This window comes from Prunus persica, chromosome G6, assembly GCF_000346465.2.
Source record: "Prunus persica cultivar Lovell chromosome G6, Prunus_persica_NCBIv2, whole genome shotgun sequence".
Taxonomy (NCBI): domain Eukaryota; kingdom Viridiplantae; phylum Streptophyta; class Magnoliopsida; order Rosales; family Rosaceae; genus Prunus; species Prunus persica.
This window is the reverse complement of record NC_034014.1, coordinates 17016068-17088156: the sequence shown is the minus strand read 5'-3', so window position 1 is coordinate 17088156 and position 72089 is coordinate 17016068. Positions and strand designations below refer to the sequence as shown.

The following is a 72089-nucleotide window of genomic DNA, read 5'->3' as shown; positions in this document are numbered from 1 at the left end:
CCAAGGTCTAAAAAAACATAAGGGCTTAGGGTCTAGGTATGTTTACTTATGGTAGTACTTGAGGTGATCAACATTCCATGGATGGGGTAAAGGTTTGCCATGGTGATCACGGAGCTAATAAGTGCCTGGCCTGCAAACCTTGACAATCTCATAAGGAACTTCCCATGTAGGTCCCAAGGTACCTTCGGCTGAGTTTTTGGTGGCCAAAGAAACCTTGCGCATAACCCAATCTCCAGTCTTGAAGGCATGGGGTTTGACTTAGGAGTCATGGTACTTGGCGATACGCTGTTTGTAAGCGAAGTTGCGCATGTTTGATTGGTCACGAAGCTCATCAATTAAGTCGAGGTTCAGGGCCAACTGCTAGTCGTTGGCTTCGGCATCGTACTTAGAGGTTCCGTAAGAGGGCTGGCCAATTTCTACAGGAACAATAGCCTCAGTGCCAAAGGAAAGGGAAAAAGGTGTCTCGCCTGTAGAGGTACAAAAGATAGTGCGATATGACCATAGGATCTCCGGGAGTAGTTCGGGCCAACACCCCTTAGCCTTGTCAAGTTTGGTCTTCAGTGTCTTCTTGATAATTTTGTCCATAGCTTCGACTTGGCCGTTGGATTGGGGGTGGGTTGGGGATGCGGAACAGAGGCGGGTCTTGAGATTGGAGTAGAATTGCTTAAATTTGGCATTGTCAAATTGTCTTCCGTTGTCCGTGACAATGGTCTAGGGTATGCCGAAGAGACATACAATGCTCTGCCAGATGAAGGTCTCGATTCGGGCCACTGTGATGGTAGAAAGGGCTTCATTTTGTGAAATAGTCTATAGCAACCACAGTGTATTTGACATGGCCCTTTCCCTCCGGCATGGGTCCGATGAGGTCCAGCCCCCATTGGGAGAATGACCAAGGGGTGACCATCAGAGTCAATGGTTTGGCTGGGAGTTGTGGGATGTTGGCGAACCGTTGGCATTCGTCACACTTCTGGGTGAAGGTTTGGGCGTCAGTATGGAGTGATGGCCAAAAGTACCCTTGCTGAATAGCCTTGTGGGCTAAAGATCGAGTGCCTGAATTGTTTCCACAGATGCCTTCGTGAATCTCCTGAAGGACGTAATTGCCTTTTTTTGGGGTTAGACACCGAAGGTAGGGGAGGCTGAAGCCTCGCTTATATAAGGCCTCGTTGATGATTAGGTACTGAGCAGAGTGATAGCGAACGCGGCGCGCTTCAGCGGGGTCATTGGGCAATTTTTGGTGTTGTAAGACCTGGAGTATAGGATCCATCCACGTGGGGCTGTGGTCGATGGTACAGACGGGTGGTGCCTTGGTGCTAGGTTTGTCTAGGAACAAAATGTGAATTTTGCTATCATTGCCCTACTCTAGTGCTGAATCTAACCGTGCCAGCGCATCGGCATGACTATTCTTAGATCTTTGGATATCGCTAATCCGATATGCTTCGAAGGTTTTTAATAAGTGATGGGCATGCTGAAGGTATGCCGTCATAGAGATGTCCTTATCATTGAATTCCTGGTTGACCTGATGGACGACGAGCTGGGAGTCGCTGAATATCTGTATCTGTTTAGTGCCCATCTCCTGAGCCAGCCAGAGGCCAGCTAAAAGGGCCTCATGTTCGGCCTCGTTGTTGGAGGCGTGGAAGGGCCTATTCTAGGGTGACATGGTCTGGAGAGATAAGGACTAGGCCTGCCCCACACCCTTGGGCATTTGCGGATCCATCCATGTAAAGTGTCCAGAAGGGCTGGTTGGGGTTGAAATTGCCCTCGCTGGTAATATGGACCAGGGTTGGGGAAAGAGTCATTTCGGCGGTGGCTGAATCCTTGGATGCTGTAAATTCGAAGAGGAAATGACGACAGCCTATCCCTTGGTGGCCGATCGTGGCTTGAAATGGATATCAAATTTGTTGAGCTCAATAGCCTACTTAACCAGTCTGCCAGATGTCTCCGGCTTCTGTAATACTTGCCGTAATGGCTGGTTGGTGAGGACATGAATCGTATGGGCCCGGAAGTAGGGATGGAGGTGTCTAGCCTAAGTGATTAGGGGGAAGGCCAGTTTTTCTATGTTCGGGTATCTAATCTCAGCATCCTGCAAGGCCCTACTGACGTAGTGTACTGGATGTTCAGCTCCGTCAAGTGGTCGGATTAGCATAGAGCTAACTGCCGTGTTGGATACCGAAAGGTAGATCATGAGGGTTTCACTAGGCTCAGGTGTGGATAAGATGCGTGCCTTACTCATTTATGCCTTAAGGTCAGTGAAAGCTTTATCACATTATGGGGTCCAGGTGATGTTGCGTTTGTTGCCTTTAAGGACTTTGAAGAAGGGGGAGCAGCTGTCAGTTGCCTTGGAGATGAATCTGGTAAGGGCTGCCACACATCCAGTAAGGCTTTGGATGTCCTTCACTGTATTCGGTACCTTCATGTCCAAGATGGCCAGAATTTTCTCGAGGTTGGCCCAGATGCCACACTGGCTAATCATGAAGTCGAGGAACTTGCCTGAAGCAAAGCCGAAGGCACACTACGTGGGCAGGGCCAGCACTGGGCCTGGGTGCCGAGGCCGACGGCCATGGGCCAACGAATTAGAAGGGCCTCAAAATTTTTATATATTTGTTCACCTGTTTTGATTTTGATCCTGTGACGATAGGGTAAAGTTTCCCATTGGCTTGAAAACCATTGGTGGTCAACAAGTCAACTTTCTTTTGTGTATGAGCGTGCCACTGCTAGCAATAAAAACCCTAGCAGACTTCTTAAAAATAGATAACTTGCGCCCCAAGTTATTGACTTCTAAAGAAGCAATTGTGAATTTGGGTGGGGAATATCTCCCAAGTAATTTCTTTTCTTTGCCTCAGACTGGTGAAGATTTCATAATTTTTCACAGTACGAAATGGGTAGTCCTGGCCAGAATGGCAAAAAGAAAGCAAAATGTTTTAGGCAAAATTGCCTGTTACAAGACTCAAAAATGAATGACAACTCCGGAACAAGACAACAGGATGTTGGACTTCGATTTCTGCCTAGATAACTGCCTCTGGACCGAGCTGGATTGGATGTGTCTATGCTGGATTGGCTCGTCAACACCTTCAACTGATGAGTTTCAGCTGGAAATCGATACCAACGTTTCAGTTTGGCAGAGCTTCAATTTATTTCGGGCCATGGAAGGCTTGCTGAATGGGCAAAATTGAGGCCTCTTCAGTCTGGAGGGGGCAAAAGTGGTTGCATTGATGATCACTGAGCTGGAGCTGCGCTATGGTGCCTGTTCTGCTTGACGAAAGCTCTCTGTAAATTTGTTGAGGTTTTCATATTGGTGAAAAACCCTGACTCTGCTTGATTTGGCTTTATGCTGAACCAAATTTGTAACAAGAGTAATCTCGTTTTGTAGAACTATTTCTCTGAACCGAACTGAAAATCAAAGGTTTTTGAGTTCTAACTCACTTGTTTCTTGTGGCTCAATGAGCTTTAGTTGCTTTAGTGTTTGAAGGTTTGTGACATCAAATGATCATTTTGAGTTTGTCAGTTGTGACTTTAAGAGTTTTTGTTTTTGATTGATTTTTGGCTGTCCTTGATTTGTTCACCTCCTCTCATATTTATAAAAAAAATGCTGGAGTGGGTTTCCTAATCTTTTAATAATGGGTGGCAGATTTTCCAAAAGAAAGATCTTTTTGTTTTAAATGCCAAGAAAAAAGGGAATTTTATCTATTCTGGCATAAAAGCTATCAACAGTCAATTCTTATGGTGATCACTTCCGTGCTTTTCATGATAGAAAATCTAATCCCTTTTAATCTTTAATTGCCCTTTGTAAGAATGCAATATGCCATGATGGTTAGTTTGTTTTTTCTAGTGAACAACTCCTTGCTCCCTACTTATCTCTTTAGAAAATGTAGTCTGTTTATCCCTTGGAAATGGCACTTGCTCTGGTGCAGAATTTTCTTTGTATATAGAAAGGGATTTTGATCTTCTTCCCTGATTCTAAAGACTGGAGAAGTCTTCTTGTAAGACCTGCCTTCATAAATTCCCTATCAACTCCCTTGTGATAGTTGAAAATTTTGACTTTTCAAAGTCAGGCAGTCACATGGGCTCTTTCTGGGAAAACTTTTTAAAAGGGAAAGAAAACCTGCTGACTTGCCTTTTGAGATCAAGTGGTGAAATTTTACAGAAGCTGAGTTCTTAATCAAATCTCTTAAGAGGTTTGATCTGCTTGGTGATGAATTTATCAATTTTAATTTGGCAATTTCATCGATTTATTTATTCTTTGTGCTCTTCTAAAACCTCTGCTAATTTGCGAAAGACATGGGCCTCTGATGTTGTTTGGGCTGCCATCCCTATTTTCAAGGCTCGAGACTGTTTATTTATCTTGGGTTTGATAAATTCTGGTCTTTCTCCATTTTGGGTTGCTCTTCTGTTTCTTTGAAATATCAAGCCCAAGCATTGCTCATGTTTTGTAGGTTTCAAAAATAGGTTGGGCTTCGCATAATTTTAGGCCCAAACAATGCCCTCTAAGTCTGAATTGTTTTGGAACGGTGTCAGACTTAATGATTGGCCATTAATTGTGCTCGCCAGTTCCTTCCGTTGCAACTAGCCCACGTCTGCCTATTTAACTTGGCTTCATGTGTAAGCGGTCAGTTTCTAACAGCTAATTTATTATGATAAAAAACTTGTTCCACTCTCCCCACGATCTTCCTCTTCAGTTTATAAAGCTTTCGAACCTCCATTACTGTTCATCAAAACCTAACTTTGTTTTAGCTTTCAATTTCTCCAGAATTCCCACTTTTTCTCTGGTTCGTTTCCTCAATTCTTCCCTATTTGTTTGATTTCGAAAATGTCTTCTCAAACACTCGAGCCAAGGGTTCTTCCTCTTCACGATCTCCTGCTTATCTTACTAAAGATGGTGTTGATAACCACGCAATAGAGGTTTGAAGCAAGCTCTATCCATTTGCCCAGCAAAATCTAGTTGAAAATGTCATCCATTTGTTTGAGAATACCTTAGTTCTGGGCCCTCACTGGTTTAGCCATGTTCTTGAGGAAATGGCACTTCTGTTTAAGGGTGACGCTGAAGCTCCTCTATGCTTTCAGAGTCCTTCAGCCATGGCTTCTCACACTTGGGTCAGCAAGAACCTAAGTCGCTCGTTTCCCTCAAGTGAAGTGAGGAACAGTCGAGTGAAGTGGGCAGATTGGATTGATAGGCTCCTCCCAAGGTATGGAGCTCGCTGGAAGAGGGTTGGAATCTATGATGTCATCCTTCTGTCCAAGCAGTCTATAAACAGAGACGAGAACCTTCTAGCAGCTGCTCTATGCTTCTGGAATTATGCCAGCAATACTTTCGACTTCCACTTGGGCCCAATGACTCCAACTTTGCTAGATATGTGGATGTAGTTGGTGATTACCACAAGAGGAAGAATCAAGAAAAACTAGCGAAGCCCTTTTCCAATTATTTGAAGAAATTCAGCGCTGAGAAGGACAAGGATCAGCAGCATACGTTGTTTCTTCTGTACTGGCAGAACAGATTTATCTTCCCAAATCGTTCTTCAGCAGTTCTGCTTGAGTATAAGTACTTGGCAGAAGCACTGCACAACCACACTGATGTAGGACTTGGGCCTACGGTTCTGACTCACTTATACAAGAACCTGCACACTGCCACCTTGGAGAATCCTTTGAACCTATCTGCTCCTGGTGCGTTCTGGATGATCCAGATCTGGCTGCAGGTCTATTTCCCAGAGTTTAGATTTCCAGATATAGTTATACCTGAAGATCAAGTTCTGGCTCATCCATTAATGTCAGCAGAAGTGCCCAAGCGCTCAATTGAGGAGTACCTGATCTTTTTTAGGTACTGTACCAAGAGGTCTGCTGCTCAATGGCAGGTAGTGCTTAGAAGGACCTATCCTTGGTTCCAGCTTGGGTACAGGCTATTTCAGAAGGAACCTGAAGAAGAAAAACCAGAACCAAGTTCAGGAAGAAATTCCTGAGTGTGAAACTACCCCAGAATCTGCCTTTTGGAGGTGGGAAGCCTCCGAACTATCACTTAGGAGAAGAAGTGTAGCACCCCAACTTCTGTGCCAGGCAGCTTGGTTGCCTTCAGTTAATCCCACTCAAGTCTTACAGAAGCTCGAATCGGGCCACTTTCTTGAGAGATTCAGATGATCTGGAGGTGCACAAGAATTGTAGGTGCTCGGTGAACAAGATGAACAATAGTGTGGACACTCTTTATCCATCCTGGGAGCCTAATTCCTGTAGTTCTGCCGAGTTCGATGCTTGGTGGAAGGCCAGATTCCATGGTCTGCCTGCTTCCAGTTCTGCCACCAAAGTGCTTTTTGATGGCTGGGACTCTTGGACTGTCTATGCGGGGGCAGAAGCCAAGCAATTCATGGTGCAGATGATCAAGGACATCAATGCACAAGTGATTGAAGGTAGATTCCCAATTTTATCTTTCCTTATCCTGTTTTATTACATTCTGTCTGAGTGGAAACTTTTAACCCTATTCTGTTTGTTTGTGGAAGATCCTTCTTTGACAAGATGTCCAGGCTGGGGAAGTGATTGGAAGTTTCCGAGCTCTGCCCTTCTGCATTTTTCTGTTGGATAGCTTTCTAACTCTCTCTCTCTCTTTTTTCTGTGTAGTTACTTCTGTCATAGACACTGGAGACTTGGAACTCCCTTCTGGGGATAAAGGAGATGATCAAGAAACCTTGGTAGAACAAACAACTGTCCAAGCAACTCTTCCTTCTAGGAGGAACAAAAGGAAGGAAACTGCCCAGGCTCAGGATAGTGCTGTCCAGCCAGAAATCTCAGGTAAACTTTAAGAATTTGGACTTTCTGATTTATTCTGGTTTGTTCTTTTATTTTAATCCTTTATCTTTTTTCCTTGGCAGCTGAAAGTCCTCCTCCTCCTCCTACTAGGTCAAAAAGACTTAGGAAGAGGGCTGTGGTAGAATACGTAGCCACAGAATCTACAGCAGTTCCTACTGAAACCTCTGGAACTGATGAAGAGCTGAGGGAAGCTTTTGAAGCTGTATAGCAGGAGAAAGAAGTAGATGTCTCAACAGGAGATGAGAAAAAAGGGAAAGAAGTTGAAGAAGAGGTAAGATCCTGTCTTTAATTCCCTAACATGATCCATTTTGTATTTATTTCTCTTCTAAACTTGACTTCTTTCTATTTGTAAAAGGAGATTCCTGCTGAAATAATAGTAGAGAGTATTGCGCTGGCGAAGCAAAAACAGGAAGCTCAAAGGATAGAACCCACTAGCTCAGACCTGGCTTTACTTAATGATGTGGAGGCAGAACATTCTGCTGCTATTCCAGAGCCTGAAGCAAAGGCAAAACATTCCATTAGTGTCCTTGTTCCTGAGGTAACTTATGTCCTTTCTTCACTTTGTTTAGTTTCTGCAATTCTGTCTGTTTTATCCTTCTAATTGATGTTCCTGTTTTTTTCTAGGTAGAGGAGGGCAAAACTCTTGGGACCTTGGCTATAGTGACCAGCCCTCTCAAGCCCCCTATTGTAGCTGTAAGTATTACTTGTTCTTGAGCTTTTCTTTGATTTTAATTCTGCATGAAACTAATTTGAGTTCTTTTTGCAGATGCCCATCCATTCCATCCCTAGTTTATCAACCACGGCCTCATGTGCTGATCCAGAATTGGCAGAGTTTGAAGCCATGGATCTGGATGCTCAGCTGGACAAGCTAGAGAAGCTCAGCACTACTCCTGGCAAGGCTAAGTCCAAAGCAATGGATGAGGCAGTGGACAGAGTAAAAATATGGCAGTCAACCGAGCTGGACTTGGATGAGAATAGTGAAGTTGTTGACCAGCTGATGAAGGATCTGGACATGCTGCACAAGGCGAACATGGCTCCCAGACCTATCCTTGAGCTCAGCTTGGGCCTGGCAAGAGATGTGCTTAATCTCCACAACCGCTATGAAGATCTCAAGCCCTCCTTCAATGCTTCTGAGTTCTGCAAGGCTACTCACGAAGCCAATCTGGCAGATTATTAGAAATAGAAAGCAGAGCTAGATATGTTGGTTGCTAATTATAAGGAGACCAAGTCTACTGCTGATAAGCTGGAGAAGCATATCGAGGAACTCCAAAAACAGCTGGCTGGGTTAAGGGAGAAGCAGAAGAAGCTTGGGCTGGACTGGGTACCAAGACCAAGGAAACCTTCCTTGTGCATAGCATGGTCTTAGCTTCTAGGCCAGCATTAGAGATTGCAGAGGCTTCTATTCACCAGGGAGTGCTTCTCCAAAAAGAACTATCCATCAAGAAGATTGGGCTGCAGCTGCAGGAGACTCTTAGAAAATTAGGACTTTAAATCTCTTCCAAAATGTAATAAAACTTGGTCATAACAAATGACTATATTTATGTAAAAATCTTGATTATTTTTGTGGGACTTTGCATTTTCATTTTCTTCTAACTTAGATGAAATAAAAGGGCAGAAATGAAAAACACACTAAAAGCAAAAACTCTTTGTACAAATCTGAAAGGAAAAATTAAACAACAGTTCCATCCTTTTCTCCCTCAATTCCAGGGTCTGTTTGTACTGCTTGTGAATCCCACATAGTTGGATAGAACTTCTTCAACCATTTGCCATTGATTGGTGCTGCATGGATGTCTCCATCTTGATCCTATAATCTGTATGGCCCCAATCCAAGGACTTGCTTAATTATTAAAGGACATTCCCATATGGGTGACCATTTTCCATAACCTGCTATGTGCGTTCCAAAGGGCAGAACCACTTTCTAGACGATTTCTCCATTTTCAAAACTCTTGTTTCTAACTTTCTTGTTATAGGCCCTTGCCACAGCCTGCTTTCCTGCTAAGAGTTTGTTGAGGGTATCAATTCTACTGGTATCCAAACCTTCTTGTTCTAATAGCATTGCTTGAGAGTAGTCTTCTATAACCAGATTGTGTTGCTGAGCAATTCTGAGAGATTGGACTGCTATTTCCATCGGCAGAATTGCATCATGACCATAGGTTAGAGCATATGTGGTCATGCCAGTTGCATCTCTCTTTGAAGTCCTATATGCCCAGAGACTTTCTGATAATTTCTCATGCCATTGCTTTGGATTTTTCTCAACCATTTTCCTAATAATGTTGATGATCACCTTGTTGCTTGATTCTGCTTGTCCACTAGCTTGAGCATAATAAGGAGTGGACTGAAGTAGTTTGAACTTGAATGCTTCTGCCATATCTAGCATTTCTCCGGATATGAAAGAAGATCCCCTGTCAGTTATGATTGACTCTGGAATGCCAAATCTGTGTATAATCTGTTCCTAAATGAAAGTGATGATCTCTTGAGATGTGGTGGATTTAACAGGTTTGGCTTCTACCCATTTGGTGAAATAGTATGTAGCTACAATGATGAAACAGTGTTGTTTGCTACTGGCTGGACAGATTTTGCCAATGAGATCCATTGCCCATCCTCTGAATGGCCATGGCTTAACCACTGGATTCATGGGAACTGAGGGAGCTTGCTGGATTGGTCCATGTCTTTGGCAAGCCTCACATCCTTTGGAATATTCAATGCAGTCTTTCATCATAGTTGGCCAGAAGTAGCCATACCTTCTAATTAACCAGTACATCTTCCTTCCACCTTGATGAGCTCCACAGATTCCTTCATGGACTTCTCCCATGACTTTCATGTACTCTTTTTTCCCTAAGCACCTCAAAAGTAACTCATCTTTGCTTTTTTGAACCAAATCTCCATTCCACATGAGGTAGTTTAAGGCTGTGATTCTAATCCTTTTTTCAGAAGATAGGGTTGGATACTACAGATAGTTGATTACAGGCAATCTCCAATCTTCTTCAGTCATTATGGCAGTATTGACACCTATTTCCATTCCGCTGGTCAGGGCATATGGTAGGCTTTTCTTTCCTACCTTAATGATTCTTTGCACGCAATCTTCAGGCATCTGTACTCCTGTTGCTATCTGGGCCATCTCATTAGCTGCAAAGTTTTCTTCTCTTGGAATATGTTCCCAAGTGGCTTCCCTGAATTCTACCAAGAGATTTCTGGCTGCTATGAGATAGACAGCTAGAGAGGGGTTCAAACATTTATACGCTCCAGCAATCTGTTTTAGTACAAGCACAGAATCTCCCAGGATTTCGACAGACTGGATTCCTAATTCTACTAGCATTTCAAGACCTATGATCAAAGCCTCGTATTCTGCTTTGTTGTTGGTGCACTAGAAGTCTAGCTAGAATGAATAACAATGTTTCTGTTTTAGATCCATTAAAATATAGTTTCCAAGGGGTGAGATGGACTGAGAAAATGGGATTATTGAGACAGGTGTGAGCTCTGGTCAATAGATCTGCGTTGGCTATGTCCATGGAATCCATGTTCTCAATTTCTTCTCCTGGATGATCTGCCAAGAAATTTGCAAATGGACTTCTAAGGAACATATCTGAAGGCAAATTCTGACAGGGCCAGAGTCCATTTACCAATTCTCCCCCTCAACATTGGCCTTGTTAGCATGTACTTGATCAGATCAGTCTTAGCAATGATGTAGGTGGTGAAAGGTAGCATGTAATGTTTGAGTTTTATAGCAGTAAAGTATAAAGCCAAATAAAGCCTTTCAATTGCAGAATATTTTATTTCTACTTCTGTTAGAGTTCTGCTTAGGTAATAGACTGCATGTTCCTTCCCTTCCTTGTTATCTTGGGCCAAAAGACTCCCAATGGATACTTCTGATGCAGAAACATAGAACTCGAGTGGTCTGCCTCTCTTTGGTGGGGACAGAACTGGTGGATTTGAGAGGTAGTGTTTGATTTCCTCAAAAGTCTGCTAGTGATGTTCTTCCCATTTAAATGTCTGTTCTTGCTTTAATCTTAACAAAGAGGAGAAAGGCTGGATTTTTCCTGCAAAATTGGATATGAATCTTCTTAGAAAGTTGATTTTTCCTAGAAATTTTTTCTTGTTCCTAGGTGGCAAAGCTTCCATGATAGATTTTGCTTTGTTCTTGTCGATTTCTTTTCCTCTTTGGTGGACTAAGAAACCTAAGAAATTGCCAGCTTGAACCCCAAAAACGCATTTCTTGGGATTCATTTTCAACTTGTGTTGTCTCATTCTTAGGAATGCCTTTTTTAGATTTGATACATGATCTCCTTTTTCTGGGGATTTAATCACCACATCATCTATATAAACCTCTAGAGAATGACTTATCATGTCATGGAAAACAGAATTCATTGCCCTTTGATAAGTGGCTCCTGCATTTCTCAAGGCAAAAGGCATTACAGTGTATTCAAAAACACCTATATGCCCTAGACACATGCAGGTTGTCTTGTGGGTGTCTTCTTCTGCCACCTTTATCTGAGTGTATCCTACATTGCCATCCATGAATGATAGCATTTGATTGTGAGTAGCTCCGTCTACCAACATGTCTGCCATAGGCATTGGATACTCGTCTTTGGGAGACGCTCCATTCAGATTTCTGTAGTCCACACATATTCTGACTGCCCCTGTTTTCCTCTTAAGGACTGGTACAATATTGGACAACCAATCAGCATAGATGGCTGGCCTGATAAAACCTGCTTTCAACAATCTTTCTATCTCGTCTTTCACCTTTAGTTCTGTCTCCATAGACATCCTTCTTCTGGCCTGCTTGACTGGTAGGTATCCTTCTTTTATCGGCAATTTGTGTTCCACCAGTCCTTTATCCAATCCAGGCATTTCATGATAATGCCATACAAAACAGTCTTTGAAATTATGCAGAAGTGCAATGATTTCGTCCTTCAGTGATTCTTCCAGAAACGTGCTGATGAAAGTAGGTTTGGGGTCCTCTTCTGTCCCTAAGTTTATCTCTTGCAAATGATCCTCTACTTCTGGCAGAGAGTCATCTAATGCTGCTAGGGTAAACTCCAATTCTTCCTTTTGCAGGTTTCCTTCATGTTCTTCCATGTTCTCATGCAAAAATTCTGCCATGTGGCTAGACTATGCATAAAAAGCTTCCTCTCTTCTCAATATATCAACAATCTATTTGTAATGGATCGGATTGTTGCAGCTCGATCCCTCTCTTGTTGTTTGAACTATACATCAGACTTCTGCAGGTTTAGGATGAAAGGCCTGTTCGAGTCCTCTAGAGAACCAGCCAAGCCTTCTTCAATCAGTTTCTAGGCCGTGACACAATGGGGACGGTTGCTTTGGTTGAATCTGAAGAAAGTAAATAGGCCAAGGTCATCATGATAGTACCTAACCTTAAAGCATAATGCAGATGGCAGGAATGGTCGTGGGTTGGCCTCCACTATTTCCATAAAACCCTCTTCAAGCAAGAGGGCCAGCTGTTGGTGTATAGTGGAAGGAACACATAGACTCTGGTGGATCCAATCTCTGCCAAGCAGTGGATTGTAAGTGGTAGAAGTGGTGTCTACCACAAAAAATGCAATTTTCAGCTTCTTGGTCCCTACTATGACGTCCACGTCTAGTATTCCATGAGTCTTAGTGATGCCCCTAACGAAGTTGGTGACTGTCAGGCGTGTTGGAATTAAATCCTTCTCTGTTCTGCGCATTTTAACCAGCAATCTAAGAGGTAGAAGATTAATGGATGCACCTCCATCCACCATTACCTTGGGGATAGGAACACCTCCAAAGTTTGCAGTTATGAACAGAGGTCTGAGATGATTGGCTATTTCCTTAGTAGGTCTGGAAAAGCACAGCTATTCTATGGCCAATTTCATGGCAGTTCTGCCTGCTTTGGTAATAGGTGTTTGTTGTTCTGGCGCCTCTCCCACTTTTGCCAATCTGCAGATGGTTCATAATCCAACTGTTCCTCTTCATATTCTTCAATCCAATCCTCTTGTCCTTCTATTGGAATAGGTCCGGATTGACCTTGTGACTGTGAAGGTCCTAACTGATTGATTGAGGATGAGGCAGGATGGATAGAAGGTTTGCTTGGAGATTCTGTCAGAAGGTTTTCCCTTTTCTGGCAGAACTGACCTCTGGAAGTACCTGTGTGTTATCCTTGTTCTTAAGGAAGATGTAGTATTGCCTCTGAACTCTCCTCTTCTGTGTTCTGGTTAGCTCCAAAGTTGGTATGCCGCTTTTTCCAATAGAGTATCATCTACCTTCTATGATAGTTGTCAAGGGCTTATCATTTCTGGGCATCTTAACTGGTATCTCCTTTTTTGGCTGCTCTGTCATTTTTCTGTTACGTTGGGTAGGCCCTTGATAGGCCTTCTGTCTGGCTCTGTCTCTAGGTGGAGCCATAACTGGGCCATGTTGGTATGATGTTTCAATCCTGTCAAAAACACTAGTTGTGGGCTGACTTTGCCCATCTATAGTTATCTCAAACTAACTTTTGCATCTACACTTGCTGCACAGAACCACCCCAGCTGAAATGGTAGCTTTTGGTCTCTGATTAGCCTCTCTTGTGACTCTTCTGTCTATGTTGGGGCTAGCTTCTGCTATTAGTTTGCCTCTCTTCTTTATGGCCAATTTAAGTTGACCATGTTGACTTGAGGTTAGGGAAAATGGTCTATTGTTACTAAGGGAGGTTTCTCAGCTAGTTTTACCTTCTTGGTGTTATTCCTTCTTGTATGACGTCTCTGAAAACAACACAACTATTGGTGGAGTGATTCCAAGAGTTGTGCCATCTGCAATACTGTCTGCCCTTGAGCTCCTCTGGTTTGGGCAGTCTGTGAGGTGTCTCTATTGCTTTTTGCAATAGCATTTCATCAAATAGAGCATCAACCTTGGTTAAATCGAAGGAATAAACTTTGTTCTGTGCTGGTTTGTTTGGAACAAACCCTCCTGTAAATGGCCGTGACTTCTAGTCCTTTGGTGGCTTTGTAAGAGCCTTGCAACTGATGGAATGTTTTAATTTCGCCATTTCTGCCATTGCAACTTCCCTTTCTTCTGAGCTTTCTGTGCCTTCTTCTGACTCCACTTCAACCAGATGCACTGAAGAAGATGTGGTTTTGTAATATGTGCCTTTGGAGGAGTTCCTTTTCTGTTGTTCTTCCTTGAGTAGCTCCTCATATTTGGATGCTTTGTCTGCCAGTTCTCCAAACAACATCAGTCCATAAATATACTCATTTATGTACTCTTTTTACTTAAGTTTTGTAAGACAATTAGATTTAAAAAGGGCTTATTACTTTACTTTTCTGATTTTCAGCTTTTCTGCGCTCTTAGAAGGTTTTTAAGGGAAAATCAAATTTTGGAGGAATTTTAGTGCAAGACCAATTGGAGATGAAAGCTAACATCTTGAAGTTCAATCTATGATTTTTCTAGAATTTTCTACTGAGCCAATTGGTACAGTATTACAAGTAAAGTTAGCCCACGTGCAGACAGGATAGTTTCGTACATGTTACGTGAATGTGAAGAAACGGAAGCCTTCCCGAATTGTCCAAGTTACGTGCTATATATGGTTGGAAAGATAAGACATTTATCTTTCTAAAATATATTTTTAATGATTTTTCTACAAAGCCGAAGATCCCCAAATTGTATGAAAATTGGGCTGAGCTGTATTTCCCAGTGGAGTTAGGAATTGTGATTTTTACTTTCCTATTTGGATTCCTTGTTTACCAAGACTTCTTGGACGACTCTTCAGTCAATTTTAGGGTTTAGAACTCTGATATAAGTGATATAAAAGACGAGCCAAGGCCTGATATAAAGGATTCACGTCCTAAAGAGATCAACCGCGCAAGAGGAGAAAGCTGCCAACGAGTTCTTTCTTTTCCTTCCTTCTTTTAATTTTCAGTTCTTATGTATTTATTTTTGAGTTCATCCAAGACCATGAGTAACTAATTTCTTGTTAGTTAGGGCTTAATCTTGAAGCCCTAAACATAATTTCAATTTTATAAACAAATTTAATGGATTTTTAGTTTCTACAAGCGTGATGATTTCGGTTTCTCTATGTTATGTGAATTCTAATATTTTGTTTCTTTGAGTATCTAACTTAGAAGCATGTATTGGAATTAAATTATTGTAGAACATAGGTCAATTGCCATATTGAATGTGTTCTTGTTTGCAACGAATAATTGGGTTAAGAACTAGTTATGAGAAATAGATTCTTGAATTCCTAATAACAAATGCCATGTTTTAGGGTTTTTTTTGTGACACTCATATTCTCTTTGATCTTAATGGATTCTTGATTGTTAATTTGAGTAAATGCCATACTAGATTTCAATTAAGAATACACGTATTGATGCAAATGCCATACACTTTACATACACTTAAGAGAGAATCATACAACTCGAGTCAAATGCCATGATCTTGTTGTGAGTGTCGTCATCATATGCTTGCTAGAAATTGATTATCTATTGTTGTTTATGGATTGATTGATTGTTTGGAGGTGGATAGTAAGTCCTAGCTATTTTTCTTGATTGATTTTAAACCAATTTCTCTTAAACTCTAATTTAAATTCTCTTTTGTTTTCTTTTCCTTATTTTATTTTATTCACAAAATCAAATCAAAACCCCCCTTGGTGTTGGCGTGTGTGTGGAAGTCCTTGTGATTTCAATCTTTATTTTGTTTTCATGTTTAATTGTATTTTAGTTTTCATTGTGTGACATTGATAAACATCTCTTTAGATCACAATCTCTGTGGAATCGACCCTTGCTTGCCTACTATACTATCATTTGATTTGTGCACTTGCAAGGTTTTAATATTGTTGTTAAAATTTACCAATAAGTTTTTGGCGCCGTTGCCGGGGATTGTCAATCTAATTGAGTTTTGTTTTGAATTTCAGGTATATGCTGGGTCGTCGTTCGCAGAGTCACGAGCTTATACCTGACGACCCGGAACTAGAGAACACACTTCGTTATCTTCATCGAGATAAAAATAAGCAAGATAGACTTCCAATCAAGATGGGAGACGAGTTGGAACTCAACAACCTCACCCGACCTTTGAAGGATTTCACGGTTCCTAAAGCATTGGACCAGCCGTCTTGTATTGCATATCCAGCCACTACAACCACCTTTGAGATCAAGAGTGGCACCATTCAACTTTTGCCGCAATTCTATGGCAAGGCTGGGGATGATCCTCACATACATATCAAGGATTTCTTTGCCGTGTGCGTGACTATGCACAATGGAGGGATTAGTGATGAGGCAATCAGATTGCGTTTATTTCCATTCTCACTCAAGGAACGAGCCAAGGAGTGGCTCTATTCTTTACCTAGTGCATCTGTCACCACATGGACATCATTGGCTTCCAAGTTCCTTGCAAAGTTCTTTCCAGCTCAAAAGACAAACCATATTAGGAAGGAGATCATGGGAGTGCAGCAACTAAATGGAGAATCATTTCATGAGTATTGGGATCAGTTTCAGAGACTCCTAGCTTCGTGCCCTCATCACCAAATTGAAGATTGGCTACTTATGCAATCCTTTTATGAGGGATTACTTGATTCGGAGAGGATGATGGTTGATGCTACTAGTGGAGGAGGTTTGATGAACAAGAGTGCTACTCAAGCCAAGGAGATGTTTGAGAACATTGCAGCAAACTCTCAACAGTTTAATTACCGGAGAGCTCCCCCAAAGAAAGCAGGTGTTTATGAGGTAAGTGCTAGTGATATTGGTCCTCAAATAGCTAATTTGACTAACCTTGTTAAGCAGTTAATCCCTCAAGCACAAGTGTGTGTGGTGTGTGCTAATCCCGGACATCCTACGGAGTCTTGTCCAAGTTTGTATGGTGATGGAGAAGAGATGGCCCAAGCACACTATATGCAGCAACAAAAGCCAAGAAACGATCCATTTTCTAACACCTATAATCCAGGATGGCGGCAACACCCTAACTTTGATGGAAGAACAACCAAAATGTGCAAACAGCCCCAGTTCAACAAAATCAGTTTGTTCCTCAACAAAATGCACCTGCACCACCTCATGGGCAAGGTAAGTCTTTAGAAGAGTTAATTAATTCTTTGGCATTAAGCACTCAAGGTTTTATGCAGGAAACAAGGCAAACACAAGCACAAATGTCTACAGCAATCAAGAGCCTTGAAAACCAAGTTGGACAAATTGCAGCCTCCTTGGGTCAAAGAGAGCTAGGAAAGTTTCCAAGCCAAGTAATTCCAAATCCTAATGGAGGCCATGACACCGTAAATGCGATTACTCTTCGAAGTGGAAAAAAAGTGGAAAAGGATGACAATGAGGAGAGAAATTCAACCAAAACAGTGGCTGCCCCCTCTCCCAAGCTTACGGTTCCAAGTGACAACTCTAAGGTAAGTTCTCTTGTGAATCATTCAATTACTTCAAAGGTTCATTTTCCTCGTAGGTTTTTGAATTCAAAAAAGGAGCAAGTTTCAAAGGATATCCTAGAGACTTTCCGAAAAGTGCAAGTGAACATTCCCTTCCTCGATGCAATCCAACAAATTCCAAGCTATGGAAAATTCCTCAAAGAACTTTGTACAAATAAGAGGACGTTCAAGGAGCATGAAACTGTGGCCTTAAGTGAAGAAGTCTCAGCCGTGCTATTGCGTAAATTACCTCCTAAACTAAAGGATCCAAGGAGTTTTACTATACCTTGTCTCATTGGAAATCAAAGGTTTGAACATGCTTTATTAGACTTAGGTGCTTCAATTAATTTGATGCCTTTTTCTGTTTTTGAATCTTTAAATTTAGGTGAGCTTAAGAAGACTTCCGTGAGCATACAATTGGCTGATTGATCAATCAAGTATCCTAAGGGAGTGTTGGAAGACGTTTTGGTCAAGGTGAATGAGCTAATTTTTCTAGCTGACTTTCTAGTGCTTGAGATGGAGGAAGTTCCTATTCCTGGAAAAGACCTTCCATTGATTCTAGGACGTCCATTCATGAGAACAGCAAGGACAAAAATTGATGTGTATGAAGGCACTCTCACAATGGCATTCGATGAGGAAACCGTGGAGTTTAAGGTCTTTGATGCTTTAAAATATCCTAATGATGATCATGCTTGTTTTTCCATGGATGTACTTGAGCAAATGGTACAAGAAACATTTAATGCATCACAAGAAGAGACACCATTGGAGAGGGCACTCATCCAAAGCCCCGAAACTGTGAATGAAGAAGGGAACATAGCTGTACTTGAAGCTGTGAATATGCTTGAGGCCTTGCCTCCCCAAAGAGATAAGTTTAACTCTATTTTTGAGCATCTTCCATTATCTACTAATAAGCTTGTTCCCTCTATTGTGAAGGCAACACAGGTTGAGCTAAAACCCCTTCCAGAGAACTTGAAATATGCATATTTAGGTGATGAAAAGACGCTGCCTGTGATCATTGCTTCTAATTTGAGTGCATCCGAAGAAGACAAACTAATTCGAGTTCTAAGGGAGCACAAGACTGCCCTAGGTTGGACCATTGCAGACATCAGAGGAAAAAGCCCTACAAAGTGCATGCATAGGATATTTTTGGAAGGAGAATCAAAACCTACAAGGGAAGCCCAAAGGAGGCTGAATCCGGTGATGAAAGAAGTCGTTAAGAAGGAAGTTTTGAAGCTTTTGGACGTGGGAATTATATACCCCATTTCGAATAGCAAGTGGGTGAGTCCTCTCCAAGTTGTTCCCAAGAAATCCGGAATTACCGTTGTGAAGAATGAAGACAATGAGTTGGTGCCTCAAAGAATTCAAACGGGTTGGAGAGTATGCATAGATTATAGAAAGCTCAATACCACGACACATAAGGATCACTTTCCGTTACCATTTATTGATCAAATGCTTGAGCGTCTTGCAGGTCATAGTCATTATTGCTTCTTGGATGGATACTCTGGATACAATCAAATTGCCATAGCTCCGGAAGATCAAGAAAAGACCACCTTCACCTGTCCATTTGGTACGTTTGCTTATAGGCGTATGCCTTTTGGTTTATGTAACGCACCTGCCACTTTTCAACGTTGCATGATGTCCATTTTTTCTGATATGGTAGATGATATAATAGAGGTATTTATGGATGATTTTTCAGTTTTTGGTGATTCATTTGATATTTGTCTTCACAACCTCTCTTTAGTGTTGGAAAGGTGTCAAGAATGCAATTTAGTGCTGAACTAGGAGAAGTGCCACTTCATGGTACAGCAGGGTATTGTATTAGGTCACATTATCTCTTGTAGGGGAATTGAAGTGGAAAAGGCAAAAATCGACATTGTGAGAAGCTTGCTGCCCCCCAAAACTGTTAAGGAGATTCGGTCATTCCGAGGACATGCAGGGTTCTATAGGCGTTTCATCAAGGACTTTTAAAAAATATCAAGGCCCCTATGTCGATTGCTTGGCAAAGATGTGGAATTCGAGTTTAATGAAGAGTGCTTGGCTGCATTTAACAAGCTTAAGGAGCTTTTGATGTCTGCTCCTATCATGCAGCCTCCAGATTGGAATTTTCCCTTCGAGTTGATGTGTGACGCCTCGGATTATGCAGTGGGGGCCGTGCTTGGACAAAGAGTGCACAACGTACCACATGCCATCTATTATGCCTCCCGGACTTTGAATGATGCTCAGTTGAATTACTCAACTACGGAAAAGGAGTTGCTTGCTGTTATTTTTGCTTTAGAGAAATTTAGATCATATCTTATTGGCACTAAAGTAATTGTATTCTCTAATCATGCAACGCTTAGGCACCTCCTCCAAAAGAAGGACGCCAAGCCCCGACTGATTAGGTGGACTCTCTTGCTTCAAGAATTCGATTTCGTGATTAGAGACCATAAAGGGAGTGAAAACGTGGTGGCTGACCATTTGAGTAGGCTGGCGCAAGGATCCAATAAAGAAGAGGACGTGCTTCCTCTACGTGAAAGTTTCCCTGATGAGCAACTCTTCACCCTCGAAGCCAAGGACCCTTGGTACGCTGACATTATCAATTATAAGGCTTCAAAATTGATTCCGAAGGATCTCACTTGCGCTCAAAAGGATAAGCTTGTAAAAATAAGTAAGTATTATGTTTGGGATGATCCATACTTATGGAAATATTGTCCAGATCAGATTGTTAGAAGGTGCGTGTCTGAATCTGAATTTAATTCTATACATACCTTTTGTCATTCATCTGCATGTGGTGGACATTTTGTGTAATGACCCAAACCTAAAATTCATATTTAATTAGTAATTTATTATGAGAAAAGACAATTTTACCCTTGGAATAAGTTATTAACGAAAAGTTGACTTTTTGACCGAAAAGGAATTTGACAATTCCACATACACCTTTGCGTAGAGCACGACGAAACGAGTTCGTAGACACAAAGTGGACTCGAATCGGAGTTTTAACGAAGAAAATACGGTTAAAATATTATGAGGGGCAAAATGGTAATCTGAAAAATCAGATTTTTAACCTCATCTCTCTCTCTCTCTCTCTCTCTCTCTCTCTCTCTCTCTCTCTCTCTCTCTCTCTCACCCTCCCTTCGACACTCTCTCCAGCCGATGCCACCCTTGCTGTGAACCACCGCCACCGGCCACCCCAAGCCGCAAGACCAGAGCCCAAACGACCGGCGTCACGCCGCCACCACACCCCGCCCAGCCAGTTGCCAGCCGTCGCTGTTTTCGCCGGATTCCGTCCAAAAACGAGCCGGTTTTGCATAGTTTTGCAACCGTTCGTTCTCCCTCAATTCTTCTCCAAATTTGTCGAGTAAGGTATGGATTTCTACCTATTTGCCATGCTCTAGCTGATGGTTGGGTAGGTTTGCATCGATTTTGACTGTAGATAGCTCGGTTTGCAATTTGGAATTCGGCTGATTTTCGGCCTCCGTGTTCGACCACTTCCGGTCAGTTTTTGGGGTAGGTCCAAGAACAAAAGTGGTTCCAAATATGGTGTTATACCTAGGGTAAGAGTTTGGAGCCGTGGTTTTGAGATTTTCCAGCGATGCGTAATCGCTTTGGACACCCAGCGCTGCCGGGGCGTGCGGCTGCGCGTGGGCGATGGTGGTGCAGTGGCACTGTGTCCTGATGCGATCCTTAGGTTGTCACGAGCGCGTAGGAATTCGCGGATCTCAATTTGGATACCGTTTGGGCCTCGAACGGATTTTCCATATTGTGCGATTTCCGGGTTCAATACTGTTGAGCCGTTGGATCATAACCAGTTTCAGATACGTTACTCTAGACAATTTCAGAATCATGTAGGATTCGACGGATTATGAATCGGAGTCCCGGATACTCTGAAATCGCGAACCCTAGGGTTAGGGTTTAGAAATTATGCGATTACACGATCGTGATCAATCCGGCCGTCCGATCGACGCCAATACCCTCGGGACATGTGTCCTAGATATATTGGACCTTCTAGCGGCTTCTAGATTATATTGTGAGGTCATGGACCCGTGGGGTCCCGGATTAACTTTTTGGACTTGAGCGCTTTTTGAGTCCCAAGATACCGCTAAACTATCCCACGTGGAAGGAAAGCTTTTATGGGCATAGGGATAACTTTAAATTGACGCACGTACTTTTAGGAGCCGGGGGTAGGGTTTTTAATTTAATACTATGTTGTATTAATAGAATATTATGGTCATTGAATCAGGCACCCGGGCACCAGTTGATCCGCAGGAGGGACCTTCAAGAGGTCCAGCGAGCTCGGACTATCAGTGAGTGGACTCTTTATTTTAATAAATGAATTTAAGCAGTTCAGTTTCAGTTATAAGCTGTTTTATTCTGTTACATATTTTGCATGCTGCTGAGTGAAATCTCCTTTAAAGAAGATAGGAAAAGATATTCTCGTTAATTATCAGATAAATGGCAGCAAAATTTTAAAGGTTACAGAAAGTTAATTATTCAACAGATTTTCTTCAGAAACTTTATATTTTTTCTTAAACCACATTGTACCCAGATATTACATGTTGCCTTTGGATTGTATTGGTTGCCTTCGGTTTAGTCAGCATGCTTGACAGTTGCCCCACGAGTTCCTTGGTACTCGAACTCTTGTGGAGCGAGTAATGCAGATAAAGGTGGACTTCGGTCCCCTGAATCCTGCGAGTTGCGGCTCGGACTGACTTTGTGTCACTGAGACCTGCGAGTATGTGTCACCCATGGTGATGCAAGGAATTGACGGACATAAGGAATTGACGGAAGTAAGGGTACACCTAGGTGATAGTTTTAAACTGTTTTCAAATGTATAATTATATACATGCATTGATTTCAGAAATAAAGAAAATAAGCTAGTTTGTATAACTGTTTTTACAGTGGGGTTAGTATGTTCATATGCTATTTTTCTAAACTTTGTTTTTAGGTCCACTCACCCTTATTGTTGTTTTGAGCCCCCAGGCAGTAGACGTGCACAGGAATCCACCACCGGGCCATTTCCCATCTTCCGCGCCTTTTCTTTGATGTAGGATTTTGTTTTGTAAAAGGATTGATTCCTTGTAAATTCTTAGTAGTTGCTCTGATATTATAGACTGAGAATTGAACTGTTGGAATGTATATATACGTATGCTGGCAGTTGGTTGTATATATATATACTTGTTTGGCAGGTGAAAATGTTTTGGTATTGAGCCAGTTACAAGGGAAACTCTACCGGTTTTTCGGTAGAAGTCAACCTTGTTATTTTATCATGTTTTGTATAGAAGGGTAAATAGGTCATTTGTGCTCGACATTCGCCAAGTGTCGGACACGCATAGGGTCTGGCTCGGATTCCAAAGCGGAATTTGGATCGGGTCCTGTCATTTTGGTACTAAGAAAACAGCCCTTAAAGTATTGCAATGTGGTTTTTATTGGCCTAGCTTGTTCAAAGATGCATATACTTATTGTTCCACATGTGATAGATGTCAAAGAACCGGTAACATTAGCTCTAGGAATCAAATGCCCTTAACGCCTATCCTTATTGTTGAAATATTTGATGTGTGGGGCATTGATTTTATGGGACTATTCCCTTCCTCTTATGGCTTTATTTACATTCTCCTTGCTGTTGACTATGTCCCTAAATGGGTGGAAGCAATTCCTACCCGGACTAATGATTCAAAAGTTGTTTTGAGTTTTGTGAAGGACAACATCTTTTCTAGGTTTGGAACACCAAGAGCCATTATCAGCGATGGAGGCACTCACTTTTGCAATAGGTCATTTGAGGCACTTTTAAAGCAGTATGGAATTACACATAGGGTCTCGACACCTTATCATCCCCAAACAAGTGGACAAGTGGAGATTAGTAACCGAGAAATCAAGCAAATCTTGGAGAAAACCGTGAGCCCTACGAGAAAGGATTGGAGTTTGAGACTTAATGAAGCAGTATGGGCATATAGGACAGCTTACAAAACCCCCATTGGTATGTCTCCTTTTCGTTTGGTTTATGGTAAAGCATGTCACCTTCCGGTTGAACTTGAACATAGAGCATTTTGGGCAATCAAGAAATTCAATTTCGATATGAAAGAAGCTGGAGATGCACGGCGACTCCAAGTGAATGAATTGGATGAGATGAGGAATGATGCCTATGAGAGTGCACGGATTTACAAGGAAAAGACGAAGGCATTTCATGACAAAGCCATTCAAAGGAAGACCTTTGAAATAGGGCAGAAAGTCTTGCTCTTCAATTCACGCCTCCGGCTATTCCCAGGTAAGTTACGTTCTAGATGGTACAATCCTTTTGTTGTTACTAATGTTTTCCCTCACAGTGCAGTTGAGATTCAAAATGACAAGACGGGAAACATATTCAAAGTGAACGGACATCGAGTGAAGCCATACTATGAATCTTTTGAGCTTGGAAAAGAGAGCATGCACGTGGATGCACCACCCCCATCTATTGATTAATCATCTAAAGAACAGCGTCTAGCTCATGACTATAAAGAAGCACTTCTTGGGAGGCAACCCAAGCATTCTTAACTTTTGTTTTCGTTTTTGTTTTTAGTTTATGTGTGATTTCTCGTAAATTTTCATATTTTTGTTTTTGTTATGTTTTGTGTCATCAAACTATGGATTTTGTGTTCCAAAGATAAATTTTCGCATTTTTATAGCCTTAGGGTGTTTGCAGCATGTTTCAAATGTGTTACATAAGTTTTTTTGGTCATTGGCTGAGTTTAGATACCAGAAAATAGAAAAATAGCTTTTATGTTCTTAGTTTGATCAAAACTAGAATGTCTGCCTAATTTATTTTTTTGCTGTTTTTCAGGTCAATCTGATGCCACCAACATGTTTAGAATGGTTATTCTGATGATTTGGACCAGGTTTGGGGGTCTCCGGTGGCCTACATTATGTTTTAGGACAATTTGAAGCTCCAAAAAGGACCTAAAACACAAAAAAAAAAGGCAGCTGCTGTTTTGCCTAGAATTTGAAGATTTTTTGTCACCAAAGAGGTTTTACCGACAGTGTTCATCAGATTTTTCGTCAACAAAGAGGTTTTAGCCGCGGTGTTGATCAGATTTTTCGTCTCTAAAAGTTAGATTTTCAGATTTTCATGATTACATATCCAGCTCAATTTCGTTCCAATTTCATTGCATTCCGAGACTTTAAGGAGCTATTACGGGTCCATTGGCATTCAAAGACACTAGTTGTGGGTGTTTGAGTTCATCTCATTGTCTATCCTCTCTCATTTCGACATATTCTACGCTTTGCTCATCCATACATCTACACAAACCCGGGAAGTTCTCACACCCCTCTCTCTCTCTTTAAATGAATTTGCATGACTTATGTTTCTTTGTTTTTAACATTGAGGACAATGTTTGTTTTAAGTTGTGGGTGATTGAGTTCTTTGGTTTCATAATGTATGTTGCAGCAGTCCTCTGTCTTTGTTTCAAATTCTGTCCTTTTCTGCTGCTGCTTTTGTATTTTTGCCTGCGCTGTGTTCTTTGTTTTTTCGATCTGAATCCAACCATATAAAGAACGTGAACTTTGGCCAAGTATTTTGGGAGATACATGTCATTCTTTGGGCCTGGGTCAGAACTGCAGCATTGTTTATTGATTTTCAATCCCTTTCAACTTTTGGTTTTTATTTAATTAGTTTTTATTCTATTGTTTTGTTTTGTTTTCAGTTTTTTTCTTTTAAAAAAATAATAAAATAAAAAATCAGAAAAATGTCATAAAAACCTAAAAATATTTTCTTTAAAGTTGAGTCTAGTTTTTATTTTTATTTTTGTAGTAGTCACTTCCCAATTCTATGATGAGATTGAATTTTATGGACAATTAACTTGCAAGGAATTGTGAGCATGATATTAATTCTTTACATTATCCTTGTGTTAACCTTAGTTTTGTGATTAAACTTGGTAAATATTTTTGCACATAGCCATATTAATATGATTTTTGATTGGAGTTCACATGATTTAAATTCCCAAATAAGGCTAGTGTAGACTTGTACAACCCTTATTATGTGAGCTTTTGAGCCTATACCTTTCTTCCCTGAGTGTTATATACTATTCTATAATTTTCATGTCTACAAGTCGTTGTGATCTCATTATTCTTTGTTTTGGTCAAGTACTTGAGGATGTTTAAATTGTTTGCTAGAACTACTTTCATTATCTATTTGAGGCATATTTCATGAACCACATGGATCCTAGGAAGTGATAAAGGCCTTGTTTCGTTCGTTTGAGCCTTTCCAGCCAACCCATATCAATTTTATCCGTAGTCAACCCCTTGTGCCTTTTATGTAAGCCTTTATCATTCTTTACCCAATTCTCTTCACCTGAATCTTTTGCATATTTATCCTACACCCTTCTAAGGAGTTTTGTAGAGCACTTTCATGGTTAAGGGAGAATTGCATAAATTGTTCAATCATGTGTACATGATACTGTTTCAAAAACAAAAAAACAAAAAAACAAAAAAACAAAAAAACAAAAAAAAAAGAAGAAAAAAGGTCTGATTCCGAAGCCTTTTCAACTCGAGTTTTTAAGCCCGAGGAGTGTTTTACACTTAATACCCTAAAGCTATCTAGCTTGGGAGTTATTGGCCTAACACTTGTTACATGGGTTGATTAGAAAGCTAATGGAGTTAGAATTTAAAAAAAAAAGTTCAAGATAGTATCAAGATAAAATTGTGTGCTAAAGTGCAAGATGTTATAATTTCATGGAAAGCTTTACTTAGCCCTTAGACTTCATTTGTTCATCTATGTCTCTTTCTTGTTTCACCCATCACCCTAAGCCCTATTACAACCTTAGTGAAAGTCCTACTTGATCTAAGGAGAAGTGTGGTTCCTCATGTGGAGAATAGGTGTGGAAGGACTATGGTCGGATGGTTTAAATATTTTCAAGTATGCGATATCTTTCCATGAGATCTTTTATTCTTGTCTTGTGCTTTTATTTTATGTGAGTACATCGTATTGATTTGATTCTTCTCACATATATGAGTGACACTACGTTGTCAAATTTCGAGTGCTTTCATTGGAGCGAACATCCTTGGTGAGAATTGAAGTTAAAGCTTGTTCTTATTTGGTTATTTAACTTTTGTGAAGCATAAGTCGTGGTAATATTAATGTTGACTATTTCACACACGACACTCCAAGTTGTTCAATTAAAGTTTGGTTAACCCCTTGATAATGCATTGAGTTAATGTTGCTTATTTCTTGGAAGTTAGTTAACCGTTGGTAATTATCTCTGAGATCAATATTGGGAATTTAGTTGTTTGTTTGTCTTGAGTCTTTGTTCTTTTGTTTTTATTTTCCGTTTTGTTTTGCTCGAGGACTAGCAAAATCTAAGTTGTGGGTATTTGATAAGTCCATAAATATACTCATTTATGTACTCTTTTTACTTAGGTTTTGTAAGAAAATTAGATTTAAAAAGGGCTTATTACTTTACTTTTCTGATTTTCAGCTTTTCTGCGCTCTTAGAAGGTTTTTAAGGGAAAATCAACTTTTCGGAGGAATTTTTGAGCAAGACCAATTGGAGATGAAAGCTAACATCTTGAAGTTCAATGTATGATTTTTCTAGAAGTTTCTACTGAGCCAATTGATACAGTAATACAAGTAAAGTTAGCCCACGTGCAGACAGGACAGTTTCGTACATGTTACGTGAATGTGAAGAAACGGAAGCCTTCCCAAATTTTCCAAGTTACGTGCTATATATGGTTGGAAAGATAAGACATTTACCTTTCTAAAATATATTTGTAATGATTTTTCTACAAGGCCGAAGATCCCCAAATCGTGTGAACATTGGGCTGAGCTGTATTTCCCAGTGGAGTTAGGAATTGTGATTTTTACTTTCCGATTTGGATTCCTTGTTTACCAAGACTTCTTGGACGACTTTTCAGTCAATTTTAGGGTTTAGAACTCTGATATAAGTGATATAAAAGACGAGCCAAGGCCTGATACAAAGGATTCACGTCCTAAAGAGATCAACCGCGCAAGAGGAGAAAGCTGCCAACGAGTTCTTTCTTTTCCTTCCTTCTTTTAATTTTCAGTTCTTATGTATTTATTTTTGAGTTCAAACTAATTTCTTGTTAGTTAGGGCTTAATCTTGAAGCCCTAAAAATGATTTCAGTTTTATAAACAAGTTTAATGGATTTTTAGTTTCTACAAGCGTGATGATTTCGGTTTCTCTATGTTATGTGAATTCTAATATTTTATTTCTTTGAGTAGCTAACTTAGAAGCATGTATTGGAATTAAATTGTTGTAGAACATAGGTCAATTGCCATATTGAATGTGTTCTTGTTTGCAACGAATAATTGGGTTAAGAACTAGTTATGAGAAATCGATTCTTGAATTCCTAATAACAAATGCCATGTTTTAGGGTTTTTGTGACACTCATATTCTCTTTGATCTTAATGGATTCTTGATTGTTAATTTGAGTAAATGCCATACTAGATTTCAATTAAGAATACATGTATTGATGTAAATGCCATACACTTTACATACACTTAAGAGAGAATCATACAACTCGAGTCAAATGCCATGATCTTGTTGTGAGTGCCGTCATCATATGTTTGCTAGAAATTGATTATCTTTTGTTGTTTATGGATTGATTGATTGTTTGGAGGTGGATAGTAAGTCCTAGCTATTGTTCTTGATTGATTTTAAACCAATTTCTCTTAAACTCTAATTTAAATTCTCTTTTGTTTTCTTTTCCTTATTTTATTTTATTCACAAAATCAAATCAAAACCCCCCTTGGTGTTGGCGTGTGTGTGGAAGTCCTTGTGATTTCCATCTTTATTTTGTTTTCGTGTTTAATTGTGTTTTAGTTTTCATTGTGTGACATTGATAAACATCTCTTTATATCACAATCTCTGTGGAATCGACCCTTGCTTGCCTACTATACTATCATTTGATTTGTGCACTTGCAAGGTTTTAATATTGTTGTTAAAATTTACCAACACATCCTATCAAATCTTTTCCTTAGAGAGATTTTAAGGGCGGTTTGAGCCATTTGGATGAAAAGCCTTTCTTCCATAGGGATTTAACATTTCATTTTTAGCTTTCTGAACCTAGTTATGAAGTCTTGGGCAGGCTCATCTTCACTCTGCTTGAGGGCAGCAAGATTACTGATGGTGACTTTTGGCTGAATCCTGAAATAGTAGTCATGGAAGACATTCTCCATCTGCTCCAAAGTGTGAACATAATTGGCTGGTAAGCTAGTATACTGGGTCAAGGCTTGTCTAGAGAGAGAATTTTCAAGAACCCTTAGTTTTAACAGAGGGTTATTTTCTATGGATATGCACTGGACAGAGATTATGCCTATATGCTCAACTGATGAAGCATGGATGTCCTCTCCATTGAACAAGGTGAAGTTCGGTACCATAAAGCCGGGGGATAGAGGTACTTGATCAATATAAGCTGGATATAGCATTCTATAGGTGGGCCTTTCTCCTCTTCTGGCCTCAGGTTCCATCATCTCTCTTATCATCCTCTGTAGTGCTCCCATGTCATTCAAGGCATTGACAGGATGCGGATTTTGCCCCTGTTCTGGCTGGTTGTGTTCAAACCTCTATTCCATTATGTATGGTTTGGGCAGAACTTCCTCCCTATGGTCTTCCTCTTCTTCGAAATCTGGATGATTCCTCCAATTTGCCCCTGGTCTGTTCCTGTCATTGTTGGCGAAAGGGTTGATTCCCCTTCTACCTCTCCTACCTCTAGCTAGTGAAGAGAATGGATTAGGGTCCATCCTTCTAGGTCTGTAAGGCAACACAACTGGTTGGTCAGGCAGAAGTTCCAAGGGCTGATCGCGTGAGACCGTTGGTCGTGGAATAGGTGGAGGTTCTGGCTGGTTCTAGGGGGCCTGAACTGGTGCAGGGTCTTCTGGATGAACTGAAGCCTCATGTTCTTGGATGGGAAGGGCTCCTCCCCTTTGTCCAGCTTGGATTTCTCCATGTCCTAGCAATCCAGCTAACTGTACGATGAGAGGACTCTCTTGGTATGACCATGCCAGTCCTGGTGGAGGTCCAAAAGGGAGTTCCAGCTGCTGGACCACAACATCTCAATAACATGTTAGTAATGATATGAATAAGATAATGGTGTTGAATTGGAGGAGGCCCTCAAAACCTTCCACATTTGAAGCAGTGCAGAGTGCAGAGTACCTCTCTGGCGCTAGAATTTATATATTTTTTGAAATAAATATTATTTCATTTGTTACTAAATTTGCCTATGAGAAATGAGAACAGATAATAATAAACTCATGAATAAAAGTGCAAAGCATTTGAAATAAAGGTTGATCTATGACGATTGTGGTTGACTGAAGAAAAAGCTAGAAAGAAAGAAGGATGTGGCAATTGCTTAGCAAGCAGATAGCAGAATAGATGCTTTGCTTTGCTTCCTTCCACTATATTTCTGATTTATTTATGTTGTGTTGTGTATGAGATGACAATAATTGTCATGTGTGTGAAGTGCAGAACTTGCCTAGATTGCACTCACACTCACTCATGCATCAACCATTGATTAGAGTTTGGATCCATAAATAAAACATATGAAATTGTTTGTAATTCACATAATCATTGCATTAACAGGTATTTGCACAAAATTTGTCATATTGCTTTGATGATGTTAAAGCCTGCGATCAGTAATCCCTATGCTCATGTACTTTGTAAAATTTGTAATGTGCCTGGTTGACTAGTTGTGTAAATACCAATGTGATTGTGCAAATACGTGGTAGTATATGTGTTCACGTTATTTCATCTTGTATTTCAGGAAATGGGATCCAATGTGGAGCTGGTATAGCCAGAGTCAGAGGCATATTCGTCACGGGTGAACAACTGCTCACATGCAAATTCATCTCTAGCTGCAATTCGAGCGAAGTTGAGTGCGGAACAATTAGAACAATTCAAGACATCATGCTTTGGCCATCTTCTGAATATAGATAAGATTCAGTTTAGCGGGCAGATTGTGCATGAGGTTGTGTTGCGTAGAGTAGCGGGGCAGGGTGTGAAAGACTTGGATGGACTGAGTTTCTTAATAGGGTGTGACGTTGCTCAGTTCACTCGTTAGGATTTCTGTTTGATCACAGGGCTTCGTTTTGGGGAAGTGCCTGAAGTTTCCAGTGGAGAGAGTGATGAAATTAGACTTCAGAAAAGATATTTTATAGACGAAGGAATTACACGTAATGCCTTAGAAGAAGCATTTCTGAGGTGCACAGAGGAAGATGACATCTACAAGCTAGCTCTTGTTTACTTTGCTGAGTTAGTGGTTTTGGGAAGAGACAAAAATTTGAACATCAATCTAAATTACCTGACCCTTGTAGAGGACTTGGATGCGTTCAACAGGTATCCGTGGGGTTCGGTGTCCTTTGACAAAACCCAAGACAGTCTATTTTCTGCACCAACAAAGTATGTGAAAAGCTCTGAAAATGAAGAGGGAAGAGGGAAGGGGAAAAGTAAGGTAACGGGAACAAGCCGGAGAAATGAGAAGGGCAAGAAGGATAAGCATGGTGAAGCGCAAAGGGGTGGATGGAGTTTTAAAGGTTTCACGTATGCTTTCTAGGTACATGGTAATAATGTTCATGTCAATTATGTTTTGTGGACTTTAAAACTTAAAAATAATGACTTTTGTCCTGTAAATTGTGTAGATTTGGGTATATGAATTAATTCCTAGAATGGCAGACCTGAATTACTGCAAGGTTGTTGATCCGACAGCTGTCCCGCGTATTTTGCGATGGAGAACTACTACGTCTGTTCCCGAGATGAGAAAGTTAAACAATTATTTTTTCCAGAGCAAAGAGGTTTGGTTTGCAGCCCTTAGAACTATTTATAAGATTCAATGAAATTATGAAGTAGAATGATTGAATATGACTCTTGTCTGTATTCTGAAACAGTCAGTTCAGTTGCGGGCGCTATGTCCGAGTGAAGAGGAAATGAGACAACCATATTGGAGTTGGCCACAGGATCGCCCTGCTGTTGTCTCGGCAGAGTCAATTCCTTCTTCATGTGCTGACCTTGATGAGTTGAACAAGGTAAGCTTGTTGAGGTCCGAGTTGTTTCAAGTAAAGCGGGAAAAAGACGTCCTTAAGTTAAAGGTCATACGGATGGAAAAACTTTTGAACCACTGTTTAGGTCCTCAGTTTGAGAAGGAAGTAAGGAGGGACCTAGCTTTACTGAAAGAGAGGACGAATCGTTGTGTCATCTCACATCTATTTAAGGGAAGTGAGGAAATGGATGACATTCAATGGGATGAAGGGCCAAGTAACAGAAATGAGGGAGAGGAAAAGGAAGATGAAGGGATTGAAGGGGGTGAGGGGCCAAGTAATAGAAATGAGGGAGAGGAAAAGGAAGAGGAGGGGATTGAAGGGGGTGAAGTGCAAGGAAAACCAAGTGAGGTAGAGGAAGCTCAAAGGAAAAGAAGTGAAGGAGAGCAAGTGAAAATAAAAAGCAGCAAGGGAGAGGAAGCGCAAAGAAAGAGCAGTGAGCGAGAGGATCGGCAAAGAAAAAGAAGGGAGGGCAAGGAAGTGAAAAGACAAACAAGTGAGGAAAAGGAAGTGCAAAGAAACCAATGTGAGAAAGAAGATAATGAAGTTATGTTGCTTGGCGATGACATTGGCGAGAGCACGAAGGGGACAAAGGTTGAGTTTACTGTCGGGGACATTGATTTGGATCAACCTACAGCTGTGCTATCTCAGTTGAACGTTTGGTTGAATGATAAAGGTAAAGCTTTGGAACAAGGGGTCCAATTACGAAAGAGGAAGAGGATCATTCCTATGTGGAAGATCATTGAAGGTAGTGAATTGGTTCCAAAAACTCTGGCAGAGACAACCGGACTTCAGACGTTAGACCCAATGAAGGCGATTTTCGCATGATGATCTGGTGAAAGTGCTAAAACTTTGTTGGGAATGGCGCCATAACCCAAAGTAAGTCCCTTGTTTTTTGAGATAGAAGACATGAGTGTATATATTTTTTAATTGTTGTGTTCTAGAACTTTTTTATATTCATAGTTTGGTGATGCAATTTGGCAACGTGGAAGCTGATATTGAATTCTTCGCTTCCCTCGTCAAAGCTGATGGTTGGCTGAAAGGAGATGTAAGTTTAATTGATTATGCATTTGTTTTAATGTACATAGATTATGAGATTGACAAGAAAAACATGTTGCAGCACATTGATTTGGGGTTGTATCTCATCCGGAAGCGACAACAAGAGTTGGAGGAAGTAGAAATATTGGACTGGACAACGACCGATGTATTTTTTATGGTATGTCATGGGCCTTGACCAAGTGCTGTTAATTACAAATTATCCATACTTGCTTTGTGGAGGTGTTTAACCATTGATTGTTTTCTATTTGACAGAATCACATTCGTACTTGCTTTGCGGATAATAAAAAAAAGAAAAGAGCAGGTTGGGTGGAAAATTAGAAACAGTTTACTGAACATTGTAAATGGCAAGGTTCCGGCGTGTGGGATGGATTGGCAGAACGCATATAAGGTGTATGCCCCTTGTATGTTGACGAAGTACAAGCATTGGGTGGCTGTAATGATTGATCTGGTTAAGTGTGAAATCAAAGTGTACGATTCAATGGTTTCACTTATTCCAGATGAGATCTTAAAGGAAGAACTCGCCCCGCTTTCAATTACGATTCCAAATCTTCTCAACACCATCGACTTTTATGAAGAAGGTGTTTACGCAAACAATTGCAGCCGAGATTGGTGGTGTCCGTGGCCAATAGAGCGTGTGGATGTTCCACAACAGTCTAATCAGTAAGCACAACTTTTTATTTAATTTTATTACTTTAAATTGTCAATTACGTTAGAATGTCATTAGTTGAATTGATCGAGTTCTTATTTTGCTTCAGAGGCGATTGTGGCATGTTCGTGTTGAAGTACATTGAGCTTTTGAGCGCTGAGATTCCGTTAGCTACTTGCACCTCGCAGAACATCCCCTTTTTTCGGTTGAAATTGGCTGCAGAGATAACACGGGGAGATGCTTACATGCCATGATATGGGTTGAACTTGGTTTAGGTACATGATGATTAAATAGGTTTTGGGAATGTCCAATTTCAAACTCATGTAAATACACAATAGAGACCTACGGGTCCTTTTCGAATTCTACCTCTGCTCCTCTATTCTTCTTCGTCTTTCTCAATCTTAGTGTATTTTTGTACATAAATTGAGGTTTAAGTTATTGGACAATAACAATTAGAACCAAAATAGTGGCAAATATTATAGCGGATGCATGCTTTCATTTTGATTAGTGTGATACTACGCTATGTTTATTCTGATATTGGCCTAAATGTATATGGAGTTGGATGCAGAGCATAGACAGAAAAATGAAGAAACTGAAATGGAGATGCTGAGGCTTGGTGAGGAGAAAAGTAAATGGATCTGTAAATCTATTGCACGTAGGCAATCTAAATGGATAGGCAGATGAGTTTTTGAAGTTAGACACATGTCATTCCCATACATAGAATGTGCCTATGGGTCCGTAAAGTATTTTTTTATTTAATGAAACAAACTTCTGTGTAATATTAGCCTAACTCCTTCACGACATTTACATAACCTTAACCAACCTGCATTGAATTGGGATTTAAAGACTGCATATGTGAATTGGGATTTGAAGATGACTTTTTAAGTGTATTACATCATTGCAAAGTGATATGTCATCGTTTATGCAAGCCACCATTAATCGCAATGGGTTGCATCTTAATAAGGTACATAATCAGCGACTATGGCCTCGCCTCCAATGTTTTATTCAACCATGCCCTCTTTATAGAAATACAAGAAAAAATATCTCCAAGTGCAATGCTATAAAACCTCCCTATTGGTTCCGTACCACCCCTCGGGTTTGAATCCCTCTCTCCTTTATAATCGGTTGATAAATTCGTTGATTTTTTTTTATTGGTTTTGGGCAGCTCAGTAGCATAAAAGTAATGTATATTGGTGCATCTATATTGCATGTCTGTTGCGTCTATATTGCTTCTCTATTGCGTGTATATCTTACATTTATTGTATGTGTATTGATTGTTTATTGCTTACGAAGGAAATAAACGACAATACACAGGCAACAGACAAGCAATATATGCAATATACACACAATATACACACAATAGATATGCAATATACACACAATAGACATGCAATATACACACAATAGACATGCAATATACATCAGTCCCCAATTACACCAACCATAACGAAGTCGTATTCAATAGGAAATTAAACTTAACAGTTGTTCTTCCAACTAAAAGAAAGAATAAGGTCCATTTCCCCCCTTAAATCTTACTTGAGTGGTACTTGTGCCCCCAATAAACATCCAATATTGGAGCAATAACATTCGATATACATGCAGCAAACAATCAATAAACCTTCAATAACCATTCAATATCGGTTCAATAACATGCGAAATACATGCAGTTAACAATCAATAAACATGTAAACAATCAATAAACTTTCAATAAACATTCAATATTGGAGCAATAACATGCGAAATACATGCAGTAACAAAATCAATAAACCTTCAATAAACATTCAATATCATGCGATTTATATGCAGTAAACAATCAATAAACTTTAAGTATACGCAAATAAACAATCTATATACACTAACTAATTATGCAATTTTCAAAAAAATTGTATTGTCTTGTTATTACATCGTATTGGCCCTGTATTGTGATTTTATCGTCTTCGTATGATTTTCTTTTTTTAAACTAAGTCTTGGAAAGTTTTTGCTGGGTTTCAAACAAATAAATGCTTTTGTTTTAATTCAATGCCAATCCACCTATTTCAAGAACAAATATTACAAAATGGGTTTGAAAACTCATTGGTGGTGCGTGCAACATGTCTTTTTGGGGAGAACTTTCACAATCTTTGAAACCGTGCACTTAATTGCTCATTAAAAGAACAAATAATATGACAATTGATACAACTAATAAAACTAATACCAAGTCCTTAATGGACTTCAGCATATTCAGCACTGTAGCATCATACGTGTCAGCTTGATGTTCTGCTTCAGCGGAGGTTACATCAGCCCATTCGAATCCATTGCAACTGGTGGCTCCCTAATTGCAGGCATCATATGTGGAAAATAATTATGTCAGAGTTAGACATAGGTTTTTTTTTGACCCACATACATATTCTTCAAATGAAAACTTACATAGGAGGTTAGACACTTCCAAAATGGCTTCCCTCGATTTTTCTCTGATTTTGAAACCCGAAGCACCATTGTAGCTCCACAATACTGACACCTCTTTGTTTGAGCGGGAGATGAAGACAAAGACATGTTGAATCTTCTCAGTTGTACCTCTTCTCACTCAGATCTTCTCACTGAAACCTCTTCGGACTCATACCTTCTCACTCATAGTTCTCAGTCATACCCCTTCACTCATAACCCTAAACTTCTCACTCAGCTCTCTCTCATCTCTGCCCAAATTGAATTATATCCTTCTTTTCTGTGTGTGGGTGGGTTGGTCACGATCTGGACACCTGTACCGTCAGAATTGTGACATCTTTTACCCCGAAAAGTAATATAATATTTCACTACCAAATATTAATCTAAAAATTGAGGGGACACAGCTTGAAATTTATTATTTTATTTATATTTTATTAAGGCAACTAGTTGGATAAGAATCCATCATTATTGGTTCCATTTTAATAACATTACTAGGGGTAGTTGGGTGTGGGAAAATGAAAAAGTATATGTTGGGACCTTCTGTCACTAGTCAGTAATCCATCACATTTGTATCAATTAATTTGATAGCGGGAAAATCCCAAAAATGGCTATGCAAATAGGTTATTAATTGACTTTTTAACTGTCTGACTCTCTATGCAATGTTATGACGTTTTCCCTTCTTTTTTCTTCAGTTTTAGGGTGTTGGGTTCAGTTTCTTTAAAAACGGTCAACTTAGAAAAACCCCAACTGAAAACACCTTTTCAAAACACTATAAACTGAGGCTACAACAAAACGTGTACCCCAAATATTCTGATTTCTCCCCTCTGCCACTCCTCAAATCGTTCCATTCCAAAAACATTTCAATGAATTCGAAACATTTCACTACAGTCGGAGGAAAGAGAAGGAAGCATCTCCATTTGGATATGCCCCAAGCCTTCATCCCGGAGTTAGCTTGGTTTGAAGTGATATTATACGTGGCAACCCAATCATCGGAAGATCTCTTCCGTATGGCATCTGTGTGCCCATTGTTCCAAACTTTGGCAAACAGTCCACAAGTGTGGAACACCATTTCAATGGCAAAGTACCCAGACCATCCTAGCTGGTACCGTGCCAGACCTGCGGTCCAGCATTTCTTGCAACAATGCAGGGCTTGCGATAACCCTGAGTCGATATTTAGAGAAGCATTCCAAGTTTTTTTCAGGCAGGGTAACGTGGAAGCGTTGTATGGGATGCGCATTGCAGCCACGGCAGGCCATATGGAAGCGGCATATGTAGTTGGACTACTTGGTATGTCCGGAAATGGTTAGTCAAAAGAGGATGCATTAGAATTCTTGTGTTCTTTGAATCAACGTAACAACATTGATATGAAAGGAACCAGGGATACTTTGACACGAAGATTAAGCGGACCAATAGTTGCAAGACATATCGTAGATATGTTTGACTATGGGAAGATTAAGTTCAATCACTGCAGTGCTTGTAACAACAATGAATGGTATTTTGTTATTCAAGGCTAGCCTAGTGAAGATAAGATAAATCCTACATTCTGGACTTGTTGCAATCGATGCAAATGGCACCGTGAGAGCATTTTTTGGTTCAAGGTGATGCGTGCGTATGTTGTGCGAGTGAATCCATACCCTTTTAATTACTTGTAGTATGTTTTTACGATTTTTATGCATTGTGGACTTGCTTCTCTTCGGTTCTAGGTTGGCTGGCTACGTTGTACAAATGTTGTCTAAATGTTGAGTTTTAATCTATTTTGTCTGGTGTTTCTGCTGTCATATTTTATATATAAATGTATAATATATATTATATAGCTGATTTATTACTGACATCATAGACGGCTAGGAATGACAATTTACTGACACAGATATTTTGCACAACTGCAATCTTCATATTTGGTAAACGAAAGGTCATGCATGGAGTAAATAGGTGTTTTTTCACCAGTGCTTGGGAATGACATTTTCCCACTTAGCATATCCCAACTGATTTTGTTACACGTTTCTTAAGCAAAACTTATATGGAGTGAATGACGTTGAATTATTTTTTCCTGATGTTGTACAATGGATGACTTGTATATTTCCATTTTATTTTTCAAAACATCCCTACAACCTAAAAAATAAAAAAATTAACAAATTGAAGAAGAGAGAAACCGATTAGCACCAGAAATGGCCTATTCGCACGACAAAAAAAATTTAATAAAAAGTTGGAGTAAATATAATTAACAAATGGACAGCCTAAAAAGTAATATCATAATAATTCAATTAATTTAGGATAACTAATAATAAAATACTAATGTAGCATAACCATGAAACAGGGAATTCAGTAGGAAGCTGAAATCTCAATAAGTTCGTAGCAATTTTCGGAACATTATTGGAATTTTTGTGTATTTAGTTATGAATTTTCCAAGAAAAAGATAATAAAATAATAATTTAGGGTAAAATGCAAGGAGGTGGCCATGTTGACTGACGTATACCTGTGCAAGTGGTGAAAGGTGACGGGCTGAGATCGCGCCAGGTGTCCTCTTGCAATTATTTTGGCTTTTTTAGTGCAAAAATCTGTGAAAATAGGTAATAAATAGTAGGAAAATTCTAAAAATGCCCCGAAAATTACTCCGGCCTCCTTGTTACGTTATAAACCTAGGGGAACCTATAAATCATCCGTTTCGCAATGAAAAAATCCAAATTATTCTTACAGAACTCACTTTCCTCTTAACCCTAAGTATATATGTTTGTTAACTTAAACTTCAATAACCTACTTCAACAAGCATCTCCCGTTAATGTTCGGAATAATTTTTTAAAATGCGTAACAATGAATCGGAGAATTCAGCAAGGGAGATGGAGTGTCAATGAGTTCGTAGCAATTTTCGGATCATTTTTCTAATTTTTGTGTATTTAGTTATGAATTTTCTGAGGAAAAGTAATAAAATAATAATTTAGGGTAAAAAGCGAGGATGTGACCATGTTGATTCACGTACACTTGTGCAAGTGGTGAAAGGTTACGGGCTCAGATCGCGCCAGGTGTCCTCTGCCAATTATTTTTGCTTTTGTAGTGCAAAAATCTTTGAAAATAGGTTATAAATAGTAGGAAAATCCTAAAAATGCCCCGAAAATTACTCCGGCCTCCTTGTGACGTTATAAAACTAGGGGAACCTATAAATCATCCGTTTCGCAATTAAAAAATCCTAATTATTTTTACATACCTCACTTTCCTATTAACCCTAATTCACTTTAACAAGTATATTTCCTTAATATTCGTTATATAATTTGTAATAATACAAGAATTAGTTTCCCTATATAAAATAATATGTGGCTTATAATAATGTACATATATAATAATTGCACATGCTTTGAAGCCATCATTGCAACTACGCCTAGAGCTTTCAACATCTCGGAAGTATTCAATAAGTTGTCCGCATGCAACTACACCTACAGTTTTCAACACGTCAGAGGTATATTTTCTATCATGTCCAATCACATAAAATAATGCCATACTTTTTCTGAAAAACCTCACACAAGTGAAGCAATTTTAAAATATTAGTGAATATTTGTCCTAGTGTATATGAGTGATTATATATTGAGTATGCATTTTTTTCACAGTATATGTTAACTTTGAGAGGGATTCCACAAACATATAATATAAAGAAAGAAAGAAATAGTAGGAGATGAACCAGTACAAAAAACAATATATAAATGGTACATAATAATTCCATAACCTTGTCAGAAACGCACACACAAATGCTTTTCCATAAACATTGTCCTAACATATAATAAATAATGGCAACATTGCATATGATGCAACGATGTCCAAATCTGATACGTGATCAAAAAATAATGGACATGGCAGCAACATATGACTGAAGTAGATGGGCTCTTTGCATCTTGTGTTATCGTAATTAAAGACATCAAAATATTAAGGTTGAAATCTTCCATAGTAGTAAGCATCAAAATAGGTTTGAAGCAGAGTTTAACGAAAATTCCAATTCCACTGATTTGCCTCTGCTCAAACACGAGAACCAAAATGGTTACTTCCCTTGCTGAGTATATTTGTTAATGTCGGAAACGGTAATAGATGACCAATCAAACCCGGGTACGACGAGTTTTGCATAGGATCGGAAGTAGTCGAATCCAGCTTGCATCACACGCTTCTTTGACTCCACTGCATTAGATGAGTTCTTGTATTTTTGAACAGCTACACTCCGAAGTCGTTTGTGTCTACGCTTCATGCGCTGCAACTTCGCCCTATCCAGATTGGCCTGCCTTTTGTCATCTTCAATTTGGCCTTCAACAAATTCCAAACGTGCCCTTGCCCTTTGGATTTCATCACCAAGTTGAAGATGCCTCTCCTTCCAAAAAGCAAGAACTCTTTCAGACTCAAAACTTCCAACAAAATGGTCATTTTGTCTAGGAATGTGACATTGCTTGTCTGGTGACTCACTTGCGTTTCGAAGGCGGTCTTTGTTTGGAGGGGTGTTTATTATGCTCACATCAAACTTGGTTAGTAAATCCATTCTATGGGGGGAGTGAGTTTCTATGGAGGAGAGAGTTTTAGTAGATGGAGACAGATTCGGTGGAGGAGTGAGTCTTGTGTGGAAGGAGAATTTCTATGGAAGGGGTGATAGTAATACCAATAAAAGGGTTCCTGCCAAAAAATATTTGCTTGACAATGTATAAATTATTTTTTGGTCTGATACAATCTAGGTTTAATCCTAACTAGTTTGGTTGAGTTCACTAACTAGATGTCACTTCCATTGAGTTTCTTTCAACCACTATCAGTGGTGTAAGGAGGGTGTGAGGTTGACATGCTTGAAAAGCAAAACCTGACACCTCTTTTTTTAAAAATTGAAAAAAAGTACATATGTTGACTACACACAAGCTTTGGTATGTTGGTCTATAAACCTATGTTCCCTTTCTCAAACGAAATTGCATATGCAATCCTCATCCTCCCAAAACAAAGAGGATTATTCAAGCATGTCAACCTCTTCAGGCGCCAACAACACAATCGAAGATGACAAATAGGAGTCGCAGGTTCTATTTCCACATTGTACTCACCGACCCCTTCCTTTTTCAACATCATTTGGGAGTGAGGGGGACTCCGATGATCCATTAGAGGCAATACATGCAGTCACTGGCAAGCTGGATTATAATTCCAGACTGATCAATTCATGGCACGAGAAATGTGTTGAAGACGAGGGAATTTTGGCTGATCTTAACATTAGAGTGAACAAAGTGTTCTCCCAAAAGAACAAGTACTTGAAGCTGAGTCATAAAAGGAAGCTGAAAGCTAAGGAGTTGGATACAGTAATGAATGATGAAATTAAAGGTTGTTTGGTGAACCATATGCGATGCGAAGAGCACCATAGTGAACTGAAGTTGGCATTCAACGAAGGATTCGACAAATTTCGAGCATTTGCGGCAACTACTCATACAAGTTATGATTGGAACTATGTGTCCCCTGATGCTGTGAGAGAGATACTAGACGATGGTGGTGACATGAATGAGCATAAGCACGTCAAAGCTGCTCGGAAGAAGCCGACCGATACGACTAAGTGATTGCGGCTACCGCTGTTCAGTTGGTTGAGGGTGATCGTGGTATTGCACAAATTAGAAGTATATTCCCTTAATGTCATTTTCATTTCAATAAAACACAAATATCGGTTTCATTTGCTTCATATATAATTATTGGGACTATGTATTGCAAGTCATCATGTGTTCCATCTGTCTAACATTATATTTTGCAAATATCGAAATATTATTCAATAAGCAGTGAATATCACAGCAAGCTGGGAATCAGTAAAATCTCATTATCATGTCCATTCACATTAAAGAGCTGGCGTACTTTTTCTCAAAAAAAAACTGACACGTAAGTCATAAGTAACATAACATGTGCTATACATTGTTTAGTGAATGGTTTATGGTTTATTTATATATAATAAAATTTCAAATATTGCTGAAGATTTATTTCGTCTATATCACTAGGGACATGAGTGATCATAAGCATGTGAGACCTGCTAAGAAGAAGTTGACCAATACGACCGAGTGATTGTGGATACCGTTGTTCAGTTGGTTGGGGAGATCGTGGTATTGCTAAGAGGGAGCACATAATATGTTTTGCAATCAAATTTTCTTTTGTGTGTGGAATTAAGAGTAGTTATGTAAGTTAGTGTACCCTTTAATATTCTCCAACCGTTCGAAATGTAATTAGCTGCAATGTACTTTTTCTTTTTTACACACTGCTTTCTATTCGCTCTGTTCCAACAAAGTGCTTCAAGTATCCTTCAGTTACAAATGTTTACAAAATCGTGCCCCTAATAACCAGAACCAAAAAGTGGGTACTGCTGGAAATCATTACTGCTAATGGAAACAACAGCTGGCTGCTGGAAATCCTGCATTAGCCTGTGATATAATCAATGAATCTCTGTTAAAACATAATTCACCCTAAACTACCCATTTTACATGGTAAAAGTCATTGCTTCTTCACATAACTCAAAATTTCATACTCTATCAAATGTCTATGAAAATTTCTAAATAGGGAGAAGACGTAAAATTAACATGTGTCCAAATTTCATGCAAGAATGAAACCAAGCAAATTTTCATTTCAATTACCAGTGGACATAGTAAGACCTCATCGGTGGACATGAACAAAAAAACAATTATAATCAAAAACTGAATTTATAAAACTTCACCTGATCATTAATCTTCATAACAACCAGATTTCGTCTAATAGAAACATAAATCATTCAGTTGGTCCGTGCATCCTGTCAAATTCGTCGAATAATGGGTCACTACGATCTATTGGAGTTGATTCGTCATTGTTCGACGGTGATGTCCTGCATAAACATCAAACACAAGCACATAAAAAATTTCCCTATTCAAATTTTAGATGTTATTATAAATAGTGTTAGCATCTTACGGTGTGTTCAAATGTCTTGGGCATTGTCTTCTATCATGACCAATGTGTCCACACTCTCGACAATGTCTAATCCCTCGCTTCATTGCCTTTTCCTTTGCTCCCGTTACTCCTTTCGACCTTCCTTTGCACCTCACTCTCTTAGGGTCTTTCATATATTGTGTTTGAGAGCTGGACCCTCCAACTTCGTTATTACTTGGTCCATCCTTCAACAACTTCAACTTCACCTGCAAACTTTTTAGAGTCTCTGACAGTAGCTCACATCCTTCTTCACTCATTAATGCATCCTCAACCACATCTGAAGCAACTCGAGACATTGTACACCGCTTTATTAAAAGACCAGGATCTGCACAGTCTTTAATTTCGTTGCCATTTGCATCTAACACCAATCCAGATTTCGCAGTTTTCTTCCACCTCTTCAAAATATATTTATCGGGCATATATTCAATCTGGTCCCTTCTGAACAATGCTAGGATGTGCTTGCAAATAATTCCAACAAATTCAAATCTTTTGCAGCTACACGATGCGTGGTCAGAATCTTTCACATATACGACTTCTGCCACTCTTGTTTCCCAATTTTTCCTTTCGCTCACGTTAAAGACAACTTTAGAAGCATCCTCTGTTGAGCTCTAGGAAACATGCTGTACTTTGTATTAGTTCTTGCTCAAACTTTTGAAACATTGTCCTTGTGTACAAGGTAGCCATTTGTTTGTTCATTGGCATCGGTAGAATACATTGAGCCACTTCAAATGCATCTACGTGATCAGCAACTAACTCTTTTTCACGTTGATGAGAAAGTGCCCTCTCAAATCGTATTATGAAATCCATCAACGAATTTCTCCTTGATATGTATTGCTTGAAAAAACCATGAGAACCTTCTGCTCTTTGGCTGCTTGACATTCCAGCGGCAAAAAATTGTCGTGCGTAGGCTGGAACCCAAGATTCCCTTAAATCAAACATTGAACTTAGCCATGGATGGTCGGTCAAACCAGCTTTTGTAACCACAATATTCCATTTTGCATCAAACTCATCCTTATTGTCAGTATCCCATATGGCTTTCTGAAATTCATGCCAATACTCCTTATAAGCAGAATGTGGTAACTTAACAGAGAACTTTGATGTGATGTGCCATATGCAAAGTCGATGAAATGTAGTCGGGAAGGCTATTGAAATCGCTATGGCCATTGCCGCATCTTGATCTGTAATGATCGTTTTAGGTTCGCCACCTGGCATGGCTTTCTTAAACTCCTCAAACATCCAAACAAACGACTCAGTCGTTTCCTTGCTCAAAAATGTGCATGCTAAGACAATTGTCTGACCATGGTTATTAACTCCCAACATTGGTGCAAATGTCAAGTCGTATCGATTCGTGTTGAATGTGGTATCGAATACAACAACATCTCCATAAAACCCATATGCCCGTCTAGAAGTTGCATCTGCCCAAAAACATCGACTAAACCTGTCATGGCCATCTCCCTCAATCTTGAAATAAAAAGCCTCATTTTTTTTTCTGTTCAGCCATAAAATACTCGGTCACTAGTTCAACATCGTGGTTCCTCAGCTTCCCATTCACACTACATTCAAGATTGTAGATATCTTTTTTGATAAAACCGATTTTATCCATTCCTCCGGATTGCACCTCTAAAATACTTACCTTCTGATGAATGAGAATATTAACTGAACCCAACTGTTTTGTGAGTACTTTTGTAGAATCTGAAATATGACGGTGTGATCTCAATAAATGCATTCTTTCTGAGGGTGTCATCTTATGATTGTGTCCCTCTGCAAAAAGAGAGATGGTATACTTCTTGCTCCCATTTGTCTTCACAACCACAATCTTAGCTTTGCAATTGCATCTACTTATTCCCCGTTGTCTTTTTCTCTCCCGAGTTTCATCTCTCCTGTATGCACCTTGTTTGCAACATACAAATTCTTTCCTCAAAATCTCTTTCTTATTTTTCCCCCAAAAGCTGGAATGAAGTCGAATACCAAAGCCACCAAGAATGCATATCTATTATAGAAATTGTAAACGAGGTCAAGCGAGTCGAACTTCATCCCAACTGCTGGTGTTTCCTCATTTCTTACTTCAGGAATATAAACCCTCCCATTAGCTGTTGCACATTCATCACTCTCTGAGCCCCCAGACATTTTATCTACGTATATTATTGATCCACTTCTATATTACTGCATAGCAAATATTAATTCATTAATCAGTCATTACTGCATCACAACATATCAATGCATTCCACTTACACAAAACATTGCCCAAATTGACACAAAATACGCATAGCCTAACTTCCGATTACACAAAACGCAAGCAAAATTTAATAATAGTTACGTCATCTCTTGTGAAATAATCTGGAAAAAATAACATTAGAACCAACATGTTCAACTAAGAACACAAATGTAATTCAAACCACCAATTATAGAACTTCATCCAATATCCTCTCCAAATGCTTACTCCTAATGTCATTAAGCCTAAGTTTAGGATCTTTTACCTACATTTCATAATTTTTCACCCCCACCAAAAACAATCAACTAAGTATATTGAATATTCATAAGGAAATGACACATTATTGATTCCAAAAATGACGCATTATTGATGCCACAAATGACGAATTTCCCACCCTCACAAAAAATAAACCAAACCCAATAAAATCAATCCAGCAAGTGAACTTACCTCTCAAAATCAATCGGGAGCTCTGAAGTCAGTCAGCTTGAGAGAATGTAGTGGACATTAGAGAAGACTCTTTGGTATTTGAGACTCCATCTCTACCAAAATCGAGGAACAACTGCTGCTGCGGCGTCTAGCTACAAAAAGAGATATGCTACTTTGCTTTCATCTGGAATCTTGTCAGCTGAATGAAAAAGAGAAGGGGTTTTCACTTGACCCATAGAATCAAAACAGGGCAACAGCTAGGTAAGAGCCATTCTTTGTAATACCATGGATACCATAGATCGCAGGCCTCCCAAAGAGCTAATGACAATCGAGTGACTATAAGGTTTGGGAGATTTGGATCCTTCTAATTGTGGGTTTGCTTTACATTCAAAAAGAGAGGATTGTGTTCTTGAGTTTTTCACAGAGAGGGAAAGAGGGAAGATCTTCAACTGAAGTTGGGTTTCTAAACGGGTTAGATTTCAACCCGATTCTACATGCACCCTCTTTTAAAAACTCACCGTTGGATGAAATCCAACGGCTCTTACATACCCCTCAAAAATACCCCTTATAACTTTCCACTCACTATAGAAGCTCCCTTTTTTTGTGGGTTTCAAAAATAGGCTGTACTTTGCATAATTTTAGGCCCAAACAATATTACCAAGAGCCCAAACTTTAAAAATAATAATAATCATTAAAAAAACACCATTTCTATTTCCAGCCAGAAGAACTCTTCTTCCCATGAAACAATTGCAGGCTTCCTCTTCTTCCAATAAACAAATTGCACGCTTCCTCTCTTCCTATAAAAAAAAAAAAAAATTTGCTTCCTAAGCTACCTTTCCACTTTCCACCCTATTCTTCTCACTGTTTTTGTCAGTATCAGACCCTTCTCTCTTCTCCCTTCTCCCAAGTTCTCTTCACTATCAAACCCAACAAACTGTTCTCTTCAATATATTATTTTCAGTTTTTCTCTCATCCACTTTTATTTTCATATTTTTTTTCTTCTACACGTGTTCTGCGGAGGAAAACTGTGAAATATTCTACGAAGTTCTTCAATAATAATCCCAGATTTCGAATTTTATTTGCAACAGAGCTAGCCTAATTAAAGAAAGTTCTGCAAGGGAGGTTGAGGCTTTTTTTATTTATTTATTTATTTATTTTTTGCACAAGCATAAAACAGGTTTTGTGCTCCTTATTTGTTGTTGAAAGTTATTTTTTTATTGGTTACTTTGGTTCATTGGTTGTATTTGTTTCTTTGTTGGTTATGTTTGGTGTGTTTATTTTGTTTATTTGTTGTCTGTTTCACTTTCAAAGAAGCATATACAAGAGACCCACTTCCTCTCCCCCTCATTACCCCAAAACCACATCTCCCTCATCCCCTCCACATATTCACCCCACCTTCCCACTTCATTCTCTTTTCCCATTGATGAAATTGAACAATTCTTTTTTAATTTCTCAAATCTCACCACCAAAGTACTTTGTTGTTTTTTATTTTGTTTTGTTAAAAATAAATAAAGAAAAATTGTTCAACCCTTCATGATTTGGAAACCAAAGGGTCTGTAGAGGTTTTGACCCCAAAAAAAAAAAAAAAGGTCTATAGAGGTAACGAAAGACACCAATATGCGACAGACAAGTAGAGAAAAAGTTTTTCTCACCACCCCAATATGCCAGAGATAGAGGTAGAGAGAGAGAGAGAGAGAGAGAGAGAGAGAGAGAGAGAGAGAGAGAGAGATAGATTTGGCAGCGGGTAGTGTTTGCTGCCACAAGTATCTGGTGCAAAAATTAAATGAACAAAAAAGGGCAGGTGCAGAAGCAAGAAAGTGGAAAACTAAAGATTTTTGACTCTTTAGTTTCTGCCAAGGATAAATTTAGAAATATATAATGTTTTTTCATAATTAAAGGTTGTTAACATTTCCATGAAATTATTCTACTTAAGCAAAAAAAAAAAAAAAGACATAAGCAAATTTTTTTTTTCTTGTTTACTAAGGGCCTCACTTAATGTTGGCCCTAGGGCCACCAAAATGTCAGGGCCAGCCCTCTTCGTGGGGTTGAGTCGCATGTTGTGCCGCTTCAGTACCTCAAACATAGGAGATTGGTTGGGGATGTGCTGGTCAGTAGTGCGATTTTTGACTAGCATGTCATCGACATAAACTTCCATGGTATGGCCGATTAATGGGGCGAAAAGGTTGTTCACAAGGCATTGATAGGTAGCTCCGGCATTCTTGAGGCCAAATGGCATCACCTTGTAACAGTAGTGGCCCCGATTAGTAATGAAGGATGTGTGGGCTGGGTCGTCAAGGTGCATGAAGATCTGGTTGTATCCAGAGTAGGCATCCAGGAAGCTAGGCAAGGCGTGGTCTACTGTGGCGTCCACAAGCTGGTCGATTCGGGGTAAGGGGAAGCTGTCCTTTGTACAGGCTCGATTCAGGTTGGTGTCACTACTACAAAAAAGAAAAAAGACGACGGTAAATCACCGTCGTGTATTCGATTTTTCAATGGTCATGGAATCCACCGTCATCTTTTCCCTCATAAACCACGACGCTAAATCACCGTCGTTGTTAAAATATACAACGTCATCAACAAATACAAAATGACGTCTTTGTACTGCAAAAAGATCTAAAAAAGCAGTCGAGAATGAGAATAGACGACCAACTCTCTAAAAAAACTATCGTTAAAAAGGAAAAATATGACACATATTAACAGAACAAGGCTGCAAGATAGACATACAACGACGAAAATAAAAACAAGACGCTGTTAAATATCATTTTCACGACAATAAAAAATATGACGTCTTTAAATACATTAGAAGACGACGTTATTGATACCTACTACGTCGCCTATATAAAAACAACCGTCGTAAAATAAATTTTCCACTTCGATTTTTCTATAAAAGATGACGTGGAAATAGTTGTCAGTGTCATTATTTACGACGTATGTATTTATAGAGTAGACGTTGAATAACGAAATAACGTCGGTTATAAATATATGAGAGTCGTATTACAAAATTTATACGTCCTATTTTCAGAAACAAACAACGACGATAAATATTAGACGTTGTTAAATAAAACAACGTCGAAAACAAATAAAAACAGACGTGTTTAGTCTGCTAAAGTTCTAAAAAATAGTCGAGGATGAGAATAGACGACCAACTCAAACAAATCACCATCGTTAAAAGGGAAAAATATGACACATATTAAAAGAACAAGGCCGCAAGATAGACATACAACGACGACAACTAAAACACTACGCCGTTAAATATAATTTTTACGACAAGAAAAAATATGACGTCTTTAAATACATGAGAAGACGACGTTATTGAAATCTACTACGTCTCTTATTTACAAACAACCGTCGTGAAATAAATTTTCCACTTCGATTTTTCTAAAAAAGATGACGTGGAAATAGTTGTCAGTGTCATTATTTACGACGTATGTATTTATATAGTTGACGTTGAAATGCAAAACAACGTCGGTGGCATTTATATAGTCGACGTTGTATTTATATGTATTCATTACTCACGACGCACTTATTAATATAGACGACGTTGAACTTCTAAACAACGTCGGTTCCAAATAAATGAGAGCCGTATTACAGAACATATAGACGGCGTTGATTATGATGAGAGCCGTATTACAAATAACGTCGTTTAATTGATATTAGACGGCGGTTATAATGAATTACCGTCGGAATTCATTTCGTTCCTCTTCGTTTATAAAAGAACTTGCGACGTGGAAAATGTATGATGACGTCGTATTTTTTAACGTTCAGATTATATATCTCGTTTTTTAGACGTCGGTATTATGGGATTGGAGTCGTGTTATTTTGAATTACGTGGCGGTTCTTAATCCTTCCCCGACGTGATATCCTGAATAATTACTTCACAATAGCGTCGTGGTTCTTCATTGTTACGTTGCTTTAAGACGTCGGTAAATATGCTGAATAACTGGTTCACAATAACGTCGTGTTTTATTTGAACGTAGAAAGTGAAGAAATCACATTACAATATATTACAAAATTAATGTCATACATTGCCAATTACATAAGCATCATTCAATCCATATATCTTCACACCCATCTCGAATATTTTGACCACCTAACTCACCCACCAGTTCATCAAATGTGTCAACATTTGGCATCCCTCTAGTAAATGGCTCACACTCAATTATCACATCACCTAAGACTTCATCACCAATAACATCATTATATTCTCTATTAGGCATTGATAACACTACCGACCAACCACGATGCATCGGGTCGTCAACAAAAAATATTTGTTTGACTTGAGAAGTCAAAACAAATTGGTCATTCCTATGTCCAATTTTACTCAAATCTACAAGGGTAAATCCAAGTTCGTCGACTACAAGACCAGAACTATCTATCCAATCACACCTAAAGACTGGGATTGTAAACTTTTGGTAGTCAAGGTCCCAAATTTCTTGAATGACACCATAGAAACCCATATTTGAGAGAATTGGATTTTTATCCTTGGCACTAGCAACTTGCATGGTATGTGCAAGTAAATAAACTCCACTATTTTGAGTTGTCCGCACATCATCTTGTGCCTTGATATTGAATTTAATACCTTTAATAAGATAGCTCCTATATAATGGCACTGCCATGTTTGGACCAGCTGCTAGCCACCTTAAATTTTCTGATACGCCATGATTGTCTTCCTCAAGTTCACTTTGAACCTGCAAATTAATCATATCTTAATTCAATCTAACATAGAAATAAGAAGAAAATTAAAAGAGAAATATGTTATTCAACAACATATACCTTGAAGCGTAGCCATTGAATGAAAGTGCTATTGTGCTTATCCTGCAGCCACTTTGTTCTCTTTCTAAATTTTGGATAAGCAGTCTTGATGTGGATCATATGTTGCCTACATGACACGAAAAATTCAAGCATTACGGTCCCAAATATAGAAGATAAACATAAGAAATAATTTAAAATGGAAACTTAAAGAATAAAACTCATACGTACTCGATATAAGGTAGGACTTCCTCCGTATTCTCCAAGACATATAGATGTGCTTGATTCAACAGGTCCTGATCAACTACGCTCACTGTGTAACCTGATAATGGCTTTGAAAGTCCCATCTTTTGGCTTGAAGGCACTCCAACTGTACTAACATCAGATAAATGCTGAGTACAAAACTCTACCGCTTCTTCAGCTATATACCGCTCAGCAATGCAACCTTCGGGACGAGTACGATTCTGAACATACCCCTTCAGCACTTTCATATATCTTTCAAACGGATACATCCACCTAAAATATACTGGCCCACATAGACAAACTTCTCTGACAAGATGTACTACTAGATGAACCATGATATCAAAGAATGAAGGGGGAAAGTACTTCTCAAGCAAACACAGAGTAACTACTACATCTTCTTCCAACTTATCTAGCTTGGAAACATCAACAGTCTTTGCACATATAGCATTGAAGAAGAAGCACAAACGAGTTATTGCATACCTTGCAGGCTTCTCCAAAACAGAACGAATTGCCACAGGGAGCAATTGTTGCATTAAGGTATGACAATCATGTGATTTAAGGCCAAGAAGTCTTGAATCTTGTAAAGATACAAGATTTTTAATATTTGAAGAATAACCTTCAGGGACCTTCATACCATAGAAAGAATTGAAAACCTCTCTCTTCTCTGCTCTTGACAAATTCCAAGGCCCATGAGGCAAACGAGTACGTCTTTCTCCATACTCGGGTTGCAAATCAGTTTTGACCCCCATGTTCAATAAATCTAATCGAGCAGCAATCCCATCTTTATTTTTTCCAGGGATCTCCAGCAATGTACCAATGATACTATCGCAAACATTCTTCTCAATGTGCATAACATCTAGGGCATGCCTCACAGGAAGGTATTTCCAATACTCGAGATCAAAGAATATTGATTTCTTCTTCCAACAAACTCTGTCACCATTTTCAACCATATGCAGCACTTCTTCTCCGGTTAATGGCTTGGGAGGTATGCCATATTCAGGTTTCCCATTAAAAGCTGCACGTTGCCTCCTATATGGATGATTGATTGGTAACCATTTTCTATGCCCAATGTAACAAATTTTGTGGCCATTTTTCAACCTGTGACTAGGTGTATCATCGCCGCATATTGGACAAGCTTTATATCCTTTAACAACACAACCAGATAAGTTTCCATAGGCGGGGAAATCATTAATTATCCACATTAATGCAGCTCTGAGTGTAAAGTATTCTCCATTATGTGCATCATACACTCCTCTAATCCCATCCCACAAAGATTTTAAATCATCAATCAAAGGCTCCAAGTAGACATCTATATCATTTCCGGGTTGTTTAGGACCGGAAATCAATAAGGTTAACATCATGAACTTTCGTTTCATGCACAGCCATGGAGGGAGATTATATGTAACTAAGATAACAGGCCAACAACTATATCTGCTACTTAGAGAACTGTGGGGATTGAATCCATCAGATGAAAGAGCCAATCTCAAGTTTCTCGGCTTATTACCAAACTCAGGCTATTTATCATCAAGAAGTTTCCAAGACGGGGAATCCGCCGGATGAGACATCTGACCGTCAATTGATTTTCTAGCAGCATGCCAAGTCAAACTCTTAGCTGTCTCATGTGATTGAAACATCCTTTTAAACCTTGGAATTGGAGGAAAATACCACACCACCTTCGCTGGCACACCCTCTTTCAAGATTGAATCTTTGCCTTCCTTCCACCTTGAGATACCACAAGTAGGACAATTAGTTGAATCCTCATACTCCTTCCTATACAAGATGCAATCATTGGGGCATGCGTGCATTTTCTCATAACTCAGCCCCAATGCACACAAAGTCTTTTTAGCCTCATACATAGAGGTTGGTATTGTATTTCCTTCTGGAAGCAAATCGCCTTGAAGTATCAATAATTCTGTTAAACAGACATCACTCATCCCATGTTTTGCCTTCAAATTATACAACTTCACTAATGCCGATAACTTCGTGTACTTTCTACAACCAGGGTACACTGGTTGATCTCCATCCCCAATCACATTGGCAAACTCATACGGATCGGAACCAAAATCACCAAAATCATTATCATCCATATCAATTTCTTCAGACACAAAACTGTACCTACTATGGCCATCATCTTCTTCAACATTTCTACTAGCATTAGTAGTTGCTTCCCAAGGTTCTCTGTGAAATGTCCAATTTTTATAGCTTTGGTCAATTCCATTAAAGTATAAGTGATCCCTTATAATTCCAACCCCAAACAACTTCAAATTAACACATTTAACACATGGACAACGGATATGTGTTGTAGTTAGAAGATTTTCTACAGCAAAGTTCAAAAATGCTTCCACCCCAAACTCATATGCCTTCGATCTTCTATCCGAGTGCATCCATGACTTATCCATCTCCGACACTATAACCTATTATCTATAATAAAGTGAAAATACAGGCAATGACATCACCATAGCGATTATACAAAGATCTAATAGCAAGTAATACACAACAGAGACGACGGGTTTTAAACAAAAACAGACGTATTTGGCATATATAGACGACGGATTTTCAACAGACGTCGTCTAATATAAGTAATACAAACGACGGTTTATGAAAAAACCATCGTGTATAAGTAATACAACGACGGTTTTTTCATAAACCGTCGTGTAATCGTCGTCGTATGCCTAAAAAGGCGTCGTGTCTCAGTTTATTTTCAAGAACCCAAAACCCATTAAGAACACAACATATATATGAAACCAAGCAAGAAACCAACATATACATGAAACCAAGCATGAAAACAATAAATCCATTCCCAATTCAACATAACATAGGGTGATTAAAAGATCCGACAAAATTAAATCCATTCCCAATTCAACATAACAGATAATGTAATCCATGAACCCATTAAACAGAAAATCCATGAACCCATACCTATAAGCACATTATTAACAGATCGCAAAGCATATACCTAAAACCCTTTAACAAAACAACCTAATATCATTCAATGAATTTACAAGGGGAAGATAAGGTTTGTACTTACAGGTTGGACAAGCTCACAGATTCGACGGAGCCTGGAGAGTGCAACTTTTAATTAGAGCAGAAGTGAGAGAGCGAAATGTTATGTTGCGCGAAATCTAAAAATTTTAGGGTTCAGGGTTATAAGTATAAGAATAAGAGCCAAATCTAAAAAATTTAGGGCGCGCGAAAATTTTTAGAGAGCGCGCTCTTTAAAACGTCGAAAGAAAAACCATGGCGAAAGTTCTACAAGAACCGACGTAAATGTAATATTCCACGACGGAAACACTGAACGTAACGCCGTTTATTTTGACGCTTCATTTTTCGGATTAATTTTAAATTTATTTTGAATATTTTGATATAAAGACGACTGAAAAACCACGTCGGCGTTAAGAAATTGAAAACGTTGTAAATTATAATAGACGACTTACATATTAAAATGAAGTCGTTTAAAATATAAACCATGTCGGATATTTTACTGCACGACGTAACATATGTATTCCACGACTCAACCACCGTCGTTAAAAATTAATACCCTAAACTCTTAAAACTAAATTATATAATTTTAAAAATTAAGTTTATAAAAGGGTTTATGGTTTTACAGCCTAATATATACCCTAGACTACCCAAAAATTATACTTTAAAAATAAACCCCAATAAATAACAACCCTAATCTCTAAACCCTAGACTCTAAACCCTAAACCATAAAACTAGAAGTGATTTTATGACTCATCAAAATAATTTTGTTTTGGATGGTCATTTTAAATTTTTGTTATTCAAAATGAATTTTTTCAAGGTTTAGGGGGAAGAAAATATATCAATGACTTCATAGGAGTTGACTTTGCATTTTTCTGATTTATTTTAAATTTATTTTGAATATTTTGATATAAAAATAATAAAATATTCTTATCACAACAACAAACTACGTCGGTGTTAATAAATTGTAGACGTTGTAAATTGTAATAGACGACTAAGTTGTTAAAATGACGTCGTTTAAATGAGAAACCATGGCGGATATTTAACTATCCGACGTAAAATATATATTCCACGACTTAACCGCTGTCGTTACAAAGTACTACCCTGAACCCTTAAGAAATTGAAGACGTTGTAAACCATAAACGACTCAATTGTTCAAAGAACGTCGTCTAAATATCCTTTTACGTCGGATTTGTTTAAAACGAAACAACAAAAAACGACGGTTTTTGACTTTATTAGGTCGTTGGAAAAGTATTACACATCGGTTACGCAATTTGTATGTTTGTTTTTTTTTTTTAATTTAAGAAAACCTCAACAAATTTTTACATTATATATTATAGACAAAATTTGTACATTATACATAAATATCAAGTGTTCAATAATTCCCCTATTCCAAGTGAAGGCAAACAAACTCTGCCCATTCATTCCGGACTTCATCAATTGCTTCTTGGGGGTATGGTGCTTCCTGTTTTCCCTTGGCATACTGCATAAACAATGACTATTAGGGTTTATAAATAAAAAGAAATTCAATCACAGACGACGATATTTTTCATAACCGACCTTCATACCTTCTTCTCAAACGCCAAGGAAGGATCCATGATGATGTCCCTCATGAAGCGCATCACATAATACCCGCATTCGACATTGCTGGGTTGCTTTGGTGTGCCTGACAGAGTTTTCCAAATTACTGCCTTACGGCTTGATCTGGCTATGTGAGAATTATAAATTTTTATAGCACTGTTCACGATGTTTTTGGTCTCTTCATCGACCACACGATTTCTGGGCAGAGGATCCAGAAAATAGACGGTTTCCCTCTTTGCTCTCACAATCAGTAAGATCCAATGACGGCTGCACAAAATTAATATAAAAACGACGGTTATTTACAAAAACGACGTATTATAATATTTCACACGACGAAATAAAGTAGCAATCGACGACATTATATATTTATCACGACGATAAATAACTACCGACGTGGTTAGTAGTTTCAAACGACTCAATAAAATAAAACACCGACGTGGTTAGTTTATACGCTGTCATTTATTGAAAATCATAAAAACAAAATCCTGTTAAGGAGACTAACCCTGGATTGTAAGGCATCATGAAAATCTGTTCACCGTCAGTCCTCTGAAGTCGAGCTGCTACTAGTCGTGATCTGTCAGCTATTGTGCCAGAGTTGGCACTAACTGTAGCAGGGTCGATAAAGCCAACCATGCTTCACATATTTGCTTGTTTCAAAACATCGTGTAAGTACCTAAATATATAAAATAATATAAACAAGTCAGCACAAAAAAACACACGACGGTTATGTATAACAAAACGACGTATTATAAAATTTCACACGACGTACTGAAATAGACAACGACGTTATAATATATTTATCACGACGGTACATACTAACGACGTGGTTAGTTAGTTAAGACGACGCAATAACGACGGTACATACTAATGACGTGGTTATTTTAGAATGACAAACCTCATATATACAGCAATGACCGTAGCTCCTATTTCTTCCATGCCTGCAAATTGTGTAATATCTTCAGGAAGGAGGACGGTATCGCGTTCTAGACCAAACACCTCCTTATCAATTGTAAAGTTCAGGGTCTTATCCTGAGGCACGAGTGTCGTTTCCACATAACGACAAAGGGATTTTAAAGAAGATGGCGCCTCCATATTTGAATAATCAACAACTTCAAAAACCTGTTTAAAGAAATAAAAAAAATGACGTGGTAATTCAATAAAAACGACGGTTTAAGGAATAAAACGTCGTCTGAAAAGAATTTAAACGACGGTGAAAAAACCGTCGTGGTGAATAATTTATTACGTCTTAGAAAAAAATTCCGCCGTCTAAGTTGTAAACAAACGACGGTTTAAAGAAAAATATCGACGTCTGAAATTTTGAAAAACAAATAAAAAAGGTAAAGTTATGTGAACATACCTGGTCGTCATGGTTTTCTTCATCTTCTTTCTCCTTTTCATCTTGTTTTTCTTCTTTCTTCTCTTCATCTATTACGTCGGGAATGACTAACCCCGTCGTCTAAAAACCACAAAGTTTTAAAAATGACGACGTTTAATGGCATGTAAAACAAGTAAACTAAATACGACGTGGTATTGAAATACAAACAACGGTTTATTTTTAAAATCGTCGTGGTATGTATTTCAAACGACGGTTTTATTAATAATAACGACGTCTAATAGTTTTTAAAAAAACAGAGAATTCAAAGTTCATATATGTTACCTTTTCTTCCTGATGTTTCCCATTTTTGGCAGTATCATCCTCAAAATGTAGGGATCTCACATCACCTCCAGAGCAGCTTGCTTTGTCAGACATTGGATTTTTGGGACTTTGGCTAATTCTTGGTTTAAGCATGCTTGGATCAAAATTGAGAATTAATTGGGAAAGCTGACTCAGGAAATGCTCCCTCTCAGCCTCTACCAATTGTTTGGTTCTAGCCTCCATCCTTAAAGCCTCTTCCCTTGCCTTAGCTTCCATCTTTTTATTCTCTTCTTGAAGGAGAACTCTTAAACTGTCCTTTAAACGGTCGTCAAAGCTCATCCTCTGTGGTTTGGGTAAATTGAAATATTGCCTTGGGGAAATCCCAGCACCTACCCCTCTCACTCTGCCTGGATGCTCGGGGCCCAAAGCCATGGTCAGCACATCATTGCTGCCAGATATAGTGACTTTGCCTTCCGAGACTTGTTTTTGCAATTCATCCTAAAACAAAGATATATAAAAAAGTAAGAACAAAAAACACACGACGGTTATTTATATACAAACGACGTATTATATAATTTCAGACGACGCAATAACATATAAATCGACGTTATTATAATTTATCACGACGGTAGTTATACCGACGTGGTTAGTTTTTTAAAACGACGAAATGAATAAACCACCGACGTCTTATGCTTTATTTACAGATAACAGAGGGATGATTCAATATTCACACCTTTAACGACCTTGTTTAAAATATTTCGACGTAGTAATTTAATACAAACGACGCGAAAATGAACCACCGACATCTTATGCTATAATTACAGAAAACAGAGTAGTGATTCCTGATTTAGACCTTTAACGACGTTTTTTTAAAAATTTCGACGTGGTAATATCATTCACATGACGCAAAATATAACATAAGACGTAATAAGAATTATTCACAGTTTAATAAAAATTTAAAACAGAGTGAGTAGGCTTACAATTAATTTTGCTTTCTCTGCCACCTTTGGATCCGGGATGTTACGATGTTTGTGCTGTCTAGCTCTCTTCCATAAGGTAGATCGATCAATTTCTCCCCCAGGCATGGTTTCCTCCAATTGATCCTCCAAACCAGCATATCCTTTTCGAGACAATCGATGATTGTACTCAAGTTTCTCCCTAATCTGTGCATGTTGAGAATGCACAGACTCAAAATCTTTGGATAACCTTGAAGCTACAAAGGCATCCCATTGTGCTTTCTCTATGAATTTATATGTTTCAGGGGGTTAGCTTAATCTCTCCCTGTCATTGGTGTATGGAAGGATATAATGCCTCGTTAGTGTAGACTTGAAATCCTTCCATTTCTTGGCAGCAGAAGCTAACACAGAGTTCTTGCCCCCTTGACCTACCACAAAAGCAATGTCAACTGCTTCCCAAATCTGCTCCTTTATATCCTTGGGGATTTGAGCCCATTTCATGTCCACAAGTGGAACTCTGGAGCGTGCCAACACACCAATGTAGGACTGCATCTCACTATGTGCTTGGCCAATTCCTTTCCCCCTTTTATTGTACTCAACAATTGGCCTGAGTTTCTGAAGTTTTCTCTTCACAACACGAGGCATTGTGCTCATACCTCGACCAGACTTTGAATCATCAGAGATTGTTGTCGTGCTGGTTGGTTCTGTCTCAGCAGATGATGAAGCAAACTTCATCTTCTTTGAAGACTTCATCTTCTTCGAAGACTTCTCTTGAGGAGTTACCATTCCAAGCTCCTTACCTCCATTTTTCTTGGAGCCAGAGTCCTTACTTTGGTCTTGGTGAGAAACCATTTTTACAGACAAAACTGCAAGTGAAAATATTTCAGGAAAAGATTAAGAACACAAACGACGGTTATTAATAAAATACGACGTATGATATGATTTTAAACGACGCAATGAAATAATCTCAGATGTAATAAATGTTTAAAACCAAGGTAATTAAACAACGACGAAATAATATAAAATAAGACGTAATAATAACTTATTACGTCGATATTTACCGGACGATGTGATAATTAACTATAAACGACGAAATATTGATGTTCACACGACGTCAATAGTAATATACCGTCGTCTATATAAGGATCCAAAACCCTTCTTTCTTTCTCTGTGAATGTTTGATTGCAGATTTGATTTTTCTGAACCATGGTTTTTGTTTTCTAATTTGATAAAATACAAGGCCAAGAAAGAAAGTTTTGGAATCTTATATAGACGACAGTATTTTAATATGACGTCGTGGTATTAACATTCACACAACGTAAAACAATAAGATACTGTCGTCTATATTAGATACCAACCCTACTTTCTCTTTCTTTATATTTTATCAAATTAGGGAAAAACAAAAACCATTGTTTAGAGAAATCAAACCTGCAATTAAACAAGCAAATAAAAAAAAGACTATAATTTTAAAAACAACTTTGTCAATTTTCAGACGACGCTAGAACGACTGACGAACCGTCGTGGTCTACATATTTAACCACGTAAATAAGAAGCTACCGTCGTCTTATTTAGTTGAGGTAGTTGTCTTCAAAGTTGGAAACTTTCCCTCTTTCTCTGTATATTTTATCGAACTTGGAAAGAAGTAAAATGATTTTGGCCAGAAAAAAGGTAAAAAGATTTTTCAAACAAAAAACGTATGAGCATGCAAAACAGCAACCAAAATAGTGAAAATGGAAGCTTACCTTTTGCGTGCAATGAAAGCAAGAGGAAGACGATGTTTAAGTTCAGAGACGACGAAGAAGACGAGAGGAAGACGATGAGATACTCTGACAGTGCTCTGACAAGGAAAAAAGTCTAAAAGTTTTCTCTGGGAGATTGAAATTTTTAATCGGGTTTGGAAACAGCGCATGTGTAAGTCAGGTAGACGAAAAGTTGCTTACATATAAAACCATTTCAAAAAAATAATACGGCGGTTACATATAACTATGACGTATAAATTACAAAATATGACGGTACATTTAACTTCGGACGTGGTAAATAAATACGACAGTAGTGTTGTAGGTACCGTCGTAGTAAACTCAAAAATTAAAGTTCATAAGTAATAACTCGCGTCATGGTAGATTATTTAACACGTCGTTTTTATTAATGTACCGACGTGGATTTCTGTAATATACGTCGGTCATACCGACGTTGATTTTACAATTTAAACGGCGGTTTTTTTGTAAGGACCGCCGTTGGTTTTAAAAATTTATTCTATAAATTTGTCGCTTTCATTCATTTTCGGTTTACATTTAGGGTTCCAAGTTCTTCCTCTCTCAGAGACACTGTCTCTCACGTCTCAAAGAAAATAATTTGGATGTCTTTCTCAAAGAGAAATTGAGCTTACTCGCATCAAATATATGTCCACAAGAAGAAGCTTGTCAACTAGCCTTCTCACTTCCTTGATCAAGCCTGATAGGACACTTAGTGCTTCTGAATACTCCTTGCTTTCCATCAAAAGAGATGCAAGCCTGGCCTCCACTCGCTGTCGAAGGAAAGTTCGCTTCTCAGGGAAATCTGAAGATCAGATGTGCCTGATCCTCTGCTTGATTTTCTTGGCTAAGAAGATCCGTCAGATTTGTGATAGCCTCTTCCTTTATCCGTAGAGCTTCAGAAGAAGAAGATGGGTTTCAAGAATGCGATAAAGAATAGAAATGGCTTCAGATGGCCTCTAAAGCATGAGCAATCGAATCAGTAGTTGCTGGGAGATATGATGAAGACATTGTCAATGCTTTGAACTATACAAGTCCTGCAGAAAGATAAAGGACCAAACTGTTAAAGAAACTGAAACAACGGCGGTTTTCTGTTCTACCGTCGTCTTTTCTCGTCGTCTATATTAAGGTAAGATGGCGGTAGATTTATAATTACCGACGTAGATTATTTTGTTAAACGTCGTTAAATGTACTACAACCGACGTGGATTTTATTTTTAAATTATAAATAGAGTTTTTTTTCCCGAATTCTTTCAGTTTTAGTTTTCAATTACAAAGCGTGATAAATAGATTTTTCTTTCCCGAGGAAATTTAAAATGAGGAAAATTAATGTTCTAGAATTTGTAAACTAACACGACGCAATATTACTAACCCGAGGAAATTATAAATAGATTTTGCTTTCCCGAAGAAATTTTAAATTAATTCAGTTTGAAACAACGACGGGTTTTTGTTATGCCGTCGTTTTCAACTAACACGACGCAATATTTGTTTTGCGACGTGGAATCTTTTCATTTAACGTCGTTAGGTTTAATATAACCGACGTGGATTTGAATTTTTAAATTATGAATAGAAATTTTTTTTCCGTGACCTTTCAGTTTATTTTTCAATTACAGTGCGTTATAAATAGAGTTTTTTTTTCCGGAGGAAATTTAAAATGAAGGAAATTAATGTTCTGGAATATGTAAAGTTTCTTTTTTGGATGACAGATTTAAATAAAATAAGAATATAAAAACAACGACTGTTTTTGTATTACTGTCGTCGTTTTTCGTCGTCTTAAGTAAGACTAAGACGACGTAATATATTTGTTGAGCGACGTTGATTTGTTTTTTAAACGTCGTTAGGTATAATATAACCGTCATTGAAAATTGTCTCTCTGATTGCAAATTTGCAACGACGTTAGGTATAATATTTGTAGATACTCAAACGCACACACATCATCAACTTCCAAAAAATTGTCTCTCTGATTGCAAATCTGTGTCATCTGTTAAGATTATGATGTGGAACAGAGTTCCATCTGGTAAGATTTCGTAACCCTTGGGATCTCAGACAAATCTGATTATGTCGGCGGTTTTCTATATAAACCGTCGTGGTTATTTCAATTCTTGTCATTAAGTAGATCTACCGACGTAGGATAAGAAAATCAAAGAAAAAAATTGTTAACAAAAATTCTTATTAAGACGACGGTTTAAATTAAAGGTACGACGTATAAAATGAATAAATACGACGTTAAATTTTATAGTACGATTTAAAGATAACGTCGTAGAACTATACGAGAATGACGTCGATATATTTATATTTTCCGTCGTTGTACATTAATTTAATACGGCGATATTTAGTATTTTAAAGCCGTGGATTTGTTTGTAATTATACGGCGTCTTAACGAAAACCTCGTCGTGTTATTTTATGAGTAAAAACGGCGGTTTTTATTGAAATCGTCGTCTTTACTTTCTACGTCGGTCGATTCATAACTTCTGCCGTTCTTTGTTGGCATTGATTTTACACTGCGGAAATCTGTTTCAAATAGACGTCGGTTGTTTAATTAGGTACGTCGTTGTTTTTGAACAGTCATTTGAATCTCCATTTTTTAGTTGTCTAAGGTTGTATTACACGACGGTGTTTTTAGAACCGTCGTCTTTTTAAAAACCACGACGGTTTTCACTTAGACCGTCGTTGTTTTCTGGTCGTCTTTTTCACTTTTTGTAGTAGTGTGTAGTCGACACACATTCGCCAGCCCTTCTTCTATTTGCTTATCATCACCACGTTGGCCAGCCATGTAGGGTAGTCCACTTCGTTTATGAAATCGATACTTCGGAGTTTCTCCAACTCTATTTTCATGACCTCATATCATTCTGGGTCATAGGCGCGACGCTTCAGCAGAACGGGTCGTATGGCAGGGTTGATGCTGAGCTGATGGGAGATGAGATCAGGCGATATGTCTGGCATACCGTTGTAGGGCCAGGTGAAGACCTCGAAATTGAGGCAGAGGAAGGTTATAAGGGAAGAGCGAAGGTCAGGGGGAAGGGAGGTACCGATCTGTACTTGTCGATCTGGGAAGTCATCATGAACAGTGGCGGATCCACATAAGGGCAAAGGGGTCTATTGACCCCCGCAAGCCCTGAATCCTCCATAGGAGGTGAAGAACTTGACCCCTACAAATGGCCAAAATGTGTTTGATGAAATGCCCTAAAGAGGGAGCAGCCATAGCCAAGAGCTGTACAGCGCGCGCGCAAGGCCAGCGCTTCCCTTTTTTTTTTTTTCCTTCCTGACGTCAAAACGACGTCGTTCCACTTAAGTGGTTTTTTTTTTTGTTCCTGACGTCGTTCCATTGAAGTGAGTTTTTTTTAAAATTTTTAGAACCTGGCCAAAACGACGTCATTTTGGCTCAGGTTATTAAAAATAAAAAAAATTTAAAAAAAACCAACAGCAGCCCAGCAAATCAATAAAACAAATTGGGGAATGAGTTTTTCACTCATTCCTCTCATTCAAACCCTAAATCCCCAACCCCAACCCCTAATTCTACTCAACTTTCACTCAATCTGAAGGCCTCTCCACGTGAATCATCCTCCGGTGCCGGCGTTCTCCTCATCAAGTGGCAGCAGCAAACCCCAAATTCAATTAGCTTTGAAATTTGCTCTCAAAATTGAAAGTATGTTATCCTATTTCATAATCTTTTTATGCTTTGATGATGAGATTGATTAATATGTTGATTAGTTTGAATGAATTAGAGTGTTTAATTAATTATTTGTTAGTTTGTTTTATCTCTCAAATTGAAATTATGTTATCCTAATTTCTAATCTTTTATTATGCTTTAATTGATTAATAAAGATTATTGTACATTTTTGTTGTCGTGGATTGTATTTGTTAGAAGTTTTTGATTATTTTGGTTAGCTAGAAAAAATATTGGCAATTTAGATTATTAATTAGTTTGTATGTTTTTTGCATATAAAGATATGGAACGATACTTTAAGAGAAAGTTCTCGTCAACCACTTCTAATTCGGATAATGTGGGTAGTTCGGACTCAAGAGATGTGGGTATTTCAAGATATGTGGGTAGTTCGAAAGAAAGTGAGTTGCAAGATCTTATGAATAATCTTCCTGCAAACCCTAGACTTCGACCTCACTTGCTAGATTATGATCCCAACATTCGAGATGAAGTTCGAAGAGCATATCTACAAAAGGGTCCCTGTCAACCTAAGAATCAAACGTTTTAATGTCAAGTGGTTTGATGAGTTTGACTGGTTGGAGTACAGTATAAGTAAAGATACTGCATTTTGCTTCTACTATTATCTCTTCAATTCCAATTTCAAAATTGGTCAAGGGTGTAGTGATGCATTCACAAAGATGGGTTTCAGAAATTGGACAAAGAAAGAAAGAATTAGGAATCATATTGGAGGTGTTCATAATCAATCTAGACAATATTGCATTGATCTTATGAATCAGAAGAAAAACATCCAAACAGTTTTGGGCAAGCAATCAGACCAAGCTCATATTGATTATCGTATTTGCTTGACAACTTCTCTTGATTGCATGAGATTTTTGTTGAAGCAAGGTCTTCCTTTTCGTGGCCATGATGAGAGTGACACTTCAAACAGCAGGGGGAATTATTTGGAGCTCTTACAATTTCTTGCTAATCATGATGAGAAAGTTAAAGCCGTTGTGTTAGAAAATGCTCCAGGGAATCTCAAGCTAATAGCTCCAACAATTCAAAAAGAGCTGGTGAATGCTTGTGCCACTGAAACTATTAAGAAAATCATTAAGGATATGGATGGTGCATTCTTTTCTTTATTAGTTGATGAATCGCGAGATGTGTCAATTAAAGAACAGATGGCAATGGTGTTTCGTTATGTGTACAAAAGTGGGGATGTAATTGAAAAGTTTGTGGGCATTCAACATGTTAGTGACACTACATCAAACTCACTAAGGGAGGCTATTACACATTGTTTTCAAGAGAGGAATTGAGCATTTCTACGCTAAAAGGACAAGGATATGATGGAGCTAGTAATATGAAGGGTGAGTTCAATGGTCTCAAAACACAAATTTTGAGAGAAAATCCTTGTGCCTATTATATTCATTGTTTTGCACATCAACTTCAATTAGCTCTTGTGGCTGTGACAAAGGGAAATGCTGATATTGCCACTTTCTTCACATCTTGCAATAGCTTGGTTAATATTGTTGGAGCATCATGCTTAGAGATCAACTACAAATGGATATTATGGAAGCTCTTGAAAAAGATACTCTTCCAACAGGCGAGGCTTAAATCAAGAAACTTATCTCAAGCATCCCGGTGATACACATTGGAACTCACATTATGGTACATTACTTAGTATCATTTCTATGTTCAAACCTGTGGTGAAAGTGCTTAAATTGATTATTGAGGATGGCTCCACTGATAATATAGGTGAAGCAAATAGGTCATTAAGAGATATACAATCTTTTGAGTTTGTATTTTGCCTATTTTTCATGAGATCTATATTAGGAGTCACAAATGATTTGTCACAAGCATTACAAAGGAAAGACCAAGATATTGGGAATGCAATGACTTTAGTCAAAGATTGCAAGGACCAACTACAACACATGAGAGAGAATGCATTTGAAGCCTTGCTTGATCAAGTATCTTCCTTTTGTGGCAAACATGATATTGAGGTTCCAAACATGGATGATGCATATGTAGCTCAATGGAGATCACATCGGAGAGCTCCTAGAATAACACATCTCCATCATTATCGTGTGGATATCTTTATTCAAATCATTGAGTGGCAACTTGCAGAATTAAATCATCGTTTCAGTGAGGTAAATACTGAGTTACTTCTTTGTTTGGCATGTTTGAGTCCGGATGATTCATTCAAAGCTTTTGACAAACAAAAGCTACTTCGTTTTGCTGAATTTTATCCTCAAGATTTTACTCCCCGAGACCTCTTGGCACTTGAAGATCAACTTGGGATTTACATTCATCATATGCGTACGAGGAGCGATTTTTCTCAATTGAAAGGGATTGGTAGCCTTGCAAGAAAAATGGTGGAGAAAGGGTTGCAAAGAACATTTAATTATGTTTATTTGCTTCTCACATTAGCCTTAACTTTACCGGTTGCAACAGCTTATGTGGAGAAAGCATTTTCTACAATGAATATTGTGAAAGGTCAACTTCGCAATAGAATGCGAGATCAATGGTTCAGTGATAGCTTACTTGTTTACATTGAAAAAGATGTGTTTATTTGTATTGATAATGACTCTATAATGCAACGTTTTCAGAGTATGAAAACTCATCGTGGACAATTGTAATGTAGTTTTTTTTTATTAATTAAGAATTGTAATATTATCGTCTCATTTTTTTGGGTTCTATTTTGTATAGAATTTTTTTGCCTTTTAGATGTTGACCCCTGCAAGGAAAATTCCTGGATCCGCCGTTGATCACGAAGGCAGACAAGTTCGAGGTCTTCCATTGGTTCGGCCTGAGGGGTGGTGGATTCTTCCCTAGGGTCCTCAGAGCTTTCAGTGCTAGCTCAAGGAAGAGGTGGGGCTGTAGTGACCGAAAGGGCTTCACATCAAGAGGGCAGGTGGTAGATTTGATAACCGAAGCATAGCAGCTTCGACTGCTCAGTTGGTCGCCTCTCAACGTGACTGTGCTGTGAAGAGTGGGGAACTTCAGTAGTAGCATGCGTGTGGAGATGAAGACTCGCATTTGTGCCAAGGCAGGGCGTCCAAGAATGACGTTGTAAGCCGTAGGGCAGTCGACGATTAGGAATGGGGTGGTGACCATGGCGCGTTAAGGTGCTGAACTAATAGAGATGGGGAGATGGATGCTTCCGATGGGTTGGACCACATTGCCAGAGAAACTCACAAGGGGGTGATGCTGTGGTCCAGCAGATGGTCAGGGACTTGAAGTTCATTGAATGCTTCGGCGAACATGACGCTGATCAAGCTATTGGTGTCGACCAAGATGTGCCTGACATCAAAGTTGGAGATGTCTGCCCAAATGATCAACGGGTCGTCATGGGTGTAGATGACGCCATGCTCTTCTTCCTCGCTAAAAGTAATGGGGCCCAGCCATTCCTAGAGGCCTTAGGCATGCTCCCATGCTCAGTGCTGAAGACTTGATGTGCTTAGGAAGATCGGACATAGTGCTTGATGGAGTTGTTAGATGTGCCTGCCAAAGTAAGGCCGCCACTGATGGTAGAGATCATGTTGATCTGGCGTTTGTGGGGGTTTAGGGGAGGTGGAGGATTGTGGACATATTTATCTAATTCCCTTCACGGATGAGCCCTGCAATAATGTTGCGTAGGGCAACGCAGGATTCTGTATCATGGCCGTTAAATTGGTGGAAACGGCAGAAGACGCTGGTGCTTGGCATAGGCTTGTTGGTGGGTCTTCGGGGAGGAGGTTTGGGTATGATAGGTGCTTCATTGACGAACACACTCCCATAGATGGTATTTAGGGTGGTAAAGACCTCGAACAGAGGCTTAGGCTCAAAGGGTAGCGAGGCACGATCGTGTGGCTTCAAGGGGTTATTGCAGCTGGGGGGTTATTGCCGCTGGGGGGTTGGGGGTGATGATTGGAATGTTGACCACGCTTCCTATTGTCAAAGGCACGTGAGTACCCATCCTTCCCCTTGGGGTTCTGGCCACCCTGGGGGTCAAGGGAAGGAGAATAATGGTTCGATTTGGTGGGAGAGGGTGCTGAAGCCTGCGGAGGGTTGCTAAAGGTGATTCGTGACTGGTTGGCTAGGCCATGCTTGGAGTTGAAATATTTGCTAAAGGTGATGTTCAGTAACATTTTTGGAGAATATTTTCAGAAAATGAAAACGAGACAACGAATTTGCATTTTCAAGATTCGAGAATGCGTCTAGTACGCTAACTGGAAAACAGTGAAAACGTGTCCGGTACAAACATATGAAAATGACAAAAACAGTGAATATGCGTTCGGCAACAGTATTGTAATAATTTGTTTCAACATCATAAATCAAAGACTTTGTGTAGCACATATCTTATCAGGCTTATTAATAAGCCAAAAACATTCTTTAAAATTGTGCAATGGTCAAATTAATTATCATTATCCAATACCTGAATTAGCTAACCCAAAATGGTCTCATGTCCTCCAAGATATAATCTTAAATCATAGATCAAATCTATCATAGTCTCACAAATATCTGAAATATATGCAATATAAAATTTAAACTCATGTTGTCATGAGCACTAAATAAAATCCGGCCACAAATCCGCTGCGATCTTGTCTCTAATGTCACCCATTTGTGCAATATTTCCTGCAGACATATCTATATTCGGTGTTGTTGTATTTTCTGAATCAATGATCATGTCTTCAACTTGAAACTCTTCGAACATCCCATCACGACGAGCTTCTTTTCTTATAAAGTTATGTAACACACAACATGTATAACAACCCGATCTTAAATTAATTTTTAGTTATTAATTTATTCTGAGAAAAGATAATTTTGCCCCTATAATAAATTATTAGAGAAAATGGTGACTTGTTGCCCGAGGAGACTTTGGTAAAATTGTTACATCTCGGTCCGAAAAAGTGTTAAAATAATTAAAGTAAGAATAAATTTAAATGTGGAATAAACATTAAAATAAAAGGATTTGAATTAATTAAGGTTTTTGAGAAATTAAAATATTATTTATTAAGAAAGGGTAAAAAGGTCATTTTAAGTTCGGGAAGGAATTTAGAAATTTTGATTGGACCATTGCATAGACCACGTCGAAACGAGTCGGTAGACACGTAGTAGACTCAAATCGGGATTATAACGAACAAATGACGATTAAAAGAATTTCAGTGGCATGACCGTAAATCATTCGAAGTTCAGTTTTTTTAAAAACCCAGATTTTCTGCAGTTTGGCAGCTCGAACAGCTGACTTCCAAAAGTGATATCTCTCAACTTCGGCCACCAATCGAAGGAAGACCAGTCCCGTTAGAACCACCACACTTCCCTCTTCCAGTCCCAGCCCATCTCAGCCTCGATCCGCCGTCGTGGTGGCCGGAAACCGCCACGAAATAGGGCGGTTTGGAAAGTTTTTGACGGAATTTTGTGGAGCTCGTTTGGGCACCTCCGGCCATCATTTTCTTTGAATTTGGTGTATTTTTCCATCCTTTTGATGTGTTCTAGCTGATGGTTGGGTAAGATTTGATCAATTTCTAGTGTAGGCAACTCGATTTGTAACCCAAAATTTGGCCGGATTTAAGGATGAGATTCCGGCCACTTCCGGTCATTTATCAAATTAGGTCCAAGAACAAAATTGGTTCCAAATAGGGTGTTATACCTAGGATAAGAGTTTGGGTTAGCGGTTTGGAGTATTTTCGGCTGCCGGAAATTGATCAAGCCACCCACGCTCTGCCAGCGCATGTGGCGGCGCGTGGGCTGCATAGTGAGGTCACTATCAGTCCTAAAATGAAATCGTGTTTTCACGAGCACGTAGGAATTCGCGGATCTCAATTTGGACAACGTTTGAGCCCCGATTGGATCTTGCATATTGTGCGATTTCCAGGTTTGATACATTTGAACCGTTGGATAGTAGTTATTCTCGTATATGTCAAGTTAGACAATTTTTGGATCGTGTAGGATTCAACGGATCGAGAATCGGAGTCCCGGATACTCCGAAAAGGCCAACCCTAGGGCTAAGTTTATAGTAACCGTCCGATTGTGCGATCGTGAGTAGCCAGACCGTCCGATCGAGACCAAACTCTCGGGACATGTGTCCTAGGCATGGTTAGACCTCTAGGAACTCTTGGATTGAAATTTTGAGGTCGTGGACCCCACGGGGTCCTAGGTTGACTTTTTGGGACTTATTGCTTTTTGAGTCCCGAGACACTCCTAGACCGTTCTAATCATTGGAAATGCTTACATAGGCTTGAGAATGACTTCAAATACAATGCACGTATTTCTAGGAGCCCAGGGCCAGGACTTTGGATTAAATAATGAGGATGAGCTCCATAGGATATGGTTGAGCTTTTAGAAAGCTCATGTGTGTGCGAGTGTTCATTTGGTTTAGTTATGGTTTTAACTTCATGATTTTATGTGATTTTGAGATGAGTATTTAATTATCTGTTTATTTATCACTTATTTATATATGTTCATATGGTTAATTGTGTGGTAGGACTATAAATATAATATTGGAATGGTATGCTAAGCAGTGATCGAGATAGTTAACAAACTAGCCAAGTGTTTAGCATATATATATATATATTCAGTAGTTGAAAAGGATGAATCTTAGCTTTTGGCTTTTATCAGATTATGATATATATATTTTAAATTTAGTTGAGAACCAATCTATTTAAAGTTTATATAAATGACGAGTTATGGTTTTCAAACCTACCGCGAAGGTATCCCCCCAGTTTCCTTGAGACAGTTTGTTATTTTGATGATGCCCCACGAGTTTCGGGGACGCCTGAACCATGTGGTGCTAGGATTGCGGCTCAGATTGAAGTGTTATCTCTGAGACTTGCGAGGATTGCGGCTCAGATTGAAGTGTTATCTCTGAGACCTGCGAGGAATGCAGCTGGGTTAACTTTATGGTTCCGAGACTTGCGAGGATGGAATTGATGGACTAACATTGGAATTGACGGATTATTATTGGAATTGACGGATATATGAAATTGACGGTATTAAAGGAATTGACGGATCAGAACTGGGGGTATGCCTAGGTGAGAGAATTTAAGTCCTGAGATGCTTTTAAATTAAATTGAGGATTTTATACGGCTACCATTATTTTCTTAAGCGTCACATTTGTTTTACAAGTGTTAGATGGAAATATACATATAGATTCTAATTAAGTTGTTGATATATATATTTATTTATTTATTTATGAACATTACAGGAGTTTCAATACAAGGATACAAGGGTCTTCGAAGCTTATAAATCTTTAACTTATTTTATTTTATTTTATTTTAGTATGTTTATTTATCTTTATCTTTTATTATTTTATATAGTATTAAATATCTTAAGTTTTTCTAGCATATTTAGCCCCACGAGTATTAGAGTTATCTGGACCGTGGGAGCGAGGATTGCGGACAAGGTGGACCAGATGTCTCCTGATTCCAGCGAGAATTACAGGTCAGGACGTGTCACCATTGGTGTCATGAGGAATTGATGGTTATGGCTTTCCAAGCATGCTTACTTGATATAAATGTTTTTATTTCTTTGTTTGATTACATATTGCTATGTGAGAAATGCCAGGAAGCTTGAAACAGAAAGCTGAGATGAAATTTGAGAACTAAAGTGGTTTTTGCAATTAAAGAACTACGTGTGACTTGATCCCTCAATAAGGGTACGTAGGCAGCCTATGGTTATAAGGTGCATCCACGAGTTAGAATGCTTAAGATTACCAATGCAATAGTGTTGTTTTGAAAGTTGAGATGAATTTTATTAGCAGATTGGTTCATTTGATTTATGGCAACCTGAGACCAGAATATTATAATGCTTAATTTGTTTAGATATAATTGAATGCATGCTGAACGATTGAGTTATATAAATGTTTGATGACATGTGAAAATTTTGGGGAATGAGTAAATTACAGGGGAAACTCTGCCGAATTTTTTGGCAGAAGATAATATTATTTTAAAAGTGGATTTTTAGTTAGAAGGGCAGTTTGGTCTTTGTGCCCGACATTAGCCAGGTGTCAGATACTCACAGGGTTCGGCTCAGATTCCAAAGTGGAATTTGGGTTGGGTCCTATCAACATGCAATAGGAATTCGTCGTTGCCTTCTCGGAGGATAATTAGGCATCAATTTCAAAATTGAAAAACGAGCTTTCAAAACACCAAAACACGGCTCAATTACATTACGTAATGAGGAATGCCTATAGTTGAACAACTCCATAGGACCTCTTGGTGCTCATCGAGGTCCTCTATAATCACGCAAATGATATCTCTCACCTCGGTAGGGTGCCAAGAATCTAGGCACGTTTGAATATCCAGCATCCACAACATAGTAATACCCAGTAATTTTAATTTATTACTTGCATGACACAAATAATGTACATAATAATATTAATTGTAATCTTATGTTTATACCTTCATCTGGAAAAGGAAACTCATTTTCTGGCCTCATCACTGCATCTATGAACACCCTAGAGTCATTTGCAGTCCCTTCCCAACCCATATAAATAAAAGTGAACATCATGTCAAAAGAGCAAGCGCACATGACATTTTGAGTAATAAGGATCTTCCTACCACGATATGAGGTTTGCTTTTGAGCTAGTGCCCAAGCAGCAACATGAGTTCCATCAATTGCACCAATACACTTCTATGATAAATTCATATATTTAGAAACTAAAATAAATATCATTTAAAATATATAATTATAGTAATAAAATAAATAAAACAATCAATTTCTTACCTCAAAATAAGGATAATACTTTGGGTTATTCAAAATTTGAGAAGGTGTTTCCCCTCGACTTTGTGGTCTTATAATGCATGGTGCTAACGCACATAAAGCTCCCAAAATACGCTTAAATTGTCTATGAATGGTGTCTTTAGATCGTTGGAAACGCTTAGCAGCCACTTGCATGCGGATACTATAAGACACTATAAATAAGAAAATTGCCACTGCCTCTTGAGTACTCACATGTCTATCATTCTGTAGCAAATTTAAACTCTCAAGTGCGTAACACAACCTTTGGAATACATGTTTTTACATGCAAAACGAGTCATAAATCCTATCTGGATGGCCATTCAACAACTCTTGAACATATTCATGCCCAGATAAAATAGAGTTATGACATGGAGTTCTGTCTACATATGATTGCCAATATTCATAAATATGCATACAAATTATCATATGTTGCTCCATTTCTTCAAGATCTGAATCACTATCAGAGTGATTGTCTTCATTCCTTGTAGACATGTCTAGTACCTTCAAATATGCATACAAATTAAATTCACAAAAATCTATGAATATGCATACAAATTAAAGTCACAAAAATCCATAAATATGCATACAAACTAAAGTCACAAACATCAAACATAATAACAAGAACAATTCCTAAATATCCTCTCAACAACAAACATAAGTAGTAATCCTAAAGACTAGCCAACCAACTCTCCTCCTTGTTGCTAGCATTGTAACAAAGATTTTCCTCCATTCAACAAGCACTATCTTTTCTAGCATCTTGTTGAATGTATCGTACGTTATCAATGTCTCCCATTGTCTCAACAATGTCTCCCATTGTCTCAACAATGTCTATGCATTCTTCAATCGAATACATCTCCTTAGAGGTGCTAGATGCCTCAAGACTCTTTTCCTTTTCTCGCTGTAATTTTTGACTCATAACTTCACTGCAAACATCCAAATAAGATTTCATTTTATCCCATTTCTTCGGACGACGCTCAGGTGGAGCAGTAGTTGCACACTTTCTTTTTCCTTTA

General features: G+C 38.7%; 3 protein-coding genes and 2 long non-coding RNA genes across 5 annotated transcripts in view; 3 read left to right on the top strand and 2 right to left on the bottom strand.

Annotated features, from left to right (window-relative positions):
- Positions 30772-31065, top strand: LOC109949449. Its single transcript, XR_002271914.1, has 2 exons — positions 30772-30887; positions 30981-31065. It is a non-coding gene; the product is annotated as an uncharacterized LOC109949449 (long non-coding RNA).
- Positions 32507-33089, top strand: LOC109949691 (sentrin-specific protease 2-like). Its single transcript, XM_020565784.1, has 2 exons — positions 32507-32849; positions 32945-33089. Exons 1-2 carry the CDS (start codon positions 32554-32556, stop codon positions 33087-33089), a joined length of 441 nt encoding a protein of 146 aa, XP_020421373.1. The 5' UTR covers positions 32507-32553.
- LOC109949690 (protein FAR1-RELATED SEQUENCE 5-like) lies at positions 41989-43503 on the bottom strand. The gene is made up of 3 exons (XM_020565783.1): positions 42922-43503; positions 42166-42791; positions 41989-42082 (listed from the first exon to the last, which is right to left on the bottom strand). Exons 1-3 carry the CDS (start codon positions 43501-43503, stop codon positions 41989-41991), a joined length of 1302 nt encoding a protein of 433 aa, XP_020421372.1.
- LOC109949689 lies at positions 64050-64994 on the top strand. Its single transcript, XM_020565782.1, has one exon. The coding sequence runs from the start codon at positions 64050-64052 to the stop codon at positions 64992-64994; it is 945 nt and encodes a 314-aa protein (XP_020421371.1).
- The window catches only part of LOC18771965, a 2437-nt gene continuing 1761 nt past the window's right edge, over positions 71414-72089 (bottom strand). The window contains exon 3 of the long non-coding RNA XR_002272150.1: positions 71414-72089. This exon is cut by the window's right edge and continues 223 nt beyond it. This is a non-coding gene — a long non-coding RNA (uncharacterized LOC18771965).

Excerpts from the sequence above, each read along its gene's own strand:
- LOC109949691 (XM_020565784.1), top strand. The coding sequence starts at position 32,554 with ATGGATTGGCAGAACGCATATAAGGTGTATGCCCCTTGTATGTTGACG. Across the intron at positions 32,850-32,944 it reads GTTCCACAACAGTCTAATCA|AGGCGATTGTGGCATGTTCG; the intron begins GTAAGCACAACT and ends ATTTTGCTTCAG.
- LOC109949690 (XM_020565783.1), bottom strand. The coding sequence starts at position 43,503 with ATGTTGGGAGTTAATAACCATGGTCAGACAATTGTCTTAGCATGCACA. Across the intron at positions 42,792-42,921 it reads AAGAGTTAGTTGCTGATCAC|AGCTCAACAGAGGATGCTTC; the intron begins GTAGATGCATTT and ends CATGTTTCCTAG. Across the intron at positions 42,083-42,165 it reads CCAAGACATTTGAACACACC|GACATCACCGTCGAACAATG; the intron begins GTAAGATGCTAA and ends ATGTTTATGCAG.
- LOC109949689 (XM_020565782.1), top strand. The coding sequence starts at position 64,050 with ATGTTCAAACCTGTGGTGAAAGTGCTTAAATTGATTATTGAGGATGGC.